Below are 71,432 nucleotides of genomic sequence, written 5' to 3'. Positions count from 1 at the left end.
ATATTCTCAAGTTGTATTGGTTGTTAACACAAATATTACATTTCACTGTGTGTTTTGATGCATGTGTGATTAATATATGAATCTGAACATGAAACATTAGTTCTCTCTCCACAGATGCTACCTGATCTCCTGAGTGTTTCCAGCATTCTGTTTTATTTCAGGTTTCCTACACCTGCAGGTTTCTGATTTTCATTCAGAGATGAGGGCTTGTGTCCCAGCTGTTCACAATCGACACCAATCACTTGGGTGAAAGGGTCAAATACACCGTATGCAAGTTTCGTAATGGCAGTGCGGGCCGTGAGAAGGATGTGGAGTGGAAAGGTTTCGGTGGTACAGGCATGACAGGTGAAATGTAACATGATTAATGACGTGCCATTGTTGACAGAATTCTTGATGGTCATGACAGTGTGTACAGGAGTGAGATATACCAGCTGGATGAGTGGTGTTACAGCAACAACCATGCACTCAGACCAAAGAACTGATTGTGAACTTCAGAAAGGGTAAGACAAGGGAACACACACCAGACCTCATAGAGGGCTCAGAAATGGAATGAGTGAGCAATTTCGAGTTTTTGGTTGTCAATATCTGAGGATCTAACTGGACCCAACATATCAATGCAGCCACACAGAACACACGAGAGTTACTATATTTCATGAGGAGTGAGGAGATTTGGTACATCACCAAAAGCACTCACAATTTGTAACAAATGTACCATGGGGAGCTTTCTGACAGGGTGGGTGAATCACGGTCTGGAATGGGGGGGAGGGGGGTGTGGTTGTCGGTGGCTACTGCACAAGATCTGTAGTTATTTCCAGGACATTTTCAAGCAGCATTGCCTCAGCAGTGGTTGGCATTCATTATTATGAACACCCCCCCAGTCACCTATGTCATGCCTTGTTCTCATCAAAAAGGAGGTACAGGAGCATGAATCACACTCAGTGATTCTGAATAGCTTTATCCCCCCGCCATCCATTTTCTGAATGAACATCAAATCCATGAACACAACCTCACTGCCTTTTTATTTCTATTTTTGAACTACTTATTTAATTTAACTATATATAACAGTAATTCACAATTTTTTCTATTATGTATTGCATTGTACTGCTGCAGGCAAAAGTCAATAGATTTTACAATATACGTTGGTGATATTAAACCTGAATCTGGTTCTGATACTCTGACGTGTCGGCCTTGGTGGGAACTACAGGAAGCTGGAGGATATTTAAACAGTGAGATCTGGGCATCCGTGTACATGGATCATTGAAAGTGATTACAATATGAAAAATTACAATATTACAATTATTATGTCCAGATATTCTTCAAATATTACAATATAAGTGATTACAATATGAAATATGAAACCGATTACAATATGAAAAGGCCTGGTGAGGGATCTTGTTACAAAATGTCAACCATCCTTTGCCTCACCAGATGTGCCCAAATGGTGAGTTCTCCCAACAGATTGTTTTGTGTCCTGTTCTACAACAACTGTAATATCTTGTATCTCCATACTCTTGACTACAGGTGGATCATTGCACAAAGTATAACAGCATAATGTTCCAATTACATTATGAGATTGCCCCTAGAATATTGTGTACAGATCTTCTCTCCCTACCAAAAGAGGGATGGACAAACACTAGAGAGATTGCAGTGAATGTCCTGTTCAGGTGACCTTGTGTATCTTTCCAGGACCAACCTCTGTCACCATGTCTCCATGTGTGAATCTGGCAGAAATCTGTGTCACTGTCCCGGTGTGTTACTCCAGGATTAATTCCTGTCACTGTGTCCCTGTGTGTTACTCCAGGACTAATCTTTGTCACTGTGTCTCCATGTGTTACAACAGGACTAATCTCTGTCACTGAGGCCCCATTTGTTACTCCAGGACCAATCTCTGTCACTGTGTCACTATGTGTTACTCCAGGATTAATCTCTGTCACTGTGTGTTACTCCAGGACTAATCTCTGTCACTGAGACCCCATTTGTTACTCCGGGACTAATCTCTGCCACTGTGTCACTATGTGTTACTCCAGTACTAATCTCTGTCACTGTGTCCCTGTGTGTTACTTCAGTACTAATCTCTGTCCCTGTGTGTTACTCCAGGACTAATCTCTGTCACTGAGACCCCATTTGTTACTCCAGGACTAATCTCTGTCACTGTGTCACTATGTGTCACTCCAGGACTAATCTCTGTCACTGTGTCACTATGTGTCACTCCAGGACTAATCTCTGTCACTGTGTGTTACTCCAGCACTCATCTCTGTCACTGGGTCCTTGTGTGTTACTCCAGGACTAATCTCTGTCACTGAGACCCCGTTTGTTACTCCAGGACTAATCTCTGTCACTATGTGTTACTCCAGGACTAATCACTGTCCCTGTGTGTTACTCCAGGACTAATCTCTGTCACTGTCCCAGTGTGTTACTCCAGGGACTAATCTCTGTCACTGTCCCAGTGTGTTACTCCTGGACTAATCTCTGTCACTGTCCCAGTGTGTTACTCCAGGACTAATCTCTGTCACTGTTCCAGTGTGTTGCCTTTTGGTTCAGATCCTACTCACTCCCCTCAGCCCAGGTCACTGGTTCATTTCCATCAAGTCCTGTAACTGCATCAACTGAGCTCTTGCTACATGTAGTAAGCCCTTTCCCAGAGCAATCCCTCCTTCCTGTCTCTGAGGTTGGTCTGTGTTTAATGAGATTCCGAAGTGTGTATCAGAAATGTGACATAACAGAGTAGACTCACGTCTGTTAGATGCCGAACTTTTCCTTCCAGGATCATATGTAACACTCTCTTTGTCCGATCCAGGTTTTCCAGTGCATTCCATCCAGATGTATCCCAAAACATTATCCTCCCTGCTCTGTAGGATCTGAGCTATGAATTTTCAAAAAGACATACATTGTTTTGCATTTTTCATGGAGAGTGAAGTTCTGTGTGATGTTGTGTTGGCCATGTGGAATTCAAATATGGAAGAAATTTGCAAACTTGAATGCATCAAGGGAGCCAACAGACCAAGTGCCTTTGTTCTTGCCATGTGCTTGGAGATGGAGGCTGCCATTTTGTGGAAAATGCTGGATGTTCAAAATTAAGTTGTACACATTAATGAAGGAAGAGCAGTATATGTAGTGTATATGGATTTCAGCAAGGCATTTGATAAGGTACCCCATGCAAGGCTTATTGAGAAAGTAAAGAGGCATGGGATCTAAGAGGACATTGCTTTATGGATCCAGAAGTGGCTTGCCCACAGAAGGCAAAGAGTGGTTGTAGATGGGTCATATTCTACATTGAGGTCGGTCACCAGTGGAGTGCCTCAGGGATCTGTTCTGGGACCCTTACTCTTCATGTTATTTATAATTGACCTGGATGAGGAAGTGGAGGGAAGTGTTAGAAAGTTTGCTGATGACACAAAGGTTGGAGGTGTTGTGGATAAAGTGGACAGCTGTCAGAGGTTAGAGCGTGACATTGATAGGAATGAAAACTGGGCTGAGAAATAGCAGATGGGGTTCAACCCAGATAAGTGTGAAGTGGTTCATTTTGGTAGGTCAAATATGCTGGCAGAAAGAAATATTAATGGTAAGACTCTTGGCAGTGTGGAGGATCAGAGAGATCTTGGGGTCCGAGTCCATTGGACGCTCAAAGCAGCTGAGCAGGTTGACTCTGTGGTTAAGAAAGTGTATGGTGCATTGGACTTCATCAATCGTGAAATTGAATTTAGGAGCCAAGGGGTAATGTTGCAGCTGTATAAGACCCTGGTTAGACCCCACTTGGAGACTGTGCTCAGTTCTGGTCACCTCACTACAAGAAGGATGTGGAAGCCATAGAGAGGGTGCAGAGGAGATTTACAAGGATGTTGTCTGGATTGGGGAGCATGCCTTATGAGAATAGGTTGAGTGAAATCAGCCTTTTCTCCTTGGAGCAAAGGAGGATGAGAGGTGACCTGATATAGGTGTACAAGGTGATGAGAGGCACTGATCGCGTGGATAGTCAGAGGCTTTATCCCAGGGCTGAAATGGTTGTCACAAGAGGACATAGGTTTAAGGTGCTGGGGAGTAGGTACAGAGGAGATGTCAGGGGTAAGTTTTTTACTCAGAGAGAGGTATGTGCGTGGAATGGGCTGCCGACAACGGTAATGGAGGCAGATACTTTTGGATAAGTACATCGAGCTTAGTAAAATTGAGGGCTATGGGTTACCCTAGGTATTTTCTACTCAACACAACTTTGTGGGCCAAAAGGCCTGTATTGTGCTGTAGGTTTTCTATGTTGTTTTTTAACCTGAGTGTGGTCTCACTGCGACAGTAGAGGAGCCCATGGATAGACATGTCGGAATGGGAATGGGAAGTGGAATTAAAATGGGTGGCCACTGTCTTTTTCCGGTGGATGAAGTGTAGGTGCTTGGCAACATGGTCTGGTCTCATCAATATGCAGGAGACACATCAAGATTACCGGACACAATGCATGACCCAACAGACTTATTGGAAAAGTGTTGCCTCACCTGGAAAGACTATTTTGGGCCCTGAATAGTCATGAGGGACGATGTGTAGGGGCAGCTGGTCCCCCCAGAAGAAATAGCGGGATCTCCCAGTGGCCACCCATTAGCTGGAAAATGAGCTGAAGATGGCAGATGCAATTTAATGCAGACAAATGGGACTTATTCCATTTTGGCTGGACCAACCAGGGTAGGTCCTACACAGTGAATGGTAGGGCACTGAGGAGTGTGGTAGAACAAAGGTATCTGGAAACACAGGTCCATGATTCATTGAAAGTGGTATCACAGGTGGATAGGATCATAAAAAAAAGCTTTTGGTGCATTGGCCTTCATAAATCGATGTTTTGAGTTCAGGAGATGGGATGTTATGTTGAAGTTGTGTAAGTTGTTGGTGAGGCTAATTTGGAGTATTGTTGGCAGTTTTGGTCACATATCTTCAGGGAACAAGGTAAACTAGGCTGAAAGAGTACAGAGAAAACCGGATGTTGCCAGTTCAGGAGGAGCTGAGTTATAAGGAAAATTGAATCGGTTAGGACAGAATTCTTTAGAACACAGAAGATTCAGAGGAGATTTGATAGAGGTATACAGAATTATGAAGGGTATATATAGGGTAAATGCAAGCAGGATTCCTCCATTGAGGTTGGGTGGGACCACAAACCAGAGGTTATGGGTTAAGGTTAAAGGTGAGAAGATTAAGGGGAACGTGAGGAGAAACCTCTTTTCTGAGAGGTTGTGAGAGTGTGGAATGAGTTGCCATCACAAGTGGTGCATGCAAACTCAATTTCAATGTTTAAGAGAAGTTTGGATCGGTACATGAATGATTGGGGTATGGAGACCTATGGTCCAGGAGCAGGTGAATGGGAGTAGGCAGTTTAAATCGATTGGCATGGACTAGATGGGCTGAAGGACCTCTTTCTGTGCTGTACTCCTCAATGACTCCATGTGTTACCGAGCAAATTTGGGTTGGAGAGTAATCTCACATTCCTTCAGTAAAAGGCAAGAACCAAGTCATTGGAGTTGTCTATTTCCACAGTCATCACCCACTTGGTATTTGAAGTGACTCCTCCATTTCCTGAAGCCATTCCCAGGCAAGTTTCACATGACCCTAGGAAAGCACTGCTCCCATGGGAAGGCAGGACCTCCATCTGGGATTGAGTGGTATGGGAAACAATGACAACATCAGCTGATCGAGGAACAAAGATGAAGCCGACGTGTTGGACAGGGGAGGGGGCGAGGAGACTGTGCACAATGTCCTTAGACTCACAGGGAAGATCAGGGAATGGGAATTCACCTGGTGGAATGTAGGGTCTGAAGGTCAGGACAGCTTCTCTTAGGTCAGAGGTGGTGATTTAAAAAGAGAGCTTCGCGGGCATTAGTCCATTGTTCAGGGCTTATCAGCGGCGGCAAACTAAGCTTGACAAACTAAACAGAAGTACAGAAGGGATAGCCAGAGCCGCCATTGTCGGGGGTAGCCCAGTGGTGGGAGTAGAAGCAACAGGCTTCAGCAAGGTAGGTGAGTAGGTGGACTTCGTTTTTGGTTTTCCTTTGCATTTTGTTTGAGGAATAGAGAGCACATCGGTAGGGTTAGTATTTTGCTCCGGGTGTCGGATGTGGGAATGCTGAGAATCTTCCAGTCTCCCAAATAGCCACATCTGCACCAGGTGCACCGAAATGCAGTTCCTGAGATACCGTGTTAGGGATCTGGAGCTGCGGCTCGATGACCTACAGCTTACTAGGGAGAGAGAACAGGAAATAGAGAGAAGACACAGGGAGTTAGTCACCCGGAGGCTGCAGGAGTCTGATAAGTGGGTGGCGGTCAGGGAAGCAATGAAAAGAGCGCAGATCACAGAGAGCACCCATACCCCTCAGTGATTGTTTTCTCATTTTGGATGCTGTTGAGGAAGATCACGAAGATGAGGAATGCGGCAGTCATAGGGGATTCCTGACAGAGATACCTGCATGTTGTGTTGCCTCCCAGGTGCCAGGGTACGGGATGTCTCAGATCGGGTGCAGAGTATTCTGAAGGGACAGGGTGAACAGCTAGAAGTCTTGGTACACGTTGGTACCAGTGACATCGGCAGGAAAAGGGAGGAGGTCTTGAACAGAGAATTCAGAGAGTTAGGTAGGAAGCTGAAAGCTAGGACTTCTAGGGTAGTAATCTCAGGACTGCTACTTGTGCCACATGCTAGCGAGTGCAAGAATAGCATGATCAGGCGTATTAGTATGTGGCTGAGAGACTGGTGTAGAGGGCAGGGATTCAGATACCTGGATCACTGGGGCCTCTGCTGGGGGAGGTACGACCTGTTCAAAAAGGATGGGTTACACCTGAACCCAAAGGGGTCCAATATCCTAGCAGGCAGATTTAATAGAGCTGTTAGGGAGGGGGGTTTAAACTAATTTGGCAGGTGATGGAAACTGAAGAGATAGGGCTGAGGAAAGGGAAAACAGAAATAAATCAAAGATAGCATGCAACAGAGATTATAGAAAGAACAGACAGGAGATGAGGCTGAGTCAAAACCAGTGGCAGCAGTTACAGGGCAATAGAGGCATGGTGCTGTTGAATCAGAAAGCAACAAGCACTGGGCTGAGGGTGTTGAATTTGAATGCACACAGCATAAGGAATGAAATGGACGATCTTGATATTCGGATTGGCAAATACGATGTTTTGGCCATCTCTGAAACTTGGCTACAGGATGGCTGTCATTGGGAGCTGAGCATCTAAGGATATACGGTATATTGGAAAGATAGGTTAGTAGGCAGAGGGGGGTGGTGTGGCTCTGTATAAGAAATTATATTAAATCATTGGATAGATATGACCTAGGGTTGGAAGGTGTAGAGTCTGTATGGGTTGAGTTAAGAAATGGCAAGTGTAAAAGGACCCTAATGGCAGATGTACACAGGCCTCCAAACAGCAGCCAGGATGTGGATTACAAATTACAGCAGGAGATAGAAAAGGCTTGTTAGAAAGGCATGTCTTGATAATCGTTGGGGATTTTAACATGAAAGTCGATTGGCCAGTACTGGACCTCAAGAGAGAGAATCTGCAGTGTGTCTAAGGGATGGCTTTTCAAACAGCTTGTTATTGAGCCCACTAGGGATCGGCTGTGCTGGATTGGGTGTTGTACAATGATCTTGAGGTGATAAGAGTGCTTAAGGTTAATGAACCCTTCGGGCACAGTGATCACAATATGACTAAGTTCACACTGAATTTTGAGAGGGAAAATAGCATCCAATGTGTCGGTATTTCAGTGGAATAAAGGAAATTACAATGGCATGAGAGGGGAACTAGCCTAAGTTGACTGGAAAGGGACATTTGCAGAAAGGACAGCAGAGCAGCAATGGCTGGAGCTTCTGTGAAAAATGAGGGAAGTGCAAGACAGATATATTCCAAAGAAGAAATTTTCAAAGGGAGGAAGGACACTACCGTCGCTGACAAGTGAAGTCAGAGCCAAAGTAAAAGCAAAAGAGAGGCCATACTAGGAAGCCAGAGCTAGTGGGAAGATAGAGGATTGGGGAGCTTTTAAAATCTTGCAGAAGGAAACTAAGAAGGTCATTCAAAAGGAAAAGAAGAATTGTGAGAGGAAACTGGCAACTAATATCAAAGAGAATATTAAAAGGTATTTTTTAGTACATAAAGGATAAAAGAGAGTCGAGGGTAGATATAGGACCAATAGAAAATAATGCTGGAGATACTGCAATAAGAGACACAGAGATGGCAGAGGTAATGAATGTTTACTTTGCATCAGTCTTCACAGTGAAAGATGTCTGCAGTATACAGGAAATTCCAGAGTGTCAGGGAAGTGAAGATGTGGAGTGAAAATTACAACTGAGAAGGTGCTCAGGAAGCTTAATGGTCTGAGGGTGGGTAAATCTCCTGGACCTGATGGAATGCACCCTTGGGTTCTGAAGGAAGTAGCTGGAGGGATTACGGAGGCACTAACAATGATCTTTCAAGAATCGATAGATTCTGGCATTGTACGGGATGACTGGAAAATTGCAAATGTTATTCAGCTATTGAAGAAGGATGGGAGCAGCAGAAAGGAAACTATAGACCTGTTAGCCTGACATCAGTGGTTGGGAAGTTGTTGGAATCCATTGTTAGGGATGAGATTACGGAGTAAATGGAGGCACATGACAAAATAGGCCAAGCCACATGGAGTAGCCGCAGAGAACGAGCGCTCCGTCCTGCTTTTTATCTCTACACTCCTTCTTCTCCCCTTTTCTCACACCAAACTGTTAAGACTTTTTGCTCTTCCCCTGCTTGCGACAATGCTCACTTCACAATTGACCTCAAAGAGTACTAAATCTGGGAAAAAAAAACAAAAATTGGTGGTTGGCCTGACAGTAGAGGCTATCTCCACGCTACCAGACCAACACTATAAGGCATTAGTGGCCGAATTTAAATCTTCTTTCAGCCTGCTGGAAACAAAACTCAATCAAATCGAATGCAAAGTGGAGGACCATGGTCAACGCCTACCCTCTCTCTCGAGCTCACTATGGACGACCTGAGCCAGCACGTCAGTGAACTGGAAAACATTTGCTCCAGCTAATGGCCAAAGTTACTGACCTGGAAGGCCGGAGCAGACGGCATAACCGACACATCCTGGGCCTGTTGGAACCTATTGTAGGCCGGCATCCTACTGAAATTTTTTCCAGTCTGCTTTGTGAGATCTTTGGGAAGGAGACGCTTCCGTTCTCACCGGAGATTGATAGAGCCCACTGTTCACTAGCAGCTAAACTGGCCCCGGGACAGAGACCGTGCCCAGTCATTCTTCACCCTCACCATTACCAGATTAAAGGTCTCCTGGTTCGAGAGGCCTGGCGGAGAAGGAAGCTAGAATACCGCAGGCAGCAGATTTGGGTTGTGGAGGACTACTCTCCCGAAGTTTTGAGCCTGTAAGCCAAGTACAGAGAAGTAATGACAGAGCTATACAACCGAGGACTCAGGCCTTCCCTAGTATACCCTGCACCGCTCCGCATCACACTTCCCAGCAGTGATAAGAAGTGACTACGCTCGGTAGATGAAGCACAGAACTGCATCAACAGCCTCCCTGGCTTTCTTCATAAAATACTTTTCTCCCATACCCTCTGCCAGGTAATGTTAGCAGAGCTTGGACAGTGAGGCCTGGTCTGGCTTGGCCGGGTTAGGTACTGACTACTACGATAGTGGAATAATATTCACTCAGACTGTTCTCTCTCTGGAGTATTTCCATTTACCTCTAATTCAGTGAACTCTACAACCCTTCGTGGGAAGAGCATTGGGTAAAGTCTATTTATTTTTTATTTATTATTTTTTTCAAATATCTGTTTATATTTCTGTTTTATGGTTCATTTTTCAGAGCCATGTTTAATAAACTTTGTGGAATTGTTTTGTCTCTCATGAAGCACAATGTCAGTTTAGGAGTGTTGAATGCTTACTGTTTCCTTTAAATAACAATAACGGAGTTGGAGATGAGGCTACGAGTGACAGGAATTTGTACTGTTGGATGATAATTGTTCTTAAGAGCTCGCTGCTATGCTTTCTGGAAGCTGTCTTGTTGTGGGTTGGGGGGTGTGGGAGTACTCCAATGCTGGTATTGTTTTAAGAACCCTTAGAATTCCTTGTTATACAGGATTTACTTCTGCCCTGTTCCTTTGTGTTTTACATTTTGGCCTCAGAGCTGATACCCAAAATCTTGATACCACTTATGCCTATCAACCTGTATGTCTTTTAAAGAAGAAGAGTTAGTCCGTTAAATTTTGTGAGCTGGAATGTCAAAGGGCTAAATCACCCTGTTAAAAGAAGGAAGGTGTTCTCACATCTCAAACAGTTTAATACAGTAATTATACTTCTACAAGAAACACACATTCGCAGTTTTGATAATTCCCATCTTATGTCACGATGGGCGGGGCAGCATTTCCAATCCACTTTTCAGGTTAAAGCCGGGGGGTCTCAATTCTCATAAACCAAAATGAACAATATCAGATACAAACAGCCACTTTGTCATTGTTTCGGGGAAATTATATAATACATTGGTAGTGTTAGCTAATAGATATGCTCCTAACTCGGATGATGTGGGCTTCTTTGAATGTTTTTTCTCTGTGCTGCCTGATCTGAGTTCATAGTCTCTCATACTAGGTGGAGATTTCAACTCTTGGTTAGATCCAGTGTTGGATCAATTGTCTCCTATTCCCAGAGTACTAAGCAAATCTGCCTCATTAATTCAGTTATTCCTCTCCAACTGTGGCATTTCTGATGCATGGCGCTTTCTTTACCCAAATAAGAGAGAATATTCTTTCTTCTCACACGTCCATCACACCTTTTCTAGAATTGACTACTTTCTAATTGACAATCAGCTGATTCCATTGGTCCATTCCTGTGTTTATCAGAACATAGTGATATCAGACCATGCTCTGGTTGTCCTGTCTATAATTCTGCCTGGCTTTCCTCAAGTAAATAAGCATTGGTGTTTTAATTTGACCTTACTGTCAGATAATGATGTTGTAAAATTTATGGAGGACCAGATAATCTTTTTCCTTAATATGTCACCTGAAACCTCAAGCCTAGTTGTTTGGGATGCTTTGAAAGCATACCTCAGGGGTCAAATAATTTCTTATACTGTGAATATGAAAAGAAAGACCCATAAAGAATGACTAGATCTGGCCAATAAAATTAAAGAAATAGGCCAACAATATGCTCAAATTAATAATCCAGAGCAGTACAAAAAACGAGTGGAACTCCAAACTAAATTTGATCTTACTTCCACTCCCCAGCTGAATGCCAACCTTTGAAGAGCAAGAGTCGGTTCTATATCCATGGTGACAAATCTGATAAATTTTTAGCCGACCAATTAGGGGGCCTCAAAGCCAAACAACACATCAATAAATTCGAATGGAAAATGGAAGCATCACCTTGAATCATTCTGAAATCAACAACACATGCAGGAATTTTTACTCTTGACTTTACACTTTTGAATCCCCAAATGATAACATTTTGGTCGAGAATTTTTTAAACAGCTTATATATCCCCACGCTCTCTTCTGATCTCAAAATAAGACTGAATGAGCCAATATCATTAGAGGAAATATCCTCAGCCATCTCGTTACAGCAGACTGGTAAATTAGCAGGACCCTATGGGTTCCCTGTAGAGTTCTTTAAATCATTTTCTTTATTGCTCTTACCTCAACTAACCTTGGTTCTACCTGATTCATTTAAACTGCCAATATTATTTAATGAGGCATGCATCATTCTTCTAGCAAAGATCCAACTGAGTGCTCCTCATACAGGCCAATCTCTCTGTTAAATGTCGATGTCAAAATCTTAGCTAAAGTTCTGGCCCATAGACTGGAAAACATTTTACCCTCAATTATTTCTGAAGACCAAACCGGTTTTGTCAAAAATCGCCTCCCCTTTTTTAACATACACCATCTATTAAATATTTTATATTCACCTTCAGTTGGAATCCCTGATTGCGTCTTTTCCTAGACGCAGAGAAAGCGTTCGACCGTGTGGAATGGAATTACCTCTTTGCTGTTTTAGAAAAAATTGATTTTGGACCAAGCTTTATCATGTGGATTAAACTGTTATATTTGCATCACACCGCCTCTGTTTTGACAAACTCTCAGCAATCCCATCCTTTCAACCTCAAATGTGGAACCCGTCAACGGTGCCTTTTAAGCCCTTTACTTTCTGATCTGGCCATAGGGCCACTGGTGATTGCATTCCACAGTTGTGCAGATCTGACAGGGATTTTGAGGGGGGGGGGAGGTTGAGCACAAATTTATGCTGATGATCTTTTACTTTTTATATTAAACCCAATCACCTCCTTACCCCCATGTTCTCACTCCTTAACAAATTCAGCCAGTTTTCAGGATACAAACTTAATTTACACAAGAGTGAACTTTTTCCAATAAATGGAGAAGCGCAAGTGTCAGAGTTCCATAAACTCCCTTTTAAGGTAGTGAATAACCAACTTACTTACCTTGTCGTCACAGTAACAAGGAAACATAAGCGCCTTTTTGGAGAAAATTTCATTAATTTGTTAAAACAAACAAAACAGAGCCTAGCACAGTGGTCACCCCTGTCCATGTCCCTGATGGGCTGAAATAATGTTGTCAAAATGAACATCTTTCCTAAATTTGTATACCTTTTTCAATCTATACCAACTTTCATTCCTAAAGCCTTCTTTGACTCGCTAGAATCAGTCGTATGGAAGGGCAAGCATCCCCGAGTGAATAAAGTCCATTTTCAAAAATCTAAAAGTGTTGGGGGCATGGCTCTGCCCAATTTCTGCTTATATTACTGGGCAGCTAACACACGCTGTCTCATCTTTTGGTCTCATCTTTACAACTGATCTGACTGCCCAATATGGGTGGCTATGGAGCTGAACTCCATTAAGAATTTCTCCATCTCCACACTTCTTGGATCTGCACTCCCTTTTCTTATGCCTAAACCAATCGTTAATCCTATCATCAGGCACACCCTGAGAGTGTGGGCTCAGTTCAGAAAGCATAGTGGTCTCCATGGCTTCTCTCTTTCAAGTCCTAGCCTATATTCATCTCTTCCAGCCTTCTATACATGATCCAACATTTCAAGACTGGTATAGAAAGGACATCAGGTGCTTTAAAGGTCTTTTTATAGACAACAGTTTTGCATCATTTGAACAACTGTCTGCAAAGTTTAACCTACCCAACCCTCATTTCTTCAGATATTTGCAAATTAGACATTTCATCAGCCCTTTGATATCTAACTTCTCGGAGGCACCTGTCACAAACATCGTTGATATGTTTCTCTGCATGAATCCAATGTGCAAATGTCTAATATCTACTATTTGCAACAAGCTAGCGGTCCTGAGGTGAGACCCCCCCCCCCCTCGCCGGACAAAATTAAATCCGTCTGGGAGCAAGATTGAAATTTATCACTGTCAGACGATGTATGGGATTCAGTTATTAAGTTAGTTAACTCAAACTCTTTATGTGCCCGTCGCTGCCTGGTACAGTTCAAGGTCGTACACTGGGCCCATATGTCTAAAACTAAATTATCTCACATTTACCCAGATGTTAATCCCTGCTGCGACTAATGCAAAAGGGGTGGTGCTTCCCTTATTCATGTGTATTGGGCATGCCCTAGCTTGGAAAATACTGGAAAGATGTTTTCCAAACTCTATCCCAAATACTTAATTATAATTTGAAGCCTAACCCTTTGATTGTTCTTTTCGGCACTTCCGGAGAGGGGAACATGCATCTAAGTCTGACCGAATGCCGCATACTGTCTTTTGCCTCTCTTTTGGCCAGGCATGCAGTCTTGCTCGGGTAGAGGGTTGCTGCCCCCCCCCCCCCCCCACTCATGCTCAGTGGCTCAGGGGCATCATGTCCAGTCTATACCTTGAGAAGATCCATTATTCAATTCTCAACTCAGACATAAAGTTCCAAAAGGTGTGGGGATTGATTCTTTTTCGAATACTTTCAGAACTCCGAGCCAAACTAAAGGTCCATTCTTTCTTCCTTTCCTCTGCGCATAAATTCCTGACCTTCAGCATTTCCTAGTAAAATTCTATGGACTCAGACGTGTAAACATACAACAGTCTATGTATTAGGAAAATACATCTTCTCTATACCAATGCAGCTCTGTGGGGACAAAGGTTCTGTTTAACCTTTTTTGCTAATGCTAAAGCTAAAGCTTGGAGATGGGAATTGGGTGGGGTGGGTCGGGTCAGGGAGGCAACCAAAGCATGGTTGTACTATGGGTGAACCTCTTTCATAGATGTGAACTGTATTTTTGATACATTTGTTATGTACTGCACAAGCTGCCTATATACTATGAAATCTTTATTTGGAAAACAAAACAATAAATATATTGTGAGATAAAAAAGAAGATAGGCCAAAGCCAGCATGGTTTCCTGAAAGGAAAATCCTACCTAACTAACCTACTGCAATTCTCTGTGGAAATTACAAGCAGGGTAGCCAAAGGAGATGTAGTGGATGTAGTGTACTTGGATTTTCAGAAGGCCTTTGACAAGTTGCCGCACATGAGGCTGCTTAGCAAGATAAGAGCCCATGGAATTACAGGGATGTTATAGCATGGGTGGGGCATTGGCTGGTTGGCAGAAAACAGAGAGCAGGAATAAAGGGATCCTATCCTGGCTGGCTTCAGGTTACAAGTGGAGATCCACAGGGGTCGGTGTTGGGACTGCTGCTTTTTACAAAGTATGTCAATGATTTGGAATACAGTATTAATTGATTTGTGGTTAAATTTGCTGATGATACAAACATAGGTGGAAGAGCAGATAGTGCTGAGGAAACAGAGAGCCTGCAGAGAGACTTAGATAATTTAGGGGAATGGGCAAAGAAGTGGCAAATGTAATACAGTGTTGGAAAGTGTTTGGTCATGCACTTTGGTGGAAGAACTAATCAGGCAGACTATTACTTAGATGGGAAGAGAATTAAAAATGCAGAGATGCAAAGGGACTTGGGAGTCCTTGTGCAAGATACCCTAAACGTTGACCTCCAGCTTGAGTCGGAACCAGGAATGAAAGGGTTACCGTATGAGGAATATCTGGCAGCCCTTGGGCTGTATTCCCTGGAGTTCAGGAGAAAGAGGGTTGATCTCATAGAAACATTCTGAATGTCAAAAGGCCTGAACAGATTAGATATGGCAAAGTTATTTCCCATGGTATGGGATTCTGGGACAAAAGGCTTCAGGATTGAAGGACGCAAACACGAGGAAATGTACAGATGCTGGAAATTCAAGCAACACACACAAATTGCTGGTGGAACACAGCAGGCCAGGCAGCATAGTCCACGTTTTGGCTGTCTGGCCTGCTGCGTTCCACCAGCATTTTGTGTGCGTTGCCAGGATTGATGGATGTCCTTTTAGAACTGAGATGTGGATAAACTACTTTAGTCAGAGGGTGGCAAATCTGTGGAATTTGTTGTCACGAGCGGCTCTGGAGGCCGTGTCGTTGGGTGAATTTAAGACAGAGATAGATAGTTTCTTGATTAGCCAGGGCATCAAAGGGTATGGGGTGAAAACAGGGGAGTGGGGATGACCGGCAGAATTTGATCTGCCCAGCGGAGCAGACTCGATGGGCAGAATGCCCTATACCTTATGGTATGGTCTTACGGAATAATGCGACAGAGTTTGCGTGGTGGGAACTCCCGCCATTTTTCCTTTTCGCGGGTGATAGTATTATAAACAGGAAGGGTTGTTTTGTGTGAGTTAACATGTAACAAGTAAAATCAGAATGGATGTAATGTCACTGTTAAATTCCTCATCGGTTCCTGCCTCACTTGTCCACCTTGACCGAGTTCGCGCATCGACCAGTCGCAAGCGAAAGTGAAAGTAGAAACAGGAAATAGACGTGGATCTCGTAGGCTGAAGCGCGGTCAACTCACCGGCGCCGATCACTGGGTTTACACAGCGCCAAACATGGGAAGCAGTGAGTTTATATCTTCAATCCGTTACTGAGACCCCTCCCCGAGATAAAAAAAACAAAGAAATTAATACTTTCACATTGTATTTCAGATTTTTCGAAGGACGGCTGTTTTCACTTCCCAACCATGGACGAGCGGTAGGTTCGCATAATCGGGGTGTGTCATCCCGACCGGACAGAGGTCAATGTAATGATTTTGTTTACCCGTTTCACCCAGACAGTTGATGCTCTGTCTCCCTGGTCTTTGGCAGGAATCTGAACACTCTAAGGAACTACTTATGTAACTACAACCCCCCTCAGGGCTGTGTGGACTATATAAACATCCTGCTGTTCGGCATGGTGGGGGCTGGAAAATCATCGACCATCAACACATTCCTCTCCGCTCTGGATCCACAAGGAGCGACCATAACCTGTGTCCCGACAGGAGACAGTCCCGGGTCTCTCACACCAGAGGTACACACACTGCTGTCGATTTAATATCACCGCACAGGCGGTATATGTTGCTCGATTCAGCATCCTTTGTGTGTCTCCCTGATGTCCACATCAGAGGTCACCTCACTCCAATCTATTTGCTGGAAAGTACCACGGGTGGTCCCGAGGCTGGGAAAAGTGTATTTAAATCCAAGTCCCTGATATCAATTAGCTGGGGAATTAAGAAGGGAGGGAGGAAAAAGAAATTATAGGCCAATTGGCCCAAGGTCAGGATACACTTGGAGGCACATGACCAAATAGGACAAAGTCAGCATGGTTTTCTAAAGGGGAAATTTTACCTGAAAACTCTGATGGAATTCTGTGAGGAAATAACAGCAGGAAAGACAAAGCAGAGACAGTGGATGTTGTTCACTTGGATTTTCAGAAGGCCTTTGACAAGGAGCCATGCATGAAGCTGCTGAAGAAGTTAAAAGCCCATGGTATTACAGTAAGGTCATTGGCATGGACAGAAGGTTATCTGACTGGCAGGAGGCAAAGAGTTTTTCCTGACTGTCTGCTGGTGACTAGTGGTAATCACAGAGATTGATAGTGGGACTGTTTTTATTCATGTTATATGCCAATGATTTGGAAGATGGAATTGATTGCTTTGTGACTTGTTTTGTGGATGATACAAAAATAGGTGGAGGGTAGTTAGTTTTGAGGAAGCAGGGAATCTGCAGAAGAACTGAGACAGTTTGGGAGAATGGGTTAATGAAGTGGCATTTGCAATTTCCAGTCCTTCAGAACCAATCTAGAATCTATTGCTTCTTCAATAATGACTACTGATGCCTCCACAATCTCTTCAGGAACCCCTTTCAGAGCCTGGGCCGCAGTTCATCACATGCAGACCTTTCCACTTCCCATCACCTTCTCTGTACTAATAGCAGCTACGCTCAGTCCTAGTCCCGGACTCTCTGTCTTCCACAGTGAAGATTGATGTAATTCCCTTTATTCCACTGTAAAATTGATACATAATTTTCTTGTTTTTCCCTCCCAAACCTCAGGGTGAATTCAATCATATTATGAAACCCTACCTCCAAAGCTTTCTTTACTTTAAAATTCCAAATCAAATCCAGTTTATTTCGCAACACCTAATCCAGAATGAACTTTTTGCAAAAGGGCTGAGCCACAAATCCCTTCTCTTCAGAACAGTCCCTGTTCCTTTCTCCATGGATGCTGTCTGATGTGCCGAGTATTCTCCACATTTCTGCTCTCTCACTCCAAGACTATCCTTATTAATTTGGTTTTCTCAGTGAACTGGAATGTTGCAGTTTGAAAGGGGAATCCAGAGATTCAGGATAACATTGCTGCAGTCAGAGTGTCTCTGGTCTGTATACCAAGGATTCACCTGCTCTCTCAGGGGAATGTAAACAGTCCCAGGGCAGCAAGGGAGTTGGAGTTTCCTTGTGTCATGAGACATCATGTGACCAAGAGAAGATAAGGGTGTTCTTCTACAGACTGGAATGTCCCATCACTGAGGGAAGAGCAAGGAGTTCTCCTGGGTTCCTGTGCCCATTTTTAGCCATGAGCCAATGACACAAAGCAGATCTTCTGTTGATAAACATTCCACTGTTTGTGGGATTTTGCTGTGTAAACACTGTCTACCCTGTGTTCTACATTACACAGAACTTCACTCTTCGTGAAAGATGCAATACAAATGTACATCTTTTTGAAAATTTACAGCTCAGGTCCTACAGAGCAGGGTGTTTAAAGTTTTGGGATACAGCTGGATGGAACTCTCTGGAGAACAGTGATCGGACAAAGAGAGTGTTACAGATGATCCTGGAAGGGAGAGTTCCCAAAGAAACAAACGTGAGTTTACTCCATTACTTCATACTGCTGATATCCACAACCTCAGAGAGAGAAGGGAGAAATGGCTCCAAGAAAAATTTCCAACAAAACAGCCATGGTTCTGAAGACTAGGTCCATGCTTCGATCGGATATAAATTATAACCTAGGCTGCAAGAAGACGACACACTGTAAAAGAAGTAATACAGAAATACCGAACAAAGAATAACACTCGAGAACACAGAGACAGAGATTAGTCCTGGAGTAGCACACCAGGACACTGTGACAGAGATTAGTCCCAGAGTAACACATGGGGACACAGTGACAGAGATTACTCCTGGAGTAACACACAGGGTCATAGTGTCAGAGAATAGTCCTGGAGTAACACTTGAGGACAAAGTGACAGAGATTAGACCTGGAATAACACACGGGGACACTGTGACAGAGGTTAGTCCTGGATTGACACACAGTGACAATAACAGAGATTAGTCCTGGAGTAACACATAGGGACACGGTGACAGTGATTAGTCTTGGGGTAACAGATGGGACCACAGTGACAGAGATTAGTCCTGGAGTACCACTCGGGGACACTGTGACAGAGATTAGTCCTGGAGTAACACACAGGGACAGAGTGACAGAGATTAGTCCTGGAGTAACACTCGGGGACAAGGTGACAGATATTAAACCTGGAATAACACACGGGGACACAGTGACAGATGTTAGTCCCTGTGTTACACACGTGGACTCAGTGACAGAGATTAGTCCTGGAGTAACCCATGTGGACAGTGACAAAAATTAATTCCTGGAGTAACGCACAGGGACATAGTGACAGATTAGTCCTAGAGTAATATGCTATTTATATTATATATAGCTGTATGCTATATAAGCTAGATCGGACTCTGTTGCGATCCCACTTGGAGTACTGTGCTCAATTCTGGTCATCTCACTACAGGAAGGATGTGGAAGCCATAGAAAGAGGAGATTTACAAGGATGTTGCCTGGGTTGGGGAGCATGCCTTATGAGAATAGGTTTAGTGAACTCAGCCTTTTCTCCTCGGAGCGAAGGGGGATGATAGAGGTGTACAGTATGATGAGAGGCATTGATCGTGTGGAGAGTCAGAGACATTTTCCCAGGGCTGAAATGGTTGCCAGAAGAGGACACGGGTGTAAGGTTCTGGGGAGTAGGAGCAGAGGACATGTCAGCTGTAAGGTTTCTACTCAGTGAGTGGTGAGTGTGTGGAATGGGCTGCTGGCTACGGTGGTGGTGGCGGATACAATAGGGTCTTATAAGAGTCTTTTAGATAGGTACATGGAGCTTAGTAAAATTGAGTGCTATTGGTAAATTTCTAAGATAGGGTCGTGTTCGGCACAACTTTGTGGGCTGAAGGGCCTGTATTGTGCTGTAGGTTTTCTATGTTTCTAACACACTGGGACTTGGGGACAGCCATTAGTCCTGAAGGAACAGTCAGGGGCACAGTGACAGAGATTACTCCTGGAGTAACATGCTGAGTCCCAGTGACAGATATTTGACCTGGAATATTACACAGTGACAGAGTTTAGTCCTGGCATGACACACAGGGACACGGTGACCAAGATTAGTCCTGGAGTAATACACGGGGGCACAGTGACCGAGATTAGTCCTGGAGTAACACACAGGAACACTGGGATAGAGATTAGTCCTGGAATAACACACGGGGACACAGTGACAGAGATTAGTCCTGGAATAACACACAGGGACACAGTGACAGAGATTAGTCCTGGAATAACACACAGGGACACAATGACAGAGATTAGTCCTGGAGTAACACACAGGGACACAGTGACAGAGATTAGTCCTGGAGTAACACATGGGGACAGCGTGACAGAGATTAGTCCTGGAGTAATACACAGGGACAAAGTGACAGAGATTAGACACAGAATAATACACGGGGATGTTTTGACAGAGATTAGCCCTGGAGTTATACACGCAAACACGCTGACCGAGTTTAGCCCTGGATAAACACATTGGGACACAGTGACAGAGATTAGTCCTGGACTAACACACAGACACAGTGACAGAGATTAGTCCTGGAGTAACACACAGGGACACAGTGACAGAGATTAGTCCTGGAGTAACACACAGGGACATGGTGACAGACTTTGGTCCTGGAGTAACAATCAGGGACAAAGATTAGACACGGAATAACACATGCAGACACAGTAACAGAGATTAGCCCTGAGTGACACACAGTGATGATGACAGAGATTAGTGCTGGAGTAACACACAGGGACACAGGACAGAGCAATACACACAGAATGCTGGTGGAACACAGCAGGCCAGGCAGCATCTATGGGAAAAAAGCATTGTCAATAAAAAGATCCTGAGTAGGCAGAAGAGCAGAGTGGGGTGTCCATGAAGAGGAGGAGGGTTGAAGATGGGAGAAGGGGTCATCGGTGGGGGTGGGAGAGTCCTTGTCGAAGAAGTGATCTCGGAGACGGAGCCAGCGGAAGAAGAGTTCAGCGTCATGGCGTAAGCGGAACTCGCTGAGGTGTGGGCGAAGGGGGACAAGATGAGGCCCTTGCTGAGGTCAGAGCCCTCTGCCTCAGAGAGCTGAAGGTTGATGGGGATGGTAAAGACCCGGCACGGATGAAAGCTGGGATCAGAGGGAGGAGGAGGCTGCTGGTGTCGGAGGAGAGGCGGGGGTTGGGGTGAGAGGAAGATGGACCTGAGGGCCCAGGAGCTGATAATGGGATCTGAGGGAGAGGGGATTGCAGAATGATGATGGGGGAAAGGGAGACTGGAGTCACAATCGCAGCACGTTGAGACCCGGCCTGAAGTCCAAGGCTGGAGTCGCAGTTGGAGGCTGCCCAATCGCTTTGAAGGTGTCCATGGTCATTGGAGCCCGCGTTGATGATACTGGAGTCCGGGTTTTCAATACGCCCTGGGTTGGTAGAGCTGCCGAGATCGACGGCCGGGGCAGTGATCCAAAGTTCATGCCTGCTAGTGGTGGAGCCAGCAGGCTCTGGGGTCTGCAGATGGAAGATCTTGCAATCCCTGCAGGTTGTGACAAAGTCAAAGAAACAGCGATTGCACTTCTGCGATTGTCCTCACTTTTGTACCCCTCCGCCCACACCTCAGCGAATTCCACGTACACAATGACGCCGAACTCTTCTTCCGCCGGCTCTGTCTTCAAGGCTGCTTCTTTGACAAGAACTCTCCCACTCCCACTGATGACACCTTCTCCCTTCTTCAACCCTCCTCCTCTTTCTGGACATCCCGCTCTGGTCTTCTGCCTGCTCTGGAGTGATGCCTACATAACATGCCTGATAACATATTGGGACATGGTGACAGAGTTTAGTCCTGGAACTACACACAGGGCCACAGTGACAGAGATTAGTCCTGGAATAACACACAGGGTCACAGTGACAGAGATTAGTCCTGGAGTAACACACAGGGTCACAGTGACAGAGATTAGTCCTGGAGTAACACATGGAGATACGGTTACAGAGAATCGTCCTGGAGGTATACACGGAAACACAGTGACTGAGATTAGTCCTGGAGTAAAACACAGGGACACAGTGACAGAGATTAGTTCTGGAGTAACACACAGGGACACAGTGACAGAGATTAAACCTGGATTAACACAGTGACAGTGACAGAGATTAGCCTTGGAGTTACACACACGGACATGATGACAAAGGTTAGTCCCTGTGTTACACATGTGAACACAGTGACAGAGATTAGTCCTGGAGTAACCCATGTGGACAGTGACAAAAATTAATTCCCAGAGTAACACACAGGGACATAGTGACAGATTCGTCCTTGAGTAAGATACTATATATATTCTACATAGCTGTATGCCATATCCGCCCCTGTTCAGACCCCACTTGGGGTACTGTGCTCAGTTCTAGTGGACTCACTACAGGAAGGATGTAGAAGCCATAGAAAGGGTGCAGAGTAGATTTACAAGGATGTTGCCTGGATTGGGGATCATGCCTTATGAGAATAGTTTGAGTGAACTCGGCCTTTTCTCCTCGGAGCGAAGGAGGATGAGAGGTGACCTGATAGAGGTGTACAAGATGATGAGAGGCTTTGAATGTGTGGAGAGTCAGAGACATTTTCCCACGGCTGAAATAGTTGCCACAAGCGGACACAGGTTTGAAGTGCTAGGGAGCAGGTATAGAGGCGATGACAGGGATGAGTTTTTTACACACAGATTGGTGAGTGCGTGGAAAGGGCTGCCGGTAACGGTGGTGGAGGCAGATATGATAGGGTCTTTTAAGAGATGTTTGGATAGGTACATGGAGCTTAGTGAAATAGAGGGCTATTGGTAAGCCTAGTAATTTCTAAGGTAAGGACGTGTTCAGCACAACTTTGTGGGCCAAAGGGCCTGTATTGCGCTGTAGGTTTTCTATGTTTCTAACACACTGGGACATGGTGAAAGAGATTACTCCTGGAGGAACACACAGGAACAAGGTGACAGAGATTAGTCCTGGAGTAACACACAGGGACATAGTGACAGAGATTAGCCTTGGAGTAACACACAGGGACGCAGGACAAAGAGTAGTCCTGGTTTAACAGACAGGATCACCGTGACAGTGATTAGTCCTGGAGTGACACACAGGGACAGAGTGACAGAGTTTAGTCCTGGATTACCAGTCGTGGGCAAAGTGACAGAGATTAGATCCGGAATAACACACGGGGACACTGTGACAGAGGTTAGTCCTGGATTGTCACATATTGACAGTGACAGAGATTAGCCTTGGAGTAACACACAGGGACACAGTGGCAGAGATTAGTCCTGGAGTAACACACAGGGACACAGTGACAGAGATTAATCCTGGAGTAACACACAGGGACACAGTGACAAAGATTTGTCCTGGAGTAATACACGGGGACACAGTGACAGAGATCAGTCCTGGAGTAACACACAGGGACACAGTGACAGTGATTAGTCCTGATGTAACACACAGGGACACAGTGAAAGAGGTTAGACACAGAATAACACACATAGACACGGTAACAGATATTAATCCTGGAGTGACACACAGTGACGATGACAGAGATTAGTGCTGGAGTAACACACAGGGACACAGGACAGAGATCTTTCCTGGAGCTACACATGGGGACACAATTTAAGATGTTTATACTGGAGTAACACATAGGGACACAGTGACAGAGATTCAATAGGGACTAACCTCTGTAACCAAGTCCTCGTGTGTTACCCCAGGACTGATATCTGTAACCAAGACTAATGTAGTTTTGTGTTGTTTCATGTAGCATCATGGTCCTAGAGGAATGTTGTTTCGTTTTTAATGTTTTAATGTTTAATGTTGTTTCGTGTTTGAAATGACAATAAAAGCGACCTGATCTTGATCGTGATCTTCAGTTCCACACCACTCTCCCTGGTGTCTCTCCACCAGCCGTCCCCACCTCACCTGCCCTCTACTCATTTCTAGGATGCGTTGAGCTCTTGTCCCTCTGAGGGAGGACTGAGTGGTGTGCTGACATCCTCCACGTGATACAGGTCAGGAGAAGGAGCAGTGATGGGGAAATGGATCAGACCCAGCAACACATGACCCCAGCATCTGCTCCACTGCTAGTGAAGGTCACAGGGTCACCTGCCCCTATGATGGTCAGACCCCTGCTCCAACTCACCTGAAGCAGCTTCTCCTTGTCTCCCACATTGCCTTCTGCTGGCATCCATTATGGACCAACCGCACCACCATGTGGGGTTTGATGTTGGAATTCTGTGTGTGGACATGAGATCATGTCTTATTTCCAAACTGATGTGAGAACAGACACTCAGGAGTCAATGGCCATGGGCCAACAGAAGAAGGGTGTTGAGGTTTAGACTAGATCAGTTCTGCTTACTGACTTGGAGGAGAAGGCTGGGGTTAGTGGAGGCATGACAGGAGGGTTGGATGTGTTTGCCCTTGTAGAATTTTGTGAGTAAAACATTTGAGAGTTGTTTTATGTGTTTAATAAGATTTGCAGTGGTTTACTTCTATTTCAGAAAAAACAAGTCACCTTAAACTGATGTTATTACATCAGGCAGCATCTCTTACAGTGAACACAACAACTCAATGAGGGTGTTTGTGAATCATGTGGAACAGTTTCTATGATAACAATATGTGCCATCTGTCACCCATTACATTCCCCTACACTCTGTCCCTGTTCCTGTTCTTATCTCTCTTCATTCGTCAAACCCACCATCCCCGGGTCAGTCTGGTCAGCCATTGCTGTAACCCTTCCTTGGGTCAGGAATCCTGAACTGTGCACAAACCTCACCAGGACCCGATATAATTGGAGCAGGTCGTCTGTACTACTGTGTGACACAGTGATGGAGCAGTTAGTAGTGCTGCCTCACAGATCCAGTGATTCCAATTCCATCCCAGCCTCCGGAGCTGTCTGTGTGGTGTTTGCACGTTCTTCCTGAGATGATGTATGTTTCCCCAATGATCCTGGTTTCCGGCTCCCACATCCCAATGACGTGCAGGTCATTGGGTCAATCTGCTGCTGTCATCTCCAGTGGGTTGTCAGAATGATGGGGAGCTGATGGGGAGATGAGAGAAGTGTGAACTGACAGAGAGCTAGCATAGACTAGACTTGCTGAATGGCTGAAGGAAACAAACATGAACAAAAGCTGCTGAACTCACTATTTACCTTCCGATCACCCAGTAACCTGGATACAAAACACACGATTGTCTCTCCCACATTACTGATGGAGACTGAACAGCTCACACTCCTCAGGATTATCCTGCAGTGTGAAGGACAAAACTGTTTCTGAATCATCTGAAAACTTTGATATCACGTTCTGATATTTAGGTAAAAATGTTGATTCATTAAACAGAGCAAGGGTCTGAGTTTCAAAGAGCTCAGAGCAAATTCTAAAGAGATCATGGGGACAGAGGGGACCCATAATGAAAGGAAATGAGAAGTAACAGTGAACTGGGGAGAGCAACATTCCCAGCTGGAGATTGACAGGGACAGAGGGGACCCACTGATCCCTGAAGCAAGAGTGAGATCAGAGCCCATTTGGATCTCAGTAGATCAGTGACTCTGATCTCTGGACTTTGTCTGATGGGACTGGTCCCTCCAGTCAGTGTTCACCTCAGTGCTGAGTGGTTGTGATCATCGGTGTTCTTGCTGCTTCCTCTCTAACCAGTTCTTCATTGTCTCATTTAGTTAAAGCATTTCAACCCTGACTCGGATGTCTCCAACTATCCCATTATTCGGGAAAATGTAATTCATGGAGTGGCATTCATTTTTGACATCAACACCATGGACAGCATCAGTGCCGATAAAATGAAAGAGTTTCAGGAGTTACAGACGGTTGTGGCACAGAAATGTAAGTGCTTTCTTTTGGTCTGTGTAACTGTTGTCACCTCAGTATTGCAGCTTCATATTGATATCTGGATCATCTCTCTTTTCCAGATGTTCACAGGGTTGTGATTGGGACCAAGTTTGAATTATTACAGATACCAGAGAAATACAATGCAAGGATTTATGAATATAAGCTACTGCAGCAGAAGGTAATAATCTGTAGAATTGGAGAAGTGACATTGATGTGGGAAACATAGCACCCAATCTGTGAATAGCATGATCCCACTGACAGTAGAGAGGTAAATACAGGAGGTATTTGCTTTGTTGCTCCCGGTAAGCTGACAAATCTCAAGGTTCTATAATTTATGCTTACTTTGATAATAAATATACTTTGAATTCTTTGAACACCCTAAGCTCATCTGCCTTTCCTACAACACTCCCTGTATTGAAACATACAAAACTCAGAACATTAGTCCCACTATGATCAACCTTTTGATTCCTGACCTTGTGTGTAGGTGCAGCAACATCTTTCCCCACAACCACTCCACTATCTGTTCAGGTGCTCTGGTTCACATCCTGTGTAGTTCTAGTTTAAACTCCACCCCCACCCCCCTTGCAGCATAAGAAAACCTTCCTGCTGGGATATTCGTTCCAGTCCAGTTCAGGTGCAAACCATCCCGTCTGTACAGGTCCCAACTTCCCTGGAAGAGAGTCCAATAATCTGAAGCCCTCCTCCTCCTGCACCATCTCCTTAGCCACGTGTTAAACTCTATTACTCGGCTTTACTTTGTGCTGCCTCATTTTACTGATATTTTCTGCCCCCTCCTGCCACACTTTGTTTGTCAAATCCCCCTCACTCCTCTGTGCCACCGCTCTCTCACTTCCTCTTCAGTAAGAAACATAGAAAACCTACAGCACTATACAAGCCCTTTGGCCCACAATGCTGTGCTGAACATGTACTTACTTTAGAAATTGCCTAAAGTTACCCACAGCCCTCTATTCTTCTAAGCTCCATGCACCTGTCCAGGAGTCTGTTAAAAGTCCCTATTCTATCTACCTCCACCACTGTCACTGGCAGCCCATTCCACACACTCAGCACTCCCTGCTTAAAAACCATATCCCTGCCATCTCTTTGGTATCTACTTCGAAGCACCTTAAAATTGTTCTCTCTTGTGTTAGCCTGTTCAGCCCTTGGGAAAAGCCTCTGACTATCCACACGATTAATGCCTCTTATCATCTTGTACACCTCTATCAGGTCACCTCTCATCCTCCCCCACTCCAAGAAAAAAAGGCCTTATTAAGCATTTTGCCCTTGGAACCCTCCCCTTTCTGTCTAGTCTGAAGCCTGGTCTACACAGTATTCACATGATTCCCCAGGATACTGGCCATAACACAACACAGCTGAAGCCCATCCCAATGGAACAGCTCTCTCCATCTCTGTTACTGCTACCATTGCCCATGAATCTAAAGCCTGTGGTGTTTATAATTCCATTAATACCCTCTCTCTCCTTCCTTTCCCTCAGTTTGAGACGTTGGCAGAACATACTGGGATGGAAAGGCGTTCCATGTTTGTGGTTTCGAATCAGTGGAGAGGTGATCAGATCGAGATGATAAGATGCATCCTGGCCCTATATGTTCTGGATAATATGGTCAGAAACATTGACCGATTTCTCAAAGCAGTGTAATGATCACAGCTGACCTTGTCCAGTGCTGTGAATTCAATCCAATTTCAGGAGCACAGACACTGCTGTGGGATTGATGTTTTTATTGTTTTCCCTGTAGCTTTAGCATTATTTATGCATGTTTATATATTTGCACAATCACCTGTTTGTATGTAGACTTTTAGTAACTTCTTGTACAATTGGTTCCATTCTTCTGTTTGTATCTGCTGAAAGGGTTTCTCAAATAAACTGGCTCAGCCCACTTGGCAGAATAAAAGCACTCAATGTGCCTTATGTTCCTTTGTCACAGTTGGTCACAGTTACAGATGGTCACTGGTACAGCCAGTCAGTGTTACAATCAATAACGGTTACAGCTGCTCACTGTTACAGCAGTCAGAGCATAGCCATTCATTGTTACATCCAGTCAGTTACAGCTGGTCACTGTTATATCCGGCCTGTGTTAGAACTGGTCAAAATTACAAATGGTCTTAGTTGTAGCCAGTTACTGTTACAGCCAATCACAGTTACTGATGAAACATAGAAAGCCTACAGCACAATACAGGCCCTTCGGCCCACAAAGTTGTGCCAACCATGTCCCTACCTTAGCAATTACTAGGCTTACACACAGCCCTCTATTTTTCTAAGCTCCATGTACCTATCCAAAAGTCTCTTAATAGACCCTATCATATCTGCCTCCACCACCGTCACCGGCAGCCCATTCCACACATTTACCACTCTCTGAGTAAAAAACTTACCCCCTCTTGTGGCAACCATTTCAGCACTGGGAAAAAACCATTGACTATCCACATGATCAATGCCTCTCATCAGCTTATACACCTCTGTCAGGTAACCTCTCATCCTCCGCTGCTCCAAGGAGAAAAGGCATTAAGCATTCTGTCCTTGGAACCCTCCCCTTTCTGTCCAGTCTGAAGCCTGGTCTACACAGTATTCATGTCATTCCCCAGGACAATGGCCACAACACAGTTCAGCTGAAGCCCATCCCAATGGAACAGCTCTCTCCTTCTCTGTTACTGCTACCATTGCCTGTGAATCTGAAGCCTGTGGAGTTTATAATTCCATTAATACCCTCTCTCTCCTTCCTTTCCCTCAGTTTGAGAAGTTGGCAGAACATACTGGGATGGAAAGGTGTTCCATGTTTGTGGTTTCGAATCAGTGGAAAGGTGATAAGATTGAGATGATAAGATGCATCCTGGCCCTGTATGTTCTGGATAATATGGTCAGAAACATTGACCGATTTCTCAAAACAGTGCAATGATCACAGATGACCTTGTCCAGTGCTGTGAATCCGATCCGGTTTCAGGAGCACGGACACTGCTGTGGGATTGATGTTTTTATTGTTTTCCCTGTAGTTTTAGCATTCTTTATGCTTGTATATATATTTGTACAATCACCTGTTTGTAGACTTTTAGTAACTTGTTGTATTAATAGTTCCATTCTTTTGTAGTTTGTATCCTTGCAAAGTTGAAGGGGGAATCAGTATCTGCTGAAAGGGTTTCGCAAATGAACTGTCTCAGCCCACTTGGCAGAATAAAAGCACACAATGTGCTCATGGTCCTTTGTTACAGTCAGTCACAGTTACAGATGGTCACTGGTGCAGCTGGTCACTTGTACAGCCGGTCATTGTTACAGTCAATCACTGTTACAGCCGGTCACAGGTACAGCAGTCAGAGCATAGCCATTCTTTGTTACAGCCAGCTGGTTACAGCTGGTCACTGTTAAATCTGGCCAGATTTAGAACTGGTCACAGTTACAGATGGTCGCTGTTATAGCCGTTCAAAATCACAACCAGTTACCGTTACAGCAGGGGACTGTTACAGCCAGTTACAGTTACAGATGATCACAGTTACAGCCAGCTACTGTTACAGCCAGTCACTGTCACAGCCAGTTGCTGTTACAGCAGGGGACTGTTACAGCCAGTCACTGTCACAGCCAGTTGCTGTTTCAGCAGGGGACTGTTACGGCCAGTCACAGTTACAGATGGTCACAGTTACAGCCAGCTACTGTTACAGCCAGTCACTGTCACAGCCAGTTGCTGTTACAGCAGGGGACTGTTACAGCCAGTCACTGTCACAGCCAGTTGCTGTTTCAGCAGGGGACTGTTACGGCCAGTCACAGTTACAGATGGTCACAGTTACAGCCAGTTACTGTTACAGCCAGTTGCTGTTACAACAGGGGACTGTTACAACCAGTCAGAGTTACTGATGAAACATAGAAAACCTACAGCATAATAAAGGCCCTTCAACCCACAAAGATGTGCCGAACATGTCCCTACTTTAGAAATTACTTAGGGTTACGCATAACCCTCTACTTTTCTGAGCTCCATGTACCTATCCAAAAGTCTCTTAAAAGACCCTATCGTATCCACCTCCACCACCATTGCCGGCAGCCCATTCCACGCATTCACCACTTTTTGAGTAAAAAACCTAACCCTGACCTCTGTTGCTACTCCCCAGCACTTTAAACCTGTGTCCTCTTGTGGCAACCATCTCAGCCCTGGGAAAACGTCTCTGACTATCCACACGATCAATGCCTCTCATCACCTTATACACCTCTATCAGGTCACCTCTCATCCTCCTTCACTCCAAGGAGAAATGGCCAAGTTCACTCAACCTATTCCTTAATGCAAGCTCCCTAATTCAGGCAACATCCTTGTAAATCTCCTCTGCATCCTTTCTATGTCTTCCACATCCTTCCTGTAGTGAGGCGACCAGAACTGGACACAGTACTTCACAAGGGTCTGACCAGGATCCTATATAGCTGCAAAATTACCTCTCAGCTCCTAAATTCAATTCCATGATTGATGAAGGCCAATACACCATACACCTTCTTAACCACAGAGTCAACCTGCACAGCTGCTTTGAGCATCCTGGGGGGGCAGGGAGAAGGAGAGAGAGACAGACAGAGACACACACGAGGCTAGGGTTCTTCAAGGCTTGGGTCTGGACACCAAGCCAGAGACAGGGCAAAGACCCAGAATCTGGGTCTTGACTTGGGCTCGGACTCCAGAATAGGGCTAGGACAAGACGAAGCTACAGGACGAGGAGAGGCACAGGACTGGACATGAGACTCCTGGACAGGACAAGGGAACCCCAGCAAAGGACGAGGGAATCCCAGCACCGAGCTGGGCAAGGTACTTCTGGCCTGGGTGAGGCACATCAACAAGACAAGAACGCAGAGCCTTGATCGAGGGAGAACAGGAACACAGAACAGAGCCTTGGTCAAAGGAGAAAAGGCGAAGTTCTCTCAACCTATTCTCATATGGCATGCTCCCCAAACCAGACAACATCCTTGTAAATATCCTCTGTACACTTTCTATGGCTTCCACATCCTTCATGTAGTGAGGTGACCAGAACTGAGAACAGTACTCCAAGTGGGGTCTGACCAGGGTCCGATATTGCTGCAGCATTACCTCTCGGCTCCATGACTGATGAAGGCCAATACACCATATGCCTTCTTAACCACAGAGTTAACCTGCACAGCTGCTTTGAGCATCTTATGGACTCAGACCCCAAGATCCCTCTGATCCTCCACACTGCCAAGAGTCTTACCATTAATACAATATTCTGCCATCATATATGACCTACCAAAATGAACCACTTCTCAATTATCTGGGTTGAACTCCATGTGCCACTTCTCAGCTCAGTTTTGCATTCTATCAATGTCCTGCTGTAATCTCTGACAGCCCTCCACACTACCCACAACAACTCCAACCTTTGTGACATCAGCAAACTTACTAACCCATCCTTCCACTTCCTCATCCAGGTCATTTATAAAAATCACAAAGATTAACGGTTCAAAGAACACTTAAGGGAGTTCCCTGAGGCACTCCACTGGTGACCAACTCCATGCAGAATATGACCCGTCTACAACCATCTTTGCCTTCTGTGGGCAAGCTAGTTCTGGATCCACAAAGCAACATCTCCTTGGATCAAATGCCTCCTTACTTTCTCAATAATCCTTGCATGGGGCACCTTATCAAATGCCTTGCTGAAATCCATATACACTACATCTACTGCTCTTCCTTCATCAATCTGTGTAGTCACATCCTCAAAAAATTCAATCAGGCTCGTAAGGCATGACCTGCCCTTGACAAAGCCATGCTGACTACTCCTAATCATATTATACCTCTCCAAATGTATATAAATCCTGCCTCTCAGAATCTTCTCCATCAAATCACCAACCACTGAAGAAAGACTCACTGGTCTATAATTTCATGGGCTATCTCTACTCCCTTTCTTGAATAAAGGAACAACATCCACAACCCTTCAACCCTCCGGAACCTCTCCCATCCCCATTAATGATGCAAAGATCATTGCCAGAGGCTCAGCAATCTCCTTCCGCACCTCTGACAATAACCTGGGGTACATTTTGTCCGGTCCCGGTGACTTATCCACCTTATTGCTTTCTAAAAGCTCCAGCTTTCTTAATATCTACATGCTCAAGCTTTTCAATCTGCTGCAAGTCATCACCACAATCACCAGGATCCTTTTCCATAGTGAATACTGAAGCAAAGTATTCATTAAGTACCTTTGTAATCTCCTTTGGTTCCATATACACTTTCCCACTGTCACACTTGACAGGTCCTATTTTTTCACATATTATCCTCTTGCTCTTCACATACTTGTAGAATGTATTGGGCTTTTCCTCAATCCTGTCTGCCAATGCCTTCTCATAGGCCCTTCTGGCTCTCCTAATTTCCTTCTTAAGCTCCTTCCTGTTAGCCTTATAATCTTCTAGATCTCTAACATTACCTAGCTCTCTGAACTCTAGTCCTGACGAAGGGTCTCGGCCCGAAACATCAACAGCACTTTTTCCTATAGATGCTGCCTGGCCTGCCATGTTCCACCAGCATTTTGTGTGTGTTGTTGTTTGAATTTCCAGCATCTGCAGATTTCCTCGTGTTTGCTCTCTGAACTTTTTGTAAGCTTTTCTTTTCTTCTTGACTAAGATTTATTACAGCCTTTGTACATTACGGTTCCTGTACCCTACTGTGATTTCCCTGTCTCATTGGAATGTATCTATACAGAACTCTACACAAATATCCCCTGAATATTTGCCACATTTCTTCCTTACTTTGCTCTGAGAATAACTGATTCCAATTTAAGCCTCAAATTTCCTGCCTGACAGCCTCATGATTCCCCTTACTCCAGTTAAACACTTCACTAACCTGTCTGTTCCTAACTCTCTCCAGTGCTATTGTAAAGGGGAGAGAATTATGATCACTATCTCCAAAACGCTCTCCCACTGAGGGATCTGACACTTGAACAGGTTTATTTCCCAATACCAGATCAAATACTGCCTCTCCTCATGTAGGCTTATCTACATACTGTGTCAAGAAACCTTCCTGAACACACCGAACAAACTCCACACCCATCTAAACCTCTAACTCTAGATGGTCACAGTTACAGCCAGTCACTGTTACAGCAGGGGACTTTTACAGATGGACACAGTTATTGCCAATCACTGCTTTAGCTGGTCACTGGTACAGCCATTCACTGTTACAGTCAGCCACAGGTTGTTACTGTTGCTGTTCTCTTGTTCCTTCTCTGTCTTACCTGCTGACGTAGACTGACTCTGTCGACCGACACCATGATGAACATCTAACGAAACTGTGGTAAACATAAGATTTGTGCCTCATTCTTGATTTCTGAAGAAGCTGCTGGATATGACCCCCAGATCTAACAGAAGGGACAGGAGCACAGTAAGGGAGCGAGTGGCCACAGCTTTAAGCTGCGGTTATTTCAGTGCAATCAGCTTAACGGGCAAGTCAGATGGACTCGGGATATGGACTGGCACTGGGAACTGGGATATCACAACCAACAACAGAAACATGGCTGAGTGAAGGGTAGGGTGGGCAGCTGAATGCTCTGGGTACGGATGCTACAGGTGTGATTGAGGTACAGGTAAGAGAGGACGAGGGGGAGATGACATTTGAGAAAAGAGGACATAGAATGGTGTTGCTTGGGAGATCATCCAGTGAGACTGTTAGAAGTTTTCAAGAAGGATTCAACTGGTTCACAGGTTCAGCTGTGGAAATGATCCAGCTTCAAATGTTGCATTCCAGCTGTCTACATGAACAATAACTTTCTATTCGATGAACTCTTATCTACAGATCTGAATGGAATTTTCCTTGTGAGTGAGGCCAGGCTCTCTGTTGGTTGGGGTTGACCATGGACGTTGCATCCTCGCTGTCTATGTGATACACAAGCTGGGACAGTATGATCTGGAGAGCAGGCTGTTCCACATGCAGCAGGACCCCCTCTCCACACAGCAGATGAATCCAGAGGAGCAGCGGAAACTGATACAGTTTGGCACCAGTGGCATCACAGGAGTTGCAGTCTGCATTGAGCTCAACATTTGCCTGCCTCAGGATCTCCTGCTCCAGATTTTATCCTCGGGTTTACTTCCAAAGCCTCCCCATCAATGGCTATACTGCAAGGCATCAGATGTATTAGATCAGAGTTTTCTTTCTATGGGTGAGTTGGCAACCATGGCTGATGAGCCCCATCTGCCCAAAGTGACTGGTTCTAAGGCACCAGTAATCTGGCATTGTCCTTCCTCCTGTCACAGTCATACAGTCACAAAAAGCAGCAGCACAGAAACAGACCCTTCAGCCTATCTAGTCTATGCTGAACCATTCACCCTGCCTCATCCCAATGACCTGCATAGATAGCCCTCCCATCCATGTACTTATCCAAACTTCTCTTCAAAGTCAAAATCACATTAACTGCTTGCAATAGCAGCTTATTCCACGCTCTCACCACCCTCTGAGTGAAAAAATTTCCCCTCATGTTCCCCTTAAATATCTCACCTTTTACCCTTAACCTATGACCTCCAGTTGTAGTCTCACCCAGCCTCAGTAGAAAAAGCCTGCTTGCATTTACTGATTCTTACCCCATAAGATTGATGAGATACGACTTACCATTTACAAAGATATGCTGACTGCTCCTGGTTAGTCCCTGTCTATCCAGGTATATATCTGGTGCCTTAAACTGCCTAAAAATGCTTTCTCCACTACTGCTGTCAGGCTCCCTGGCCTATAACTTCCTGGTTTATTCTTAGAGCCTTCCTTTAATACTGGAACAACACTACCTATCTACCAATTGTCCAGTACCTGACTTGTCACTAAAGATGATTTCAATATCTCTGTTAGGGCCCCTGCAATTTCTATAATTCCTCCCAGAGGGTATGAGTGAACATTTGTTAGGCGCTATGGATTTGTCCATTGTAATTTGCCTCAAGATGGCAACCACCTCCTCCTCTGTCATCTGTAGAGGGTCCATGACCTCACTGCTATTTTGCCTCACCACTATAGACTCCGTGCCCATCTCCTGATTAAATGCAAATGCAAAAAATCCATTTAAATTTTCTTCCATCTCTTTCAGCTCCACACATAGATTACAATTCTGATCTTCCAGAGGGCCAATTTTTCCCGCTTGCAATCCTTTTGTTCTTAACACATCTGTAGAAGCCCTTAGAATTCTCTTTCATCAAGTCTGCTCAAACAATATCAGGCCTTCTTTTAGCCCACCTGAGTTTTTCTCTTTCATGTTCTCTTGCATTTCTTCTACTCAGGTGCCTCAATTGTTCCTACCTGCCTGTACCTGCTATGACCCTCCTTTTATTTCCTAATGAAAACCTCAATATCTGCCAAAAAACAATTTTCCCTAAACCTGTTATCCTTGTCTTTTATTCTGACAGACAGATACAAGAGTCATACTTTCAAAATTTCACTTTTGAAGGGCTCTCACTTACCACCTTTGCCAGAAACGAGCCTGTCCCAATCCAGACCTCCCAGATCCTTTCTGGTGCCATCGAAATTGGCCTTTCTCCACTTTAGAATCTCAACCTGATGACCAGACCATCCTTTTCAATAATTGAAACTAATGGCATTATGATCACTCGATGGAAGCGTCCCCCAAACAAATATCTGTCACCTGTCTTGACTCAATTTCTAATAGAAAATCAAGAATTGCACACATTCTGGTTGGGATTTCTATGTATAGATTAAGGAAACATTCCTGAACAGATTTGACAAACTCTATCCCTTCCATCCTTTAGCAATACGGGAGTCCCAGTCAACATGTGCAAAGTTAAAATGATCGACTACCACAACCTTATTTGTTAGAATGGATTTAGGATCCTTTCATATCACAGAATGTATACAGTATACAATCTGAAATTTGTACTCTTCACAGGCATCCACAAAACAAGAGAACGCATAAAATGAATGATAGAGCTTTGAAGCTCCGAAAGCCCCCACCCTTCGCAGAAGAAACAGCGGAAGTATCAGAACCCCACCTCACCCCCACCGTGCAAACAACAGCAAAACCCAATCTGTGATGCCTCTACAAATCTGTTCCTCTATATCCTGTGATCTGAATTATCAACTGGACTGTATAATTCTCAATTCCACCCATAAAGCCTCATGAGATGAGTTGTTTAGTCTGTCTGAGCACTGCTATGACGTTCCCCCTGACTGGTACCGCTGCCCCACCCCAATTAATCCCTCCTACTCTATCAAGTTTAAAGCAATGGAACCCTTGAATATTGAGCTGCCAGTCTTGGTCCTCCTGCAAGCAAGTCTCACTAATGACTACAATATCATAATGCCATGTGTTGATCTATGCATGACTTGGTTGTCAGAGGCTATTTGAGACACACGCCATTGGGACCATTTAACAGGTAGTGGGAGCTTATCCCCACTTATTCTCCAGCTATGACAGCCTTAAGAAACCATTTTCTAATCTCTATGGGTATAAAATAGCTAAACACAAAACAATGCCATCTTAATTTTATTTAACCTTAGCTTCCCTTGTCATTGTCTGTTCAGTTTTCTTCTATCAATTCTTAACAAAACATTTATGAAACTAAAAAATTTTGTGCCTCTTTCCTGACTTCTAAAAGAACCTCGGATTAGAATATCAGAGTCCAACAACATTTTGGATATCCTTGAATGGGAAACCTCAACATGAAGACAGAAGAAGTGGAGGCAGAGGAACTGATGGGAGAGGTATAGTCAAGATAAAGTTCAATGTACATTTATTATCAAACTATGTAGATGCAACCCTCTCACTGGGACTTGTATAACAACTTGGCTCGTTTGCTAACTCTGTGCGCAGCCACTTGGCTCAGTGGTGAGAAGGGCAGCTTCCATATGCAAAATACGTCTAGAGTTGGAATGATTCGGGCTTCAACCAAACCGGAACGTTGGGATGGTCCAGTTCAGGATGTTGATTGCAGTGGAAAAACTACCCATACACAATTATCAGTCGCCAATAAATGACAGATCGTACGCCAGTATAAAATTACAAAGAAAGTATATTTACCAGTTTCCAACTTTTTCAAACAGTTAACAGGAAAAGGGGGAAAAGGGGCCTATTACAGTTAAACCAGACTAAATGTGCACATAAGATTTGAAGCTTGTTTCTGTAGTAAATGTGTGTATTGCTTTACTCATGGCATTGAATTTCCATTGCCAACCACAGGTAGAACTTCCCTTCTTGGAATCCTTTGACTCATAAAGCAACCCTTGCATTAGGTAAGATTCTCCAGGTGTCATCCCTGATGCTGTTCTCCGCACACCTCTGACCAAACAACCCCAAACTAGACTTACTGTCCTGCAGAAATCTCATCCTGCCCAACTCTCTAGAATAGTCTCTCACATTCCACTGGGCAGAAAGTTACAACATGTACCAAGACAATCCTGACTGGCTGACACAACATTTCTAAGTTGGACAACATGGCTCCTTATCTTTAGCCAGAGCCAAAACACTCTTGCTAGCAGCACACATTGCTTTTGTAGAAAACTACTGAAATAAAATAACTCACAGCATAGTAGTGAAATCTTAACCAGGCATTACATAAATTATTTACAACTTTGAGATTCGTCAGCTTGCAGGCAGCCACAAAACAAAGAAACACCTTGGAATCCATTTGAAGAGAAACCTCACACAAGACCATCAAACACCCAGTGTCTGAAAAAAGGGAATGGAGGTGTTGCAGATGGACCAAGTTATTTTGAGGGCAGGGTGGAAGCTAGAGAGATCAGAAAGAACTCGGGGCTAAAGATAACACAGGCCAAGCAAAGCATTAAAAAACAAAAAAAAACAAACTAGGAAACTAAATGCCAGAGATGCAAATCCCAAATATTTACATTTTGCTGGTTGAAAGTTCTTGTTAATCAGATAATAGAGCATAGCGGTTCAACCCGATCGCATTACACAAATTAAACTGGAAAAAATGAACAAAGAAGTGGGTTGCAAAAATTAACAGTTTACTGCGACGGGAGGCCCCTTCAATGCTGCATGAATAACCTAAAAAAAATTGCTCTTCTCATTTATCTTCTCCCCAGCGCGAATGGTAAAACTCTTTGGCTACCTCTGGTGTATCAAAATAATGCTTTTTACCATCATGGATAATCTACAGGATGCAAGAGGCCGAACCTGACCCTTTCCTGTAGAGCAGGGATTTCACCTCCTTTAACGCTGCTTCTGTCTACTGATGATGCGTTGCTTATCTTAAAAGAAGTGTAAGAAAACCAGGAACATTCTTGGTCTCGTTTGCTCGCCTCAGAGATCCCGGATGGTTTAGGCCCAACTCGGTGAGTGCGCGAAAGCTCGAGAGGCCTTGGGAAGAAATTTGACCCCAGCACTTTGTCAAAAAACTCGGTCATAAACCTAACAGGGTCTGAACCTTCCAAATTTTCAGGAATGTCTCCCACTCTCAAATTGGATCTCCATGATCAATTTTCAAGGTCATCTAGCTTCCCCTTCAGAAATGTGTTTTCATTCTGCAACACTGCAATGGCAGCTTCAGCGCTCGCCAGTCAGTCACTATAATTATTCAGGCCATCTTCAACCTCAAGAATGCGTTCATCGTGCGACTCATAATAAGACATAATTTATTCCATGGTAGCATTCACTAGTGGCAAAGCATCTTCAAATTCTATTTTTAGGGCAGAATGCACCACTTGCATCATGTCAGTAAGAAGTACTAAACGAAGCCTCTTGAGGTCATCAGGTACCGCAGGTCCAGCACCGTGCAACAGCGCCATTACTGTAACATCAACTTTCTTGCTCGAGGCTTTGCTGTCTTTTTCCCCAGTTTTACTTTGGAGGTGCATTTTATTTGCCATTTCAGTGTCCAGCAATGTCCCAGGTTGTTCACAATGTTAAATATTTAGTTATCTCCACATATGGCAAAGATAAACAGGTAGATTTTTAATAAAAATCAGGAGCTACACTCACACGCACCGACTCACTCAATGCTCAACCTGGAAGTTGAGCATCGTGTGTTATTGTGTGCAGCTTGTGTCCTCGCACTGTTCTGGATTGAGGGCCCTGTGTGTCTTTTGATATGGTTAACATGGATGCTGCTGATGGAGGTCACCCTGTGAGGTTTATTTCTTGGAATGTAAAGGGGTTCAATGGTCCTGTTAAAAGAGCTGAAGTTTTCTCTCATCTGAAACAATTAAAAGCAGATATCCCATTTCTACAAGAGACCCATTTAAGAGTGGAAGACCATAATAGACTCCGTAAAGCATGGATTAATCAGGTTTTTCATTCCAGATTTTATAGTAGGTCCAGGGGGGTGGCAATATTAATCACCAAAAGAATGCAGTTCACACCATCTGATGTAATCAGTGACCCTAATGGTCGCTTTATTATAGTCCCTGGATCTCTCTTTCAGATACCTGTCATTTTGGTAAATGTTTAAGCCCCTAATTGGGACAACGTCCACCTTGCAAATAAGGTTTTCTCATTAATACCTAACCTGAATACACACCAGCTAACCTTTTCAGGAGATCTGAACTGTGCTATTGACCCACTGCTTGATAGGTCTAGCTGTAGGGGAACTTCTTCTGGTATGGCAAAGGCCTTCTCGATGTTTATGCAACAAAATGGTTATATGGAGCCTTGGAGATTGTTGAATCCATCGGTTAGGCAATTCTCTTTCTTTTCTCATGTTCACCACTCCTATTCGAGGCTAGACTATTTCTGTATAGAGAGCTTCTTGATACCAATGATTAGACAAATTGAGTACACTGCTATAGTTATATCTGATCACTCGCCCGTGAAACTAGACCTATGTTTTCCTTTAAACATTAGAGAATGGCTGCTGTGGAGACTTAACCCCCTTTTGCTTTCCAATGAGAAATTTTGTAGTTATATATCAACTAACTAAATTTCTTGAGACACATTCCTTGAGACTAATAAAACTGAGTCGGTATTGTACTCTTTACTTTTGGAAACTTTAAAAGCTTACTTGAGGGGTCAAATAATATCTTATACTTTACATGCCAATAAAGAGCGTAGGAAGGAAATGCAAGCATTATTGCAATCTATTTTGGACCTTGATAGGCAATATTCTGAGGCATCCCCTGTGGAATTATATAAAGGCCGGGCTGATTTGCAAGCGAAGTTTAATCTTCTATCCACAAACCTATCTGAACACTTAATTCTTAAGACACGTGGCCTCTATTACGAATATGGTGAGAAGGTGAGCTGGCTTATGGCTCATCAGTTGAAGCGTCAAGCTGCATCACGACTTATTCCCCAGATAAGAGATTTGTGCCAAAACTTGACAAGCAATCCAGAAGAGATTAATAAGATCTTTCCAACTTATTGTTCCTCTCTGTATACCTCAGAGCTTCCCTCAGATATAACAAATATGGAACATTTTTTAGATAATTTGGAAATACCAATCCTTGAACCAGAGGAGGTGGAGAATTTAGATTGGGCTCTTGGGCAGGAAGAGATTAATAATGCCATTATGGCTATGCAGAGTGGTAAGCCCCCTGGTCCTGATGGTTATCCGATAGAATTTTATAAGAAATTTAAGGATAAGCTCATTCCAGTCCTTCTAGAAGTGGTTCAGGAATCTTTGGAGAACAGTTCCTTACCCCTTACTCTTTCATAGGCATCTATTTCACTTAAAGGACAAGGAACCGACTCAATGTGGATCATAACGCCCCATCTCATTTTGGAATGTGGATTTGAAAATTTTGGCTGAAGTGCTTTGTGTGCCATTTAGAACGCCCCTTTCACAAGATAATCTCAGATGATCAAACAGGTTTTATTATAAATCGCCACTCTGTTTTTAATATCCGTTGACTGGCTGTTGTGGTTTATTCACCCAGTGATGCTTCAAGTCCGGAGGTTGTTATCTCCCTGGACGTGGAGAAGGCATTTGACAGAGTGGAGTGGGTATATTTGTTTAGTGCTTTGGAGAAATTTGGATTTGGCAGAATATTTGTAGCCTGGGTTAAGCTTTTATATCATTCACCTTTAGCATGTATACAGACAAATTATTTTCGTTCTATTTCCCATTAACACGTGGCACTCGCCAAGGCTGCCCATTGTCCACTCTTCTTTTTGCAATTGCAATTGAGCCTCTTTCTATTGCACTTAAGTCAACTACATTATTTCAAGGTGTTAGGACAGGGGACATGGAACACCATGTTTCTCTATATGCTGATGACCTCCTACTTTATGTTAGCGACCCTGTAGGTAACAGTCCTGCTATTGTGTCATTAATAGGTCAATTTAGAGCATTCTCTGTCTATAAACAGAAACTTCAAAAAAGCAAATGCTTTCCCATGAATAACTTGGCCCTACAGATCTGACAGGAATCCTTGCCTTTTCCTTTATCTCAAGATGGTTTTGTATACCTAGGACTACACATTACTTGCTCTTTTACATCTCTGTTTGAAGCTAACTACAGGACTCAGGTTAGTCAAATGAAGGCTGATTTTGAGAGATTGCACAATTTACCCCTTACTATAGCTGGGAGAATTCAATCAGTGAAAATGACTATACTTCCCAGATTTCTTTATTTGTTCCAGTGCTTGCCAGTTTTCTTATCTAAGTTATTTTTTTCAAGTCAGTCAATTAAGCTATAATCTCCTTTATTTTGGAAAATAAGGTCCCAAAGGTTAATAAGCTCACTCTCCAAAGAGATCATGATGTAGGTGGAATGGGCCTTCCTAGCTTTATTCATTATTACTGGGCATCGAACATTCAAAAGATATTATTTTGGCTTCACCAGCCAGACATAAACTGGTGCCTGCTTGAGACATGGTCTTGCCACTCCTCATCTCTCCCAGCTTTAGGATATTCTTCCTTTCCATTGAGATCCTCTCAATTCACATCTAACCCGGTCATGCTCTCCACCCTCAAAATTTTTAATCAATTTCGCTGCCACTGTAAGTTCACATCAGCTTCAGTTTTGGGTCCCATTCATAGAAACCATCTATTCCTCCCCTCTGCACTCAAATCATTTTTTAGACAATGGGGTTTGAACAGTCTTATGTGCATTAAGCATTTGTACACTGATAATATATTTGATAGTTGTGATGACCTAGATAGATAGATAGATAGATAGATACTTTATTCATCCCCAAGGGGAAATTCAACATTTTTCCAGTGTCCCATACACTTATTGTAGCAAAACAAATTACATATTTAACTCAATATAAATATGATATGCATCTTAAGCTCAGTCCTAACTCCAGCACTTTAACATGTCTTGCCCCTGGTGGTTGAATTGTAGAGCCGAATGGCATTGGGGAGTAATGATCTCTTCATCCTGTCTGAGGAGCATTGCATTGACAGCAACCTGCCGCTGAAGCTGCTTCTCTGTCTCTGGATGGTGCTGTGCAGAGGATGTTCAGGGTTTTCCATGATTGACCTTAGCCTACTCAGCACCCTCCGCTCTGCCACCGATGTCATACTCCCCAGTTCTGTGCCCACGACAGAACCCACCTTCCTTACCAGCTTATTAAGACGTGAGGCATCCCTCTTCTTAATGCTGCCTCCCCAGCACGCCACCACAAAGAAGAGGGCGCTCTCCACAACTGACCAATAGAACATCTTCAGCATCTCACTACAAACATTGAATGACTCCAGCTTTCTGAGGAAGTACAGTCGACTCTGTGCTTTCCTGCACAGGGCATCTGTGTTGGCAGTCCAGTCTAGCTTCTCGTCTAACTGCACTCCCAGATACTTGTAGGTCTTAACCTGCTCCACACATTCTCCATTAATGATCACTGGCTCCATATGAGGCCGAGGTCTCCTAAAGTCCACCACCATCTCCTTGGTCTTGGTGATATTGAGACACAGGTAGTTTGAGTTGCACCATATCACAAAGTCCTGCATCAGTTTCCTATACTCTTCCTCCTGGCCATTCCTGACACACCCCACTATGGCTGTGTCATCAGCGAACTTCTGCACATGGCAGGACTCTGAGTTATATTGGAAGTCTGATGTGTACAGGGTGAACAGGACCAGAGAGAGCACGGTCCCCTGCAGAGCTCCTGTGCTGCTGACCGCCATGTCAGACCTACAGTCTCCCAACCACACATACTGAGGTCTGTCTGTCAAGTAGTCCATTATCCAAGCCACCGTGTGTGAGTCCACTCCCATCTCTGTTAGTTTGTGCCTTAAGATCCTGGGCTGGATGGTGTTAAAGGCACTAGAGAAGTCCAGGAATGTAATCCTCACAGCACCACTGACCCTGTCCAGGTGAGAGAGGGATTTGTGCAGCAAATACATGATAGCATCCTCCACTCCCACCTTCTCCTGATACGCAAACTGAAGAGGATCCCGGGCGTGCCTGGTTTGTGGCCTCAGATTCTGTATTATCAGCCGCTCCATGGTCTTCATCACGTGCGACATCAAAGCAACAGGTCTGAAGTCATTCATCTCCCTTGGTTGTGGTTTCTTTGGTACCGGGACAATACAGGATGTTTTCCACTGTCTGGGTACCCTTCTCTGCTCCAGGCTCATGTTGAAGATGCGCTGAAGGGGTTCTCCCAGCTCAGACGCACAGGCCCTCAGTAATCGTGGGGATACTCCATCCGGTCCAGCCACCTTGCTGGTACAGATCTTCCTCAGTTGACCTTTCACCTGTGCAGCTGTAATCTTGGGCGTGGGTAAGGTCTCCTGTGAGTGGCTATTTTCCTATGAGGGAAGTGAGGGGGAGGACAAGTAGAGAGACAAGCCTGGTGTGGAGTTCTGCGGTGAGGATGAGATTGTGCTATCGAACCTATTGAAGAAGTTATTCAGCTGGTTCGCTTTCTCCACATCTCCACTTATGTTTGCCTCCCGCTTTGCACCTGTGTAGTAAATATGGCCTTCTGCATAATCATTTTTTAAAATACCTACAGATTCGCTACTTTGTCAAGGAAAAATTTCCCTCTTTTCCTAATCTACCACCTGCTATGTTGTGAGAAAAACTCACTCTTAGCTTAAATAATAAAGGGTTGATCTCTGTTCTATACTCTCAACTGATGTCTTTTGGAGTTCAAGAGCTAAACAAGACTAAGACTCCGTGGGAGGATGACCTTGGTATGGATCTGGCTGAGGAATATTGGGCAAAAGCATTGAATAGGGTTCACTCCTCGTCATCAGGTGCTAGACTGGGGCTCATACAATTTAAGGTTTTACACAGGGTACATTTAAGTAAAGCCAGGCTTGCTGACATATATCTTGGGACAGACGCTGGCTGTGACACCTTTCTTGTCGTATTTTGGGAGTCTTAAGGAATTACCTACAAGCTGAGGGCATTTGATTACACTTAGGAATTTTCCCCCTTTTAACATGCGTATGATCTACCTCACAGGGTGGTCGATGAATTGTGATATGAGTGTATTCTGGATCATCTGACGTGTTGTGGATGTGTGTGGGCCTTCGTCTTGAAGGAGTGTGGGGGTATGGCTGTGAAATGTCTGTACCTGTATTTGTGAAGTGTTGTATTGTAAATACATTAGCTGCCATGGTATGTCAAGGGAGGGAGGATGACGGGAGGTTTGTTTAGGGGTAAGATATAAAAGCAAAATGGAGGAAAATGTAATGCATTACATATTCTGTATTGTGTCATTCCTTCAAAAAAAAAGAAAGAACGCAGGGGAAACTTCTCCCCCAGAGAGAGAGAGAATGTGGAACTAACCCCACCCCCACTGGGAGTGGCTCGATAATCAGATATGGAGGAATTAGGAGTATAGTGAGGTGTGTGATGGATGGGGTGGGAGAAAGCTGGTGTTGCACAGAAACACCAGCATTAACCAGCAAGGATAATTGTCCCGATTCCCTACCCTGAACACCATTGAACCCTGTCCAGAGCAGAATGTGGGACTGAGTCACTGAAGATACAGGTAGATGAGCAGCAGTGACCAGCAACTGGAGAACATCTGGACTCTCCTGCCCTGGGAAAACACTGTGGCCATCTTTAGCCTCTCGTGATTTTATATACCACTGTATGATCACCGCCAATAAGTTCCAAGGAATCCTCGCCTGTCCAATCTCTCACTATTAACTCAGGCCTTCCAGACCTGGCAACATTCTGGTAAATCTTCACTGCACTCTTTCCAGCCTGAGCAATCCTTTCCTATAATAAGGTGACCTAAACTCCACACAGTACTTCAAATGCAGCCTTACCATTGACTTATAGAACTTCAACATAACGTCCCCAATCCGCATACTCAATGCACTGGCTGATGCAAGCCAGTATGCTAAAAGCCCCTTTCCACACCATCTCTATCTGTGATGCTCCTTTCAATGAACTGTGTACTCATACTCTGTTCCATTACAGTCCCTAATGCCCAACTACCCATAGTACATGTCATATGCTCAGCCTGCGTCCAACCATCCTCAGCCTGTTTACAAATCTGATCAAAATTCCCCTGTAATCTATGTCAAACTTCTTCACTATCAACACTTCCTCTGAATTTGTGTCCTCCACAAACTTAGTCATCAAGACTTGTGCATTCTCATTTGAATTATTTATATACAATAAATCTTTGTCAACAAGAGCCCCAACACTGATCCCTGCAGCACACCACAGGTCACCGGAGACCTTCTGAGAAACTACCTTCAACCATCTCCCTGCTTCCTACCGCCGAGTCAATGTTGAGTTCACATAACTGTCTCTCCAGGATTTCATGAGACCTTTCCTACCAGACCAGCGCACCATGTGAGGTTTTAACATAGGCCCTGGTAAATTTTCAACATTCTCAGCCCAAACCTCATCCACAATTTCAGTCATTGAACAAACAGCTCTGAAGAGGTTCAACAAGCACAACTTTCAATGCACAAAGCCATTTGAGCTCATCCTATTCAGCCTCTGTCTATCCAATGCTGGGACATCCTATCCCTCCGATTGCCCACCAGTAACATCCCTGCAACTGCCGTCAGATTCACTAGTCTGTCATTGGCTTATTCCTTCTATAATTCTTAAACTACAGAACAACATTGTCCTTATTCCATTCTTCAGTGGCATCATTTCCCAGTGACAAACGATGAAGCAAATTTCTTTGTAAGGGCCTCCGCTGTTTACTCTCTAGCCTCCCATGGAGTCCCAGAGAGCACTTAGAAAGGCCCTGGGAATTTATCCACTAGAATTCACTGTAAGGCCGCAAATACCTTCTCCCTGGGAATATGAATGTCCCCCAATCTGTCTTTGCCTACATCCCTCATCACTTGAGCAATTGTGATTTTCCGTAAATCAGTTCAGCAATCAGTAAACAATGAGGAGAAACATTTGTTATAATTTCAACATATCTGCTACATCTGAACCTGCTGATTCCCAACAGGGACTCCTCTCTCAGTAACCATACTTTTAATCATTACTGAGCTATAGAACCTCCTGGGATTTTTCTCAAAAAATATCTGATAGATCCATCTCATACCCATACTTTACACTCCAGGTTTCCCTCAAGTGTATTCTTGATAGTCTTACAGTCTTCCCCAGTTTACTACCCAGATTACTTCTCCCCAGTTTAAACAGAATGCTGGTGGAACTTAGCAGGCTGGGCAGCATCTATGGAAGAGGCAAACAGAATGCATCTACACCCTTGATATGCCATGACTCGTGCCCCAAACCTTGCTTCTCACCATTACACTGAAGCTTCTCTGAGCTCTTTTCGCTGTTCTCTTGCGTGCAGGTTGAAGATGTCAAATGATCTGGTTGCTCACTGCAGATCGAGGTGGGCACACAGAACGATGAGGGAGTCTCACTGCCGTGTGAATCCTCGCTCGACCCTAGGGCACAACACACACATCAATCAGAAACCTGTAACCTGGGAATTGGTGTTGAGGTTACCTTAGAACCGATGGGGATTTTCTGTTCTGACCCTCCCTCCCTCCCATACCCTCCATCCCGGTGTGTCACTGACTGACTGGGGTACAGTTCTGACAGTCTCCATCACTCCCACCCCAAACACACACGTTCCATATGGGAAGTTTACAGTGAAACGTGACGTGTAGCCGGGGAGAGGCAGGTTTTACCCACCGGGACAGGACCCTCCTCTGGATCTTGTCTTGTTGACCGGACTCTGTCTGTCGGTCTGAATCACTGCGAGGCCTTCATTAGTACTTGCCATTGTAACACTCGCTTCTGTCCAAAATACCTGAAAAACACTGGTTCCCTCATGGAATAACCCTGGATCAGTCATCTTGTTTACTCTGAAATCTCCAGATTTCTTCAACAGAATCACGGAGCAACTGTCTTCCTTACACACTGTCCCATTTCCTGAAACACAGAATGGGTGTCCAGTGTCACAAAAAAGGCTTTGTACCAATGAGGATCAGTCAGGGGTACAGGACATCCAGTGGAAAGTGAAAGCAAGGAGTTAGTTGTGGTTTCCAGTGACGGACAGTGGTATAGGAGTGGTTGGGAGTCAAAGAGATGGAGAGGAGTGTAAAGGTTGCAGGGGAGTTGACAGGGAGTTTAAAGGCTTCAGGGGACAGAGGAGAATCTGACACACCTGCAGGTGAGGTATGGACCTTGGGGAAGACAATTCGAAACTCAACTCACATATTCAAACAATCTCCTCCCTTCAAGAGGTGGGGCCGGAGTGAATGAGCCCACACACAAAGTCCCTGGACCTGCCATCCGAAGACAGAATGCAGGCCACTCAGGTGTATCTGTGCATGAGGGATGAACAGGAAATTATAAAGTAGTGGTGGTGTGGGATGTAGATGGTGGGTTAGTGGTGGTGTGGGATGTTGAGGGTGGGTTAGTGGTGGTGTGGGATGTGGAGGGTGGGTTAGTGGTGGTGTGGGATGTGGAGGGGTGGGTCAGTGGTGGTGTGGGATGTGGAGGGTGGGTTAGTGATGGTGTGGGATGTGGAGGGGTGGGTTAGTGGTGGTGTGGGATGTGGAGTAGTGGGTTAGTGGTGGGGTGGGATGTGGAGGGGTGGGTTAGTGGTGGTGTGGGATGTGGAGTGGTGGGTTAGTGGTGGTGTGGGATGTGGAGGGGTGGGTTAGTGGTGGTGGGGGAAGTGGAGGGGTGGGTTAGTGATGGTGTGGGATGTGGAGGGGTGGGTCAGTGGTGGTGTGGGATGTGGAGGGTGGGTTAGTGATGGTGTGGGATGTGGAGGGGTGGGTTAGTGGTGGTGTGGGATGTGGAGTAGTGGGTTAGTGATGGTGTGGGATGTGGAAGGGTGGGTTAGTGGTGGTGTGGGATATGGAGGGTGGGTAAGTGGAGGTGTGGGATGTGGAGGGTGGGTCAGTGGTGGTGTGGGATGTGGAGGGGTGGGATAGTGATGGTGTGGGATATGGAGGGGTGGGTTAGTGGTGGTGGGGGAAGTGGAGGGGTGGGTTAGTGATGGTGTGGGATGTGGAGGGGTGGGTCAGTGGTGGTGTGGGATGTGGAGGGTGGGTTAGTGATGGTGTGGGATGTGGAGGGGTGGGTTAGTGGTGGTGTGGGATGTGGAGTAGTGGGTTAGTGGTGGGGTGGGATGTGGAGGGGTGGGTTAGTGGTGGTGTGGGATGTGGAGTGGTGGGTTAGTGGTGGTGTGGGATGTGGAGGGGTGGGTCAGTGGTGGTGTGGGATGTGGAGGGTGGGTTAGTGATGGTGTGGGATGTGGAGGGGTGGGTTAGTGATGGTGTGGGATGTGGAGGGGTGGGTTAGTGGTGGTGTGGGATGTGGAGTAGTGGGTTAGTGGTGGTGTGGGATGTGGCGGGGTGGGTCAGTGATGGTGTGGGATGTGGAGGGTGGGTCAGTGGTGGTGTGGGATGTGGAGGGTGGGTTAGTGATGGTGTGGGATGTGGAGGGTGGGTTAGTGATGGTTTGGGATGTGGAGGGGTGGGTTAGTGGTGATGTGGGATGAGGAGGGGTGTGTTAGTGATGGTGTGGGATGTGGAGGGGTGGGTTAGTGGTGGTGTGGGATGTGGAGTGGCGGGTTAGTGGTGGTGTGGGATGTGGAGCGGTGGGTTAGTGATGGTGTGGGATGTGGAGGAGTGGGTTAGTGGTGGTGTGGGATGTGGAGGGGTGGGTTAGTGATGGTGTGGGATGTGGAGGGGTGGGTTAGTGATGGTGTGGGATGTCGATGGTGGGTTATTGATGGTGTGGGATGTGGATGGTGGGTTAGTGGTGGTGTGGGATGTGGAGGTGTGGGCTAGTGGTGGTGTGGGATGTGGAGGGGTGGGTCAGTGGTGGTGTGGGATGTGGAGGGGTGGGTTAGTGATGGTGTGGGATGTGGAGGGTAGGTTAGTGATGGTGTGGGATGTGGAGGGGTGGGTTAGTGGTGGTGTGGGATGTGGAGTGGCGGGTTAGTGGTGGTGTGGGATGTGGAGCGGTGGGTTAGTGATGGTGTGGGATGTGGAGGAGTGGGTTAGTGGTGGTGTGGGATGTGGAGGGGTGGGTTAGTGATGGTGTGGGATGTGGAGGGGTGGGTTAGTGATGGTGTGGGATGTCGATGGTGGGTTATTGATGGTGTGGGATGTGGATGGTGGGTTAGTGGTGGTGTGGGATGTGGAGGTGTGGGCTAGTGGTGGTGTGGGATGTGGAGGGGTGGGTCAGTGGTGGTGTGGGATGTGGAGGGGTGGGTTAGTGATGGTGTGGGATGTGGAGGGTAGGTTAGTGATGGTGTGGGATGTGGAGGGGTGGGTTAGTGGTGGTGTGAGATGTGGAGGGTGGGTTAGTGATGGTGTGGGATGTGGAGGGGTGGGTTAGTGCTGATGTGGGATGTGGAGCGGTGGGTTAGTGCTGGTGTGGGATGTGGACGGTGGGTTGTTGGTGTGGGATGTGGAGATGTGGGTTGGTGGTGATGTGGGATGTGGTGGTTGGGTTAGTGATGGTGTGGGATGTGGAGGGGTGGGTTAGTGATGATGTGGGATGTGGAGCCGTGGGTCAGTGATGGTGTGGGATGTGGATGGTGGGTTATTGATGGTGTGGGATGTGGAGGGTGGGTCAGTAATGGTGTGGGATGTGGAGGGTGGGTCAGTGGTGGTGAGGGATTTGGAGGGTGGGTTAGTGATGCTGTGCGATGTGGACAAGTGGGTTAGTGATGCTGTGGGATGTGGAGGGGTGGGTTAGTGGTGATGTGGGATGTGGAGGGTGGGTCAGTGGTGGTGTGGGATGTGGAGGGGTGGGTTAGTGATGGTGTGGGATGTGGAGGGGTGGGTTAGTGGTGGTGTGGGATGTGGAGTGGTGGGTTAGTGGTGGTGTGGGATGTGAAGGGGTCGGTTAGTGGTGATGTGGGATGTGGAGGGGTGGGTTAGTGATGGTGTGGGATGTGGAGTGGTGGGTCAGTGGTGGTGTGGGATGTGGAGTGTTGGGTTAGTGATGGTGTGGGATGTGGAGGGGTGGGTTAGTGATGGTGTGGGATGTCGATGGTGGGTTATTGATGGTGTGGAATGTGGATGGTGGGTTAGTTGTGGTGTGGGATGTGGAGGTGTGGGTTAGTGGTGTTGTGGGAAGTGGAGGGGTGGGTTAGTGGTGGTGTGGGATGTGGGGGGGGGGTGGGTTAGTGATACTGTGGGAAGTGGAGGGGTGAGTTAGTGATGCTGTGGGATGTGGAGGGTGGGTTAGTGCTGATGTGGGATGTGAAGGGTTGGGTTAGTGGTGGTGTGGGATGTGGAGGGGTGGGTTAGTGGTGATGTGGGATGTGGAGGGTGGGTTAGTGATGGTGTGGGATGTGGAGGATGGGTTGTTGGTGTGGGATGTGGAGGGGGGTTTAGTAGTGGTGGGGGATGTGGAGGGTGGGTTACAGATGGTGTGGGAAGTGGAGGGGTGGTTTAGTGATGGTGTGGGATGTGGAGTGTGGGGTAGTGATGGTGTGGGATGTGGAGGGCTGGGTTAGTGATGGAGTGGGATGTGGAGGCGTGGGTTAGTGATGGTGTGGGATGTGGAGGGGTGGGTTAGTGGTGGTGTGAGATGTGGAGGGTGGGTTAGTGATGGTGTGGGATGTGGAGGGGTGGGTTAGTGGTGGGGTGGGATGTGGAAGGGTGGGTTAGTGGTGGTGTGGGATATGGAGGATGGGTAAGTGGAGGTGTGGGATGTGGATGGTGGGTTAGTGATGGTGTGGGATGTGGAGGGTGGGTTAGTGGTGGTGTGGGATGTGGAGGGTGGGTCAGTGGTGGTGTGGGATGTGGAGGGTGGGTTAGTGATGGTGTGGGATGTGGAGGGTGGGTTAGTGATGGTGTGGGATGTGGAGTGGTGGGTTAGTGGTGGTGTGGGATGTGGAGGGGTGGGTCAGTGGTGGTGTGGGATGTGGAGGGTGGGTTAGTGATGGTGAGGGATGTGGAGGGGTGGGTTAGTGATGGTGTGGGAAGTGGAGGGGTGGGTTAGTGGTGGTGTGGGATGTGGAGTAGTGGGTTAGTGGTGGTGTGGGATGTGGAGGGGTGGGTCAGTGATGGTGTGGGATGTGGAGGGTGGGTCAGTGGTGGTGTGGGATGTGGAGGGTGGGTTAGTGATGTTGTGGGATGTGGAGGGTGGGTTAGTGATGGTTTGGGATGTGGAGGGGTGGGTTAGTGGTGATGTGGGATGAGGAGGGGTGGGTTAGTGATGGTGTGGGATGTGGAGGGGTGGGTTAGTGGTGGTGTGGGATGTGGACTGGCGGGTTAGTGGTGGTGTGGGATGTGGAGGAGTGGGTTAGTGGTGGTGTGGGATGTGGAGGGGTGGGTTAGTGATGGTGTGGGATGTGGAGGGGTGGGTTAGTGATGGTGTGGGATGTCGATGGTGGGTTATTGATGGTGTGGGATGTGGATGGTGGGTTAGTGGTGGTGTGGGATGTGGAGGTGTGGGCTAGTGGTGGTGTGGGATGTGGAGGGGTGGGTCAGTGGTGGTGTGGGATGTGGAGGGGTGGGTTAGTGATGGTGTGGGATGTGGAGGGTAGGTTAGTGATGGTGTGGGATGTGGAGGGGTGGGTTAGTGGTGGTGTGAGATGTGGAGGGGTGGGTTAGTGCTGATGTGGGATGTGGAGCGGTGGGTTAGTGCTGGTGTGGGATGTGGAGGGTGGGTTGTTGGTGTGGGATGTGGAGATGTGGGTTGGTGGTGATGTGGGATGTGGTGGTTGGGTTAGTGATGGTTTGGGATGTGGAGGGGTGGGTTAGTGATGATGTGGGATGTGGAGCGGTGGGTTAGTGATGGTGTGGGATGTGGATGGTGGGTTATTGATGGTGTGGGATGTGGAGGGTGGGTTAGTGATGGTGTGGGATGTGGAGGGGTGGGTTAGTGCTGATGTGGGATGTGGAGCGGTGTTTTAGTGCTGGTGTGGGATGTGGAGGGTGGGTTGTTGGTGTGGGATGTGGTGATGTGGGTTGGTGGTGATGTGGGATGTGGTGGTTGGCTTAGTGATGGTGTGGGATGTGGAGGGGTGGGTTAGTGATGATGTGGGATGTGGAGCGGTGGGTTAGTGATGGTGTGGGATGTGGATGGTGGGTTATTGATGGTGTGGGATGTGGAGGGTGGGTCAGTAATGGTGTGGGATGTGGAGGGTGGGTCAGTGGTGGTGTGGGATTTGGAGGGTGGGTTAGTGATGCTGTGGGATGTGGAGGAGTGGGTTAGTGATGCTGTGGGATGTGGAGGGGTGGGTTAGTGGTGATGTGGGATGTGGAGGGGTGGGTTAGTGATGGTGTGGGATGTGGAGGCATGGGTTAGTGATGGTGGGGGATGTGGAGGGGTGGGTTAGTGGTGGTGTGAGATGTGGAGGGTGTGTTAGTGATGGTGTGGGATGTGGAGGGGTGGGTTAGTGGTGGTGTGGGATGTGGAAGGGTGGGTTAGTGGTGGTGTGGGACGTGGAGTGTGGGTTAGTGGAGGTGTGGGATGTGGAGGGTGGGTCAGTGATGGTGTGGGATGTGGAGGGGTGGGTTAGTGGTGGTGTGGGATGTGGAGTGGTGGGTCAGTGGTGGTGTGGGATGTGGAGTGTTGGGTTAGTGATGGTGTGGGATGTGGAGGGTGGGTTAGTGCTGATGTGGGAAGTGGAGCGGTGGGTTAGTGCTGGTGTGGGATGTGGAGGGTGGGTTGTTGGTGTGGGATGTGGAGATGTGGGTTGGTGGTGATGTGGGATGTGGTGGTTGGGTTAGTGATGGTTTGGGAAGTGGAGGGGTGGGTTAGTGATGATGTGGGATGTGGAGCGGTGGGTTAGTGATGGTGTGGGATGTGGATGGTGGGTTATTGATGGTGTGGGATGTGGAGGGTGGGTTAGTGATGGTGTGGGATGTGGAGGGGTGGGTTAGTGCTGATGTGGGATGTGGAGCGGTGTTTTAGTGCTGGTGTGGGATGTGGAGGGTGGGTTGTTGGTGTGGGATGTGGAGATGTGGGTTGGTGGTGATGTGGGATGTGGTGGTTGGCTTAGTGATGGTGTGGGATGTGGAGGGGTGGGTTAGTGATGATGTGGGATGTGGAGCGGTGGGTTAGTGATGGTGTGGGATGTGGATGGTGGGTTATTGATGGTGTGGGATGTGGAGGGTGGGTCAGTAATGGTGTGGGATGTGGAGGGTGGGTCAGTGGTGGTGTGGGATTTGGAGGGTGGGTTAGTGATGCTGTGGGATGTGGAGGAGTGGGTTAGTGATGCTGTGGGATGTGGAGGGGTGGGTTAGTGGTGATGTGGGATGTGGAGGGGTGGGTTAGTGATGGTGTGGGATGTGGAGGCATGGGTTAGTGATGGTGGGGGATGTGGAGGGGTGGGTTAGTGGTGGTGTGAGATGTGGAGGGTGTGTTAGTGATGGTGTGGGATGTGGAGGGGTGGGTTAGTGGTGGTGTGGGATGTGGAAGGGTGGGTTAGTGGTGTTGTGGGACGTGGAGTGTGGGTTAGTGGAGGTGTGGGATGTGGAGGGTGGGTCAGTGATGGTGTGGGATGTGGATGGTGGGTTATTGATGGTGTGGGATGTGGAGGGTGGGCCAGTGATGGTGTGGGATGTGGAGGGTGGGTTAGTGATTGTGTGGGATGTGGAGGGTGGGATAGTGATGGTTTGGGATGTGGAGGGGTGGGTTAGTGGTGATGTGGGATGTGGAGGGGTGGGTTAGTGATGGTGTGGGATGTGGAGGGGTGGGTTAGTGGTGGTGTGGGATGTGGAGTGGTGGGTTAGTGGTGGTGTGGGATGTGGAGGGGTGGGTTAGTGGTGGTGTGGGATGTGGAGTGGTGGGTCAGTGGTGGTGTGGGATGTGGAGTGTTGGGTTAGTGATGGTGTGGGATGTGGAGGGGTGGGTTAGTGATGGTGTGGGATGTCGATGGTGGGTTAGTGATGGTGTGGGATGTGGATGGTGGGTTAGTTGTGGTGTGGGATGTGGAGGTGTGGGTTAGTGGTGGTGTGGGATGTGGGGGGGGTGGGTTAGTGATACTGTGGGAAGTGGAGGGGTGGGTTAGTGATGCTGTGGGATGTGGAGGGTGGGTTAGTGATGATGTGGGATGTGAAGGGTTGGGTTAGTGGTGGTGTGGGATGTGGAGGGGTGGGTTTGTGGTGATGTGGGATGTGGAGGGTGGGTTGTTGGTGTGGGATGTGGAGGGGGGTTTAGTAGTGGTGGGGGATGTGGATGGTGGGTTACTGATGGTGTGGGATGTGGAGGGGAGGGTCAGTGGTGGTGTGGGATGTGGAGGGGTGGGTTAGTGGTGGTGTGGGACGTGGAGTGTGGGTCAGTGGTGGTGTGGGATGTGGAGGGTGGGTTAGTGATGGTGTGGGATGTGGAGGGGTGGGTTAGTGGTGGTGTGGGATGTGGAGTGGTGGGTTAGTGGTGGTGTGGGATGTGGAGGGGTGGGTTAGTGGTGGTGGGGGAAGTGGAGGGGTGGGTTAGTGATGGTGTGGGATGTGGAGGGGTGGGTCAGTGGTGGTGTGGGATGTGGAGGGTGGGTTAGTGATGGTGTGGGATGTGGAGGGGTGGGTTAGTGGTGGTGTGGGATGTGGAGTAGTGGGTTAGTGATGGTGTGGGATGTGGAAGGGTGGGTTAGTGGTGGTGTGGGATATGGAGGGTGGGTAAGTGGAGGTGTGGGATGTGGAGGGTGGGTCAGTGGTGGTGTGGGATGTGGAGGGGTGGGATAGTGATGGTGTGGGATATGGAGGGGTGGGTTAGTGGTGGTGGGGGAAGTGGAGGGGTGTGTTAGTGATGGTGTGGGATGTGGAGGGGTGGGTCAGTGGTGGTGTGGGATGTGGAGGGTGGGTTAGTGATGGTGTGGGATGTGGAGCGGTGGGTTAGTGATGGTGTGGGATGTGGAGGAGTGGGTTAGTGGTGGGGTGGGATGTGGAGGGGTGGGTTAGTGATGGTGTGGGATGTGGAGGGGTGGGTTAGTGATGGTGTGGGATGTCGATGGTGGGTTATTGATGGTGTGGGATGTGGATGGTGGGTTAGTGGTGGTGTGGGATGTGGAGGTGTGGGCTAGTGGTGGTGTGGGATGTGGAGGGGTGGGCTAGTGGTGGTGTGGGATGTGGAGGGGTGGGTCAGTGGTGGTGTGGGATGTGGAGGGGTGGGTTAGTGATGGTGTGGGATGTGGAGGGTAGGTTAGTGATGGTGTGGGATGTGGAGGGGTGGGTTAGTGGTGGTGTGGGATGTGGAGTGGCGGGTTAGTGGTGGTGTGGGATGTGGAGCGGTGGGTTAGTGATGGTGTGGGATGTGGAGGAGTGGGTTAGTGGTGGTGTGGGATGTGGAGGGGTGGGTTAGTGATGGTGTGGGATGTGGAGGGGTGGGTTAGTGATGGTGTGGGATGTCGATGGTGGGTTATTGATGGTGTGGGATGTGGATGGTGGGTTAGTGGTGGTGTGGGATGTGGAGGTGTGGGCTAGTGGTGGTGTGGGATGTGGAGGGGTGGGTCAGTGGTGGTGTGGGATGTGGAGGGGTGGGTTAGTGATGGTGTGGGATGTGGAGGGTAGGTTAGTGATGGTGTGGGATGTGAAGGGTTGGGTTAGTGGTGGTGTGGGATGTGGAGGGGTGGGTTAGTGGAGATGTGGGATGTGGAGGGTGGGTTAGTGATGGTGTGGGATGTGGAGGATGGGTTGTTGGTGTGGGATGTGGAGGGGGGTTTAGTAGTGGTGGGGGATGTGGAGGGTGGGTTACAGATGGTGTGGGAAGTGGAGGGGTGGGTTAGTGATGGTGTGGGATGTGGAGTGTGGGGTAGTGATGGTGTGGGATGTGGAGGGCTGGGTTAGTGATGGAGTGGGATGTGGAGGCGTGGGTTAGTGATGGTGTGGGATGTGGAGGGGTGGGTTAGTGGTGGTGTGAGATGTGGAGGGTGGGTTAGTGATGGTGTGGGATGTGGAGTAGTGGGTTAGTGATGGTGTGGGATGTGGAAGGGTGGGTTAGTGGTGGTGTGGGATATGGAGGGTGGGTAAGTGGAGGTGTGGGATGTGGAGGGTGGGTCAGTGGTGGTGTGGGATGTGGAGGGGTGGGATAGTGATGGTGTGGGATATGGAGGGGTGGGTTAGTGGTGGTGGGGGAAGTGGAGGGGTGTGTTAGTGATGGTGTGGGATGTGGAGGGGTGGGTCAGTGGTGGTGTGGGATGTGGAGGGTGGGTTAGTGATGGTGTGGGATGTGGAGGGGTGGGTTAGTGGTGGGGTGGGATGTGGAAGGGTGGGTTAGTGGTGGTGTGGGATATGGAGGATGGGTAAGTGGAGGTGTGGGATGTGGATGGTGGGTTAGTGATGGTGTGGGATGTGGAGGGTGGGTTAGTGGTGGTGTGGGATGTGGAGGGTGGGTCAGTGGTGGTGTGGGATGTGGAGGGTGGGTTAGTGATGGTGTGGGATGTGGAGGGTGGGTTAGTGATGGTGTGGGATGTGGAGTGGTGGGTTAGTGGTGGTGTGGGATGTGGAGGGGTGGGTCAGTGGTGGTGTGGGATGTGGAGGGTGGGTTAGTGATGGTGAGGGATGTGGAGGGGTGGGTTAGTGATGGTGTGGGAAGTGGAGGGGTGGGTTAGTGGTGGTGTGGGATGTGGAGTAGTGGGTTAGTGGTGGTGTGGGATGTGGAGGGGTGGGTCAGTGATGGTGTGGGATGTGGAGGGTGGGTCAGTGGTGGTGTGGGATGTGGAGGGTGGGTTAGTGATGTTGTGGGATGTGGAGGGTGGGTTAGTGATGGTTTGGGATGTGGAGGGGTGGGTTAGTGGTGATGTGGGATGAGGAGGGGTGGGTTAGTGATGGTGTGGGATGTGGAGGGGTGGGTTAGTGGTGGTGTGGGATGTGGACTGGCGGGTTAGTGGTGGTGTGGGATGTGGAGGAGTGGGTTAGTGGTGGTGTGGGATGTGGAGGGGTGGGTTAGTGATGGTGTGGGATGTGGAGGGGTGGGTTAGTGATGGTGTGGGATGTCGATGGTGGGTTATTGATGGTGTGGGATGTGGATGGTGGGTTAGTGGTGGTGTGGGATGTGGAGGTGTGGGCTAGTGGTGGTGTGGGATGTGGAGGGGTGGGTCAGTGGTGGTGTGGGATGTGGAGGGGTGGGTTAGTGATGGTGTGGGATGTGGAGGGTAGGTTAGTGATGGTGTGGGATGTGGAGTGGTGGGTTAGTGGTGGTGTGAGATGTGGAGGGGTGGGTTAGTGCTGATGTGGGATGTGGAGCGGTGGGTTAGTGCTGGTGTGGGATGTGGAGGGTGGGTTGTTGGTGTGGGATGTGGAGATGTGGGTTGGTGGTGATGTGGGATGTGGTGGTTGGGTTAGTGATGGTTTGGGATGTGGAGGGGTGGGTTAGTGATGATGTGGGATGTGGAGCGGTGGGTTAGTGATGGTGTGGGATGTGGATGGTGGGTTATTGATGGTGTGGGATGTGGAGGGTGGGTTAGTGATGGTGTGGGATGTGGAGGGGTGGGTTAGTGCTGATGTGGGATGTGGAGCGGTGTTTTAGTGCTGGTGTGGGATGTGGAGGGTGGGTTGTTGGTGTGGGATGTGGAGAAGTGGGTTGGTGGTGATGTGGGATGTGGTGGTTGGCTTAGTGATGGTGTGGGATGTGGAGGGGTGGGTTAGTGATGATGTGGGATGTGGAGCGGTGGGTTAGTGATGGTGTGGGATGTGGATGGTGGGTTATTGATGGTGTGGGATGTGGAGGGTGGGTCAGTAATGGTGTGGGATGTGGAGGGTGGGTCAGTGGTGGTGTGGGATTTGGAGGGTGGGTTAGTGATGCTGTGGGATGTGGAGGAGTGGGTTAGTGATGCTGTGGGATGTGGAGGGGTGGGTTAGTGGTGATGTGGGATGTGGAGGGGTGGGTTAGTGATGGTGTGGGATGTGGAGGCATGGGTTAGTGATGGTGGGGGATGTGGAGGGGTGGGTTAGTGGTGGTGTGAGATGTGGAGGGTGTGTTAGTGATGGTGTGGGATGTGGAGGGGTGGGTTAGTGGTGGTGTGGGATTTGGAAGGGTGGGTTAGTGGTGGTGTGGGACGTGGAGTGTGGGTTAGTGGAGGTGTGGGATGTGGAGGGTGGGTCAGTGATGGTGTGGGATGTGGAGGGGTGGGTTAGTGGTGGTGTGGGATGTGGAGTGGTGGGTCAGTGGTGGTGTGGGATGTGGAGTGTTGGGTTAGTGATGGTGTGGGATGTGGAGGGTGGGTTAGTGCTGATGTGGGAAGTGGAGCGGTGGGTTAGTGCTGGTGTGGGATGTGGAGGGTGGGTTGTTGGTGTGGGATGTGGAGATGTGGGTTGGTGGTGATGTGGGATGTGGTGGTTGGGTTAGTGATGGTTTGGGATGTGGAGAGGTGGGTTAGTGATGATGTGGGATGTGGAGCGGTGGGTTAGTGATGGTGTGGGATGTGGATGGTGGGTTATTGATGGTGTGGGATGTGGAGGGTGGGTTAGTGATGGTGTGGGATGTGGAGGGGTGGGTTAGTGCTGATGTGGGATGTGGAGCGGTGTTTTAGTGCTGGTGTGGGATGTGGAGGGTGGGTTGTTGGTGTGGGATGTGGAGATGTGGGTTGGTGGTGATGTGGGATGTGGTGGTTGGCTTAGTGATGGTGTGGGATGTGGAGGGGTGGGTTAGTGATGATGTGGGATGTGGAGCGGTGGGTTAGTGATGGTGTGTGATGTGGATGGTGGGTTATTGATGGTGTGGGATGTGGAGGGTGGGTCAGAAATGGTGTCGGATGTGGAGGGTGGGTTAGTGGTGGTGTGGGATTTGGAGGGTGGGTTAGTGATGCTGTGGGATGTGGAGGAGTGGGTTAGTGATGCTGTGGGATGTGGAGGGGTGGGTTAGTGGTGATGTGGGATGTGGAGGGGTGGGTTAGTGATGGTGTGGGATGTGGAGGCATGGGTTAGTGATGGTGGGGGATGTGGAGGGGTGGGTTAGTGGTGGTGTGAGATGTGGAGGGTGTGTTAGTGATGGTGTGGGATGTGGAGGGGTGGGTTAGTGGTGGTGTGGGATGTGGAAGGGTGGGTTAGTGGTGGTGTGGGACGTGGAGTGTGGGTTAGTGGAGGTGTGGGATGTGGAGGGTGGGTCAGTGATGGTGTGGGATGTGGATGGTGGGTTATTGATGGTGTGGGATGTGGAGGGTGGGCCAGTGATGGTGTGGGATGTGGAGGGTGGGTTAGTGATTGTGTGGGATGTGGAGGGTGGGATAGTGATGGTTTGGGATGTGGAGGGGTGGGTTAGTGGTGATGTGGGATGTGGAGGGGTGGGTTAGTGATGGTGTGGGATGTGGAGGGGTGGGTTAGTGGTGGTGTGGGATGTGGAGTGGTGGGTTAGTGGTGGTGTGGGATGTGGAGGGGTGGGTTAGTGGTGGTGTGGGATGTGGAGTGGTGGGTCAGTGGTGGTGTGGGATGTGGAGTGTTGGGTTAGTGATGGTGTGGGATGTGGAGGGGTGGGTTAGTGATGGTGTGGGATGTCGATGGTGGGTTAGTGATGGTGTGGGATGTGGATGGTGGGTTAGTTGTGGTGTGGGATGTGGAGGTGTGGGTTAGTGGTGGTGTGGGATGTGGGGGGGGGGTGGGTTAGTGATACTGTGGGAAGTGGAGGGGTGGGTTAGTGATGATGTGGGATGTGAAGGGTTGGGTTAGTGGTGGTGTGGGATGTGGAGGGGTGGGTTTGTGGTGATGTGGGATGTGGAGGGTGGGTTGTTGGTGTGGGATGTGGAGGGGGGTTTAGTAGTGGTGGGGGATGTGGATGGTGGGTTACTGATGGTGTGGGATGTGGAGGGGAGGGTCAGTGCTGGTGTGGGATGAGGAGGGGTGGGTTAGTGGTGGTGTGGGACGTGGAGTGTGGGTCAGTGGTGGTGTGGGATGTGGAGGGTGGGTTAGTGATGGTGTGGGATGTGGAGGGGTGGGTTAGTGGTGGTCTGGGATGTGGAGTGGTGGGTTAGTGGTGGTGTGGGATGTGGAGGGGTGGGTTAGTGGTGGTGGGGGAAGTGGAGGGGTGGGTTAGTGATGGTGTGGGATGTGGAGGGGTGGGTCAGTGGTGGTGTGGGATGTGGAGGGTGGGTTAGTGATGGTGTGGGATGTGGAGGGGTGGGTTAGTGGTGGTGTGGGATGTGGAGTAGTGGGTTAGTGATGGTGTGGGATGTGGAATGGTGGGTTAGTGGTGGTGTGGGATATGGAGGGTGGGTAAGTGGAGGTGTGGGATGTGGAGGGTGGGTCAGTGGTGGTGTGGGATGTGGAGGGGTGGGATAGTGATGGTGTGGGATATGGAGGGGTGGGTTAGTGGTGGTGGGGGAAGTGGAGGGGTGTGTTAGTGATGGTGTGGGATGTGGAGGGGTGGGTCAGTGGTGGTGTGGGATGTGGAGGGTGGGTTAGTGATGGTGTGGGATGTGGAGCGGTGGGTTAGTGATGGTGTGGGATGTGGAGTGGTGGGTTAGTGGTGGTGTGGGATGTGGAGGGGTGGGTTAGTGGTGGTGGGGGAAGTGGAGGGGTGGGTTAGTGATGGTGTGGGATGTGGAGGGGTGGGTCAGTGGTGGTGTGGGATGTGGAGGGTGGGTTAGTGATGGTGTGGGATGTGGAGGGGTGGGTTAGTGGTGGTGTGGGATGTGGAGTAGTGGGTTAATGATGGTGTGGGATGTGGAAGGGTGGGTTAGTGGTGGTGTGGGATATGGAGGGTGGGTAAGTGGAGGTGTGGGATGTGGAGGGTGGGTCAGTGGTGGTGTGGGATGTGGAGGGGTGGGATAGTGATGGTGTGGGATATGGAGGGGTGGGTTAGTGGTGGTGGGGGAAGTGGAGGGGTGTGTTAGTGATGGTGTGGGATGTGGAGGGGTGGGTCAGTGGTGGTGTGGGATGTGGAGGGTGGGTTAGTGATGGTGTGGGATGTGGAGCGGTGGGTTAGTGATGGTGGGGGATGTGGAGGTGTGGGTTAGTGGTGGTGTGAGATGTGGAGGGTGTGTTAGTGATGGTGTGGGATGTGGAGGGGTGGGTTAGTGGTGGTGTGGGATGTGGAAGGGTGGGTTAGTGGTGGTGTGGGACGTGGAGTGTGGGTTAGTGGAGGTGTGGGATGTGGAGGGTGGGTCAGTGATGGTGTGGGATGTGGATGGTGGGTTATTGATGGTGTGGGATGTGGAGGGTGGGCCAGTGATGGTGTGGGATGTGGAGGGTGGGTTAGTGATTGTGTGGGATGTGGAGGGTGGGATAGTGATGGTTTGGGATGTGGAGGGGTGGGTTAGTGGTGATGTGGGATGTGGAGGGGTGGGTTAGTGATGGTGTGGGATGTGGAGGGGTGGGTTAGTGGTGGTGTGGGATGTGGAGTGGTGGGTTAGTGGTGGTGTGGGATGTGGAGGGGTGGGTTAGTGGTGGTGTGGGATGTGGAGTGGTGGGTCAGTGGTGGTGTGGGATGTGGAGTGTTGGGTTAGTGATGGTGTGGGATGTGGAGGGGTGGGTTAGTGATGGTGTGGGATGTCGATGGTGGGTTAGTGATGGTGTGGGATGTGGATGGTGGGTTAGTTGTGGTGTGGGATGTGGAGGTGTGGGTTAGTGGTGGTGTGGGATGTGGGGGGGGGGTGGGTTAGTGATACTGTGGGAAGTGGAGGGGTGGGTTAGTGATGCTGTGGGATGTGGAGGGTGGGTTAGTGATGATGTGGGATGTGAAGGGTTGGGTTAGTGGTGGTGTGGGATGTGGAGGGGTGGGTTTGTGGTGATGTGGGATGTGGAGGGTGGGTTGTTGGTGTGGGATGTGGAGGGGGGTTTAGTAGTGGTGGGGGATGTGGATGGTGGGTTACTGATGGTGTGGGATGTGGAGGGGAGGGTCAGTGCTGGTGTGGGATGTGGAGGGGTGGGTTAGTGGTGGTGTGGGACGTGGAGTGTGGGTCAGTGGTGGTGTGGGATGTGGAGGGTGGGTTAGTGATGGTGAAGGATGTGGAGGGGTGGGTTAGTGGTGGTGTGGGATGTGGAGTGGTGGGTTAGTGGTGGTGTGGGATGTGGAGGGGTGGGTTAGTGGTGGTGGGGGAAGTGGAGGGGTGGGTTAGTGATGGTGTGGGATGTGGAGGGGTGGGTCAGTGGTGGTGTGGGATGTGGAGGGTGGGTTAGTGATGGTGTGGGATGTGGAGGGGTGGGTTAGTGGTGGTGTGGGTTAGTGGTGGTGTGGGATGTGGAGTAGTGGGTTAGTGATGGTGTGGGATGTGGAATGGTGGGTTAGTGGTGGTGTGGGATATGGAGGGTGGGTAAGTGGAGGTGTGGGATGTGGAGGGTGGGTCAGTGGTGGTGTGGGATGTGGAGGGGTGGGATAGTGATGGTGTGGGATATGGAGGGGTGGGTTAGTGGTGGTGGGGGAAGTGGAGGGGTGTGTTAGTGATGGTGTGGGATGTGGAGGGGTGGGTCAGTGGTGGTGTGGGATGTGGAGGGTGGGTTAGTGATGGTGTGGGATGTGGAGCGGTGGGTTAGTGATGGTGTGGGATGTGGAGTGGTGGGTTAGTGGTGGTGTGGGATGTGGAGGGGTGGGTTAGTGGTGGTGGGGGAAGTGGAGGGGTGGGTTAGTGATGGTGTGGGATGTGGAGGGGTGGGTCAGTGGTGGTGTGGGATGTGGAGGGTGGGTTAGTGATGGTGTGGGATGTGGAGGGGTGGGTTAGTGGTGGTGTGGGATGTGGAGTAGTGGGTTAATGATGGTGTGGGATGTGGAAGGGTGGGTTAGTGGTGGTGTGGGATATGGAGGGTGGGTAAGTGGAGGTGTGGGATGTGGAGGGTGGGTCAGTGGTGGTGTGGGATGTGGAGGGGTGGGATAGTGATGGTGTGGGATATGGAGGGGTGGGTTAGTGGTGGTGGGGGAAGTGGAGGGGTGTGTTAGTGATGGTGTGGGCTGTGGAGGGGTGGGTCTGTGGTGGTGTGGGATGTGGAGGGTGGGTTAGTGATGGTGTGGGATGTGGAGCGGTGGGTTAGTGATGTTGTGGGATGTGGAGGAGTGGGTTAGTGGTGGGGTGGGATGTGGAGGGGTGGGTTAGTGATGGTGTGGGATGTGGAGGGGTGGGTTAGTGATGGAGTGGGATGTCGATGGTGGGTTATTGATGGTGTGGGATGTGGATGGTGGGTTAGTGGTGGTGTGGGATGTGGAGGTGTGGGCTAGTGGTGGTGTGGGATGTGGAGGGGTGGGTCAGTGGTGGTGTGGGATGTGGAGGGGTGGGTTAGTGATGGTGTGGGATGTGGAGGGTAGGTTAGTGATGGTGTGGGATGTGGAGGGGTGGGTTAGTGGTGGTGTGGGATGTGGAGTGGCGGGTTAGTGGTGGTGTGGGATGTGGAGCGGTGGGTTAGTGATGGTGTGGGATGTGGAGGAGTGGGTTAGTGGTGGTGTGGGATGTGGAGGGGTGGGTTAGTGATGGTGTGGGATGTGGAGGGGTGGGTTAGTGATGGTGTGGGATGTCGATGGTGGGTTATTGATGGTGTGGGATGTGGATGGTGGGTTAGTGGTGGTGTGGGATGTGGAGGTGTGGGCTAGTGGTGGTGTGGGATGTGGAGGGGTGGGTCAGTGGTGGTGTGGGATGTGGAGGGGTGGGTTAGTGATGGTGTGGGATGTGGAGGGTAGGTTAGTGATGGTGTGGGATGTGAAGGGTTGGGTTAGTGGTGGTGTGGGATGTGGAGGGGTGGGTTAGTGGTGATGTGGGATGTGGAGGGTGGGTTAGTGATGGTGTGGGATGTGGAGGATGGGTTGTTGGTGTGGGATGTGGAGGGGGGTTTAGTAGTGGTGGGGGATGTGGAGGGTGGGTTACAGATGGTGTGGGAAGTGGAGGGGTGGGTTAGTGATGGTGTGGGATGTGGAGTGTGGGGTAGTGATGGTGTGGGATGTGGAGGGCTGGGTTAGTGATGGAGTGGGATGTGGAGGCGTGGGTTAGTGATGGTGTGGGATGTGGAGGGGTGGGTTAGTGGTGGTGTGGGATGTGGAGGAGTGGGTTAGTGATGGTGTGGGATGTGGAGTAGTGGGTTAGTGATGGTGTGGGATGTGGAGGGTGGGTTAGTGGTGGTGTGGGATGTGGAGGAGTGGGTTAGTGATGGTGTGGGATGTGGAGTAGTGGGTTAGTGATGGTGTGGGATGTGGAAGGGTGGGTTAGTGGTGGTGTGGGATATGGAGGGTGGGTAAGTGGAGGTGTGGGATGTGGAGGGTGGGTCAGTGGTGGTGTGGGATGTGGAGGGGTGGGATAGTGATGGTGTGGGATGTGGAGGGTGGGTTAGTGGTGGTGGGGGAAGTGGAGGGGTGTGTTAGTGATGGTGTGGGATGTGGAGGGGTGGGTCAGTGGTGGTGTGGGATGTGGAGGGTGGGTTAGTGATGGTGTGGGATGTGGAGGGGTGGGTTAGTGGTGGGGTGGGATGTGGAAGGGTGGGTTAGTGGTGGTGTGGGATATGGAGGATGGGTAAGTGGAGGTGTGGGATGTGGATGGTGGGTTAGTGATGGTGTGGGATGTGGAGGGTGGGTTAGTGGTGGTGTGGGATGTGGAGGGTGGGTCAGTGGTGGTGTGGGATGTGGAGGGTGGGTTAGTGATGGTGTGGGATGTGGAGGGTGGGTTAGTGATGGTGTGGGATGTGGAGTGGTGGGTTAGTGGTGGTGTGGGATGTGGAGGGGTGGGTCAGTGGTGGTGTGGGATGTGGAGGGTGGGTTAGTGATGGTGAGGGATGTGGAGGGGTGGGTTAGTGATGGTGTGGGAAGTGGAGGGGTGGGTTAGTGGTGGTGTGGGATGTGGAGTAGTGGGTTAGTGGTGGTGTGGGATGTGGAGGGGTGGGTCAGTGATGGTGTGGGATGTGGAGGGTGGGTCAGTGGTGGTGTGGGATGTGGAGGGTGGGTTAGTGATGTTGTGGGATGTGGAGGGTGGGTTAGTGATGGTTTGGGATGTGGAGGGGTGGGTTAGTGGTGATGTGGGATGAGGAGGGGTGGGTTAGTGATGGTGGGTGTGGATGTGAGGGGTGGGTTAGTGGTGGTGTGGGATGTGGACTGGCGGGTTAGTGGTGGTGTGGGATGTGGAGGAGTGGGTTAGTGGTGGTGTGGGATGTGGAGGGGTGGGTTAGTGATGGTGTGGGATGTGGAGGGGTGGGTTAGTGATGGTGTGGGATGTCGATGGTGGGTTATTGATGGTGTGGGATGTGGATGGTGGGTTAGTGGTGGTGTGGGATGTGGAGGTGTGGGCTAGTGGTGGTGTGGGATGTGGAGGGGTGGGTCAGTGGTGGTGTGGGATGTGGAGGGGTGGGTTAGTGATGGTGTGGGATGTGGAGGGTAGGTTAGTGATGGTGTGGGATGTGGAGGGGTGGGTTAGTGGTGGTGTGAGATGTGGAGGGGTGGGTTAGTGCTGATGTGGGATGTGGAGCGGTGGGTTAGTGCTGGTGTGGGATGTGGAGGGTGGGTTGTTGGTGTGGGATGTGGAGATGTGGGTTGGTGGTGATGTGGGATGTGGTGGTTGGGTTAGTGATGGTTTGGGATGTGGAGGGGTGGGTTAGTGATGATGTGGGATGTGGAGCGGTGGGTTAGTGATGGTGTGGGATGTGGATGGTGGGTTATTGATGGTGTGGGATGTGGAGGGTGGGTAAGTGATGGTGTGGGATGTGGAGGGGTGGGTTAGTGCTGATGTGGGATGTGGAGCGGTGTTTTAGTGCTGGTGTGGGATGTGGAGGGTGGGTTGTTGGTGTGGGATGTGGAGATGTGGGTTGGTGGTGATGTGGGATGTGGTGGTTGGCTTAGTGATGGTGTGGGATGTGGAGGGGTGGGTTAGTGATGATGTGGGATGTGGAGCGGTGGGTTAGTGATGGTGTGGGATGTGGATGGTGGGTTATTGATGGTGTGGGATGTGGAGGGTGGGTCAGTAATGGTGTGGGATGTGGAGGGTGGGTCAGTGGTGGTGTGGGATTTGGAGGGTGGGTTAGTGATGCTGTGGGATGTGGAGGAGTGGGTTAGTGATGCTGTGGGATGTGGAGGGGTGGGTTAGTGGTGATGTGGGATGTGGAGGGGTGGGTTAGTGATGGTGTGGGATGTGGATGCATGGGTTAGTGATGGTGGGGGATGTGGAGGGGTGGGTTAGTGGTGGTGTGAGATGTGGAGGGTGTGTTAGTGATGGTGTGGGATGTGGAGGGGTGGGTTAGTGGTGGTGTGGGATGTGGAAGGGTGGGTTAGTGGTGGTGTGGGACGTGGTGTGTGGGTTAGTGGAGGTGTGGGATGTGGAGGGTGGGTCAGTGATGGTGTGGGATGTGGAGGGGTGGGTTAGTGGTGGTGTGGATGTGGAGTGGTGGGTCAGTGGTGGTGTGGGATGTGGAGTGTTGGGTTAGTGATGGTGTGGGATGTGGAGGGTGGGTTAGTGCTGATGTGGGAAGTGGAGCGGTGGGTTAGTGCTGGTGTGGGATGTGGAGGGTGGGTTGTTGGTGTGGGATGTGGAGATGTGGGTTGGTGGTGATGTGGGATGTGGTGGTTGGGTTAGTGATGGTTTGGGATGTGGAGGGGTGGGTTAGTGATGATGTGGGATGTGGAGCGGTGGGTTAGTGATGGTGTGGGATGTGGATGGTGGGTTATTGATGGTTGGGATGTGGAGGGTGGGTTAGTGATGGTGTGGGATGTGGAGGGGTGGGTTAGTGCTGATGTGGGATGTGGAGCGGTGTTTTAGTGCTGGTGTGGGATGTTAAGGGTGGGTTGTTGGTGTGGGATGTGGAGATGTGGGTTGGTGGTGATGTGGGATGTGGTGGTTGGCTTAGTGATGGTGTGGGATGTGGAGGGGTGGGTTAGTGATGATGTGGGATGTGGAGCGGTGGGTTAGTGATGGTGTGGGATGTGGATGGTGGGTTATTGATGGTGTGGGATGTGGAGGGTGGGTCAGAAATGGTGTGGGATGCGGAGGGTGGGTTAGTGGTGGTGTGGGATTTGGAGGGTGGGTTAGTGATGCTGTGGGATGTGGAGGAGTGGGTTAGTGATGCTGTGGGATGTGGAGGGGGTGGGTTAGTGGTGATGTGGGATGTGGAGGGGTGGGTTAGTGATGGTGTGGGATGTGGAGGCATGGGTTAGTGATGGTGGGGGATGTGGAGGGGTGGGGTTAGTGGTGGTGTGAGATGTGGAGGGTGTGTTAGTGATGGTGTGGGATGTGGAGGGGTGGGTTGGTGGTGGTGTGGGATGTGGAAGGGTGGGTTAGTGGTGGTGTGGGACGTGGAGTGTGGGTTAGTGGAGGTGTGGGATGTGGAGGGTGGGTCAGTGATGGTGTGGGATGTGGATGGTGGGTTATTGATGGTGTGGGATGTGGAGGGTGGGCCAGTGATGGTGTGGATGTGGAGGGTGGGTTAGTGATTGTGTGGGATGTGGAGGGTGGGATAGTGATGGTTTGGGATGTGGAGGGTGGGTTAGTGTTGATGTGGGATGTGGAGGGGTGGGTTAGTGATGGTGTGGGATGTGGAGGGGTGGGTTAGTGGTGGTGTGGGATGTGGAGTGGTGGGTTAGTGGTGGTGTGGGATGTGGAGGGGTGGGTTAGTGGTGGTGTGGGATGTGGAGTGGTGGGTCAGTGGTGGTGTGGGATGTGGAGTGTTGGGTTAGTGATGGTGTGGGATGTGGAGGGGTGGGTTAGTGATGGTGTGGGATGTCGATGGTGGGTTAGTGATGGTGTGGGATGTGGATGGTGGGTTAGTTGTGGGTGTGGGATGTGGAGGTGTGGGTTAGTGGTGGTGTGGGATGTGGGGGGGGTGGGTTAGTGATACTGTGGGAAGTGGAGGGTGGGTTAGTGATGCTGTGGGATGTGGAGGGTGGGTTAGTGATGATGTGGGATGTGAAGGGTTGGGTTAGTGGTGGTGTGGGATGTGGAGGGGTGGGTTTGTGGTGATGTGGGATGTGGAGGGTGGTTTGTTGGTGTGGGATGTGGAGGGGGGTTTAGTAGGTGGTGGGGGATGTGGATGGTGGGTTACTGATGGTGTGGGATGTGGAGGGGAGGGTCAGTGCTGGTGTGGGATGTGGAGGGGTGGGTTAGTGGTGGTGTGGGACGTGGAGTGTGGGTCAGTGGTGGTGTGGGATGTGGAGGGTGGGTTAGTGATGGTGTGGGATGTGGAGGGGTGGGTAGTGGTGGTGTGGGATGTGGAGTGGTGGGTTAGTGGTGGTGTGGGATGTGGAGGGGTGGGTTAGTGGTGGTGGGGGAAGTGGAGGGGTGGGTTAGTGATGGTGTGGGATGTGGAGGGGTGGGTCAGTGGTGGTGTGGGATGTGGAGGGTGGGTTAGTGATGGTGTGGGATGTGGAGGGGTGGGTTAGTGGTGGTGTGGGATGTGGAGTAGTGGGTTAGTGATGGTGTGGGATGTGGAAGGGTGGGTTAGTGGTGGTGTGGGATATGGAGGGTGGGTAAGTGGAGGTGTGGGATGTGGAGGGTGGGTCAGTGGTGGTGTGGGATGTGGAGGGGTGGGATAGTGATGGTGTGGGATATGGAGGGGTGGGTTAGTGGTGGTGGGGGAAGTGGAGGGGTGTGTTAGTGATGGTGTGGGATGTGGAGGGGTGGGTCAGTGGTGGTGTGGGATGTGGAGGGTGGGTTAGTGATGGTGTGGGATGTGGAGCGGTGGGTTAGTGATGGTGTGGGATGTGGAGGAGTGGGTTAGTGGTGGGGTGGGAAGTGGAGGGGTGGGTTAGTGATGGTGTGGGATGTGGAGGGGTGGGTTAGTGATGGTGTGGGGATGTCGATGGTGGGTTATTGATGGTGTGGGATGTGGATTGGTGGGTTAGTGGTGGTGTGGGATGTGGAGGTGTGGGCTAGTGGTGGTGTGGGATGTGGAGGGGTGGGTCAGTGGTGGTGTGGGATGTGGAGGGGTGGGTTAGTGATGGTGTGGGATGTGGAGGGTAGGTTAGTGATGGTGTGGGATGTGGAGGGGTGGGTTAGTGGTGGTGTGGGATGTGGAGTGGCGGGTTAGTGGTGGTGTGGGATGTGGAGCGGTGGGTTAGTGATGGTGTGGGATGTGGAGGAGTGGGTTAGTGGTGGTGTGGGATGTGGAGGGTTGGGTTAGTGATGGTGTGGGATGTGGAGGGGTGGGTTAGTGATGGTGTGGGATGTCGATGGTGGGTTATAGATGGTGTGGGATGTGGATGGTGGGTTAGTGGTGGTGTGGGATGTGGAGGTGTGGGCTAGTGGTGGTGTGGGATGTGGAGGGGTGGGTCAGTGGTGGTGTGGGATGTGGAGGGGTGGGTTAGTGATGGTGTGGGATGTGAGGGTAGGTTAGTGATGGTGTGGGATGTGAAGGGTTGGGTTAGTGGTGGTGTGGATGTGGAGGGGTGGGTTAGTGGTGATGTGGGATGTGGAGGGTGGGTTAGTGATGGTGTGGGATGTGGAGGATGGTTGTTGGTGTGGGATGTGGAGGGGGGTTTAGTAGTGGTGGGGGATGTGGAGGGTGGGTTACAGATGGTGTGGGAAGTGGAGGGGTGGGTTAGTGATGGTGTGGGATGTGGAGTGTGGGGTAGTGATGGTGTGGGATGTGGAGGGCTGGGTTAGTGATGGAGTGGGATGTGGAGGCGTGGGTTAGTGATGGTGTGGGATGTGGAGGGGTGGGTTAGTGGTGGTGTGAGATGTGGAGGGTGGGTTAGTGATGGTGTGGGATGTGGAGTAGTGGGTTAGTGATGGTGTGGGATGTGGAAGGGTGGGTTAGTGGTGGTGTGGGATATGGAGGGTGGGTAAGTGGAGGTGTGGGATGTGGAGGGTGGGTCAGTGGTGGTGTGGGATGTGGAGGGGTGGGATAGTGATGGTGTGGGATATGGAGGGGTGGGTTAGTGGTGGTGGGGGAAGTGGAGGGGTGTGTTAGTGATGGTGTGGGATGTGGAGGGGTGGGTCAGTGGTGGTGTGGGATGTGGAGGGTGGGTTAGTGATGGTGTGGGATGTGGAGCGGTGGGTTAGTGATGGTGTGGGATGTGGAGGAGTGGGTTAGTGGTGGTGTGGGATGTGGAGGGGTGGGTTAGTGATGGTGTGGGATGTCGATGGTGGGTTATTGATGGTGTGGGATGTGGATGGTGGGTTAGTGGTGGTGTGGGATGTGGAGGTGTGGGCTAGTGGTGGTGTGGGATGTGGAGGGGTGGGTCAGTGGTGGTGTGGGATGTGGAGGGGTGGGTATGTGATGGTGTGGGATGTGGAGGGTAGGTTAGTGATGGTGTGGGATGTGGAGGGGTGGGTTAGTAGTGGTGTGGGATGTGGAGTGGCGGGTTAGTGGTGGTGTGGGATGTGGAGCGGTGGGTTAGTGATGGTGTGGGATGTGGAGGAGTGGGTTAGTGGTGGTGTGGGATGTGGAGGGGTGGGTTAGTGATGGTGTGGGATGTGGAGGGGTGGGTTAGTGATGGTGTGGGATGTCGATGGTGGGTTATTGATGGTGTGGGATGTGGATGGTGGGTTAGTGGTGGTGTGGGATGTGGAGGTGTGGGCTAGTGGTGGTGTGGGATGTGGAGGGGTTGGTCAGTGGTGGTGTGGGATGTGGAGGGGTGGGTTAGTGATGGTGTGGGATGTGGAGGGTAGGTTAGTGATGGTGTGGGATGTGAAGGGTTGGGTTAGTGGTGGTGTGGGATGTGGAGGGGTGGGTTAGTGGTGATGTGGGATGTGGAGGGTGGGTTAGTGATGGTGTGGGATGTGGAGGATGGGTTGTTGGTGTGGGATGTGGAGGGGGGTTTAGTAGTGGTGGCTGATGTGGAGGGTGGGTTACAGATGGTGTGGGAAGTGGAGGGGTGGGTTAGTGATGGTGTGGGATGTGGAGTGTGGGGTAGTGATGGTGTGGGATGTGGAGGGCTGGGTTAGTGATGGAGTGGGATGTGGAGGCGTGGGTTAGTGATGGTGTGGGATGTGGAGGGGTGGGTTAGTGGTGGTGTGAGATGTGGAAGGTGGGTTAGTGATGGTGTGGGATGTGGAGGGGTGGGTTAGTGGTGGGGTGGGATGTGGAAGGGTGGGTTAGTGGTGGTGTGGGATATGGAGGATGGGTAAGTGGAGGTGTGGGATGTGGATGGTGGGTTAGTGATGGTGTGGGATGTGGAGGGTGGGTTAGTGGTGGTGTGGGATGTGGAGGGTGGGTCAGTGGTGGTGTGGGATGTGGAGGGTGGGTTAGTGATGGTGTGGGATGTGGAGGGTGGGTTACTGATGGTGTGGGATGTGGAGTGGTGGGTTAGTGGTGGTGTGGGATGTGGAGGGGTGGGTCAGTGGTGGTGTGGGATGTGGAGGGTGGGTTAGTGATGGTGAGGGATGTGGAGGGGTGGGTTAGTGATGGTGTGGGATGTCGATGGTGGGTTAGTGATGGTGTGGGATGTGGATGGTGGGTTAGTTGTGGTGTGGGATGTGGAGGTGTGGGTTAGTGGTGGTGTGGGATGTGGGGGGGGGTGGGTTAGTGATACTGTGGGAAGTGGAGGGGTGGGTTAGTGATGCTGTGGGATGTGGAGGGTGGGTTAGTGATGATGTGGGATGTGAAGGGTTGGGTTAGTGGTGGTGTGGGATGTGGAGGGGTGGGTTAGTGGTGATGTGGGATGTGGAGGGTGGGTTGTTGGTGTGGGATGTGGAGGGGGGTTTAGTAGTGGTGGGGGATGTGGATGGTGGGTTACTGATGGTGTGGGATGTGGAGGGGAGGGTCAGTGGTGGTGTGGGATGTGGAGGGGTGGGTTAGTGGTGGTGTGGGACGTGGAGTGTGGGTCAGTGGTGGTGTGGGATGTGGAGGGTGGGTTAGTGATGGTGTGGGATGTGGAGGGGTGGGTTAGTGGTGGTGTGGGATGTGGAGTGGTGGGTTAGTGGTGGTGTGGGATGTGGAGGGGTGGGTTAGTGGTGG

At 48.9% G+C, this 71,432-nt stretch overlaps 1 protein-coding gene across 1 annotated transcript; it reads left to right on the top strand.

The window, feature by feature from the left end:
- The first annotated feature begins 15,695 nt into the window (after positions 1-15,695).
- LOC132394005 (interferon-induced protein 44-like) lies at positions 15,696-27,391 on the top strand. The gene is made up of 7 exons (XM_059969601.1): positions 15,696-15,891; positions 15,978-16,023; positions 16,137-16,338; positions 18,040-18,168; positions 25,313-25,475; positions 25,562-25,659; positions 26,974-27,391. The coding sequence occupies exons 1-7, from the start codon at positions 15,882-15,884 to the stop codon at positions 27,133-27,135; spliced, it is 810 nt and encodes a 269-aa protein (XP_059825584.1). The 5' UTR covers positions 15,696-15,881; the 3' UTR covers positions 27,136-27,391.
- Positions 27,392-71,432: the final 44,041 nt, after the last annotated feature.

This window comes from Hypanus sabinus, chromosome 1, assembly GCF_030144855.1.
Source record: "Hypanus sabinus isolate sHypSab1 chromosome 1, sHypSab1.hap1, whole genome shotgun sequence".
NCBI lineage: Eukaryota > Metazoa > Chordata > Chondrichthyes > Myliobatiformes > Dasyatidae > Hypanus > Hypanus sabinus.
The sequence above is the reverse complement of the archived record's forward strand: the minus strand, read 5'-3'. Positions and strand labels throughout refer to the sequence as shown.

Bases quoted from the DNA above. Each gene is read 5' to 3' on its own strand.
- LOC132394005 (XM_059969601.1), top strand. The intron at 16,024-16,136 runs GTAGGTTCGCAT...GGTCTTTGGCAG, and splicing joins TTCCCAACCATGGACGAGCG to GAATCTGAACACTCTAAGGA. The intron at 18,169-25,312 runs GTGAGTTTACTC...TGTCTCATTTAG, and splicing joins GAGTTCCCAAAGAAACAAAC to TTAAAGCATTTCAACCCTGA.